A 72,089-nucleotide genomic window follows, 5' to 3' on the forward strand; every position below is an offset into this window, starting at 1 on the left:
GATCACATCATTAGAGGATGATGTGATGGACAAGACCCATCCGTTAGCTTAGCATAATGATTGTTAAGTTTTATTGCTATTGCTTTCTTCATGACTTATACATATTCCTCTAACTATGAGATTATGCAAGTCCCGAATACCAGAGGAACACCTTGTGTGCTATCAAACGTCACAACGTAACTGGGTGATTATAAAGATGCTCTACAGGTGTCTCCAAAGGTGTTTTTTGGATTGGCATAGATCGAGATTAGGATCTGTCACTCCAAGTATCGGAGAGGTATCTCTGGGCCCTCTCGGTAATGCACATCACTATAAGCCTTGCAAGCAATGTGACTAATGAGTTAGTTGCGGGATGATGCATTAAGGAACGAGTAAAGAGACTTGCCGGTAAGGAGATTGAACTAGGTATGATGATACCGACGATCGAATCTCGGGCAAGTAACATACCGATGACAAAGGGAATGACGTATGTTGTTATGTGGTTTGACCGATAAAGATCTTCGTAGAATATGTAGGAGCCAATATGAGCATCCAGGTTCCGCTATTGGTTATTGACCGGAGATGTGCCTCGGTCATGTCTACAAAGTTCTCGAACCCGTAGGGTCCGCACGCTTAACGTTCGATGATGATTTGTATTACGAGTTATGTGATTTGATGACCGAAGTGTGTTCGAATTCCCGGATGAGATCACGGACATGATGAGGAGTCTCAAAATGGTCGAGAGGTAAATATTCATATATTGGAAGGCTATATTCGAACATCGGAAAGGTTCCGAGTGATTCGGGTGTTTATCGGAGTACATGGGAGTTACGGGAATTCACCGGGAGAAGTAATGGGCCTTATTGGGCCATACGGGAAAAGAGGAGGCAGGCCAAGAGGAGGTGGCGCACCCCCCATGGGTCCGAATTGGAATAGGGGAAGGGGGCGCCGCCCCCCCATGGGTCCGAATTGGACTAGGGGAAGCGGGCGGTGCCCCCCTTGCCTTTTCCTACCCCCTCTCTCTTTCCCTCTTTCCTTCTCTCCTACTCTGAAAAGGAAAGGGATTCCTACTAGGACTTGGAAGTCCTAGTAGGACTCCATACTCTTGGCGCGCCCCTAGAGGGCCGGCCTCTCTCCCTCCATCCTTTATATATGTGGGCAGGGGGCACCCCAAAGGCACTCCAAGATTTGTCTTAGCCGTGTGTGGTGCCCCCCCCCCTCCACAGTTACACACCTTGGTCATATCGTCGTAGTGCTTAGGCGAAGCCCTGCGCCGGTAACGTCATCATCACTGTCGCCACGCCGTCGTGCTGACGGAACTCTCCCTCGTCCTCAACTGGATAAAGAGCTTGAGGGACATCATCGTGCTGAACGTGTGCTGAACATGGAGGTGCCGTATGTTCGGTACTTGGATCGGTTGAATCGTGAAGACGTTCGACTACATCAACCGTGTTACTAAACGCTTCCGCTTTCGGTCTACGAGGGTACGTGGACACACTCTCCCCGCTCGTTTCTATGCTTCTCCTAGATAGATCTTGCATGATCGTAGGATTTTTTTTGAAAGACTACGTTCCCCAACAAGTGGAACTCTCAATGAAGGCACCGATGTCGGTGTCAAAACCAGCTGATCTCGGGTGGGGAGTCCCGAACTGTGCATCTGAGGATCAAAGGTAATAGGAGGCAGGGGACACGATGTTTACCCAGGTTCGGGCCCTCTTAATGGAGGTAATACCCTACTTCTTGCTTGATTGACTTTGATGAGTATAGGGGTTACAAGAGTCGATCTACCTCGAGATCGTAATGGCTAAACCCTAGATGTCTAGCCTGTATGATTATGATTGCCTCTACGGACTAAACCCTCTGATTAATATAGACACCGGAGGGGCCCAGGGTTGTACAAAGTCGGTTTATAGAGAAAGGAAACTACACCTCTGAACGCCAAGCTTGCCATCCACGCAAAGGAGAGTCCCATCCGGACACGGGGGAAGGCCTTCTATCTTGTATCTTCGCGGCCCACCAGTCCGGCCCATGTCACATAGCCCGGATGCCCGGGGACCCCTAATCCAGGACTCCCTCACCTGGTATAGAAATCTGAGAATTGTTCTCAAGCATGATAAAAAGGAACATGTTTTAGAGGATCCACTTCCAGAGGAACCTACCGATAATGCTAATACCACAACCAGGAATGCCTACCAGAAACCCGTTGATGAATCAAACAAGATCAGCTGCCTCATGCTGGCTTGTATGGAGCCCAATTTGCAGTAGCATTTCGAAGATGTTGGGGCTTTCGATATGATCGAGAGTCTCAAAAGCATGTTTCAGGTGCAGGCTAGGACCGAAAGGTTCAACGTCTTGCGATCCTTAATGGATTGTAAGCTGAAGGAAGGTGATCCACTGAGCCCGCATGTGATCAAGATGATCGGATATGTGCAAGCTTTGGATCGGTTGGGCTTCCCGCTCTTGGATGAGCTGGCTATTGATGTAGTTCTGGGTTCCCTTCCGCCCAGCTATGGGACGTTCATCTCGAACTATCACATGCATGGCATGGATAAGAAGCTCACTGAATTGCATGGGATGCTCCAAGTGGCAGAGCAAGATATTAAGAAAGGCACGCATCAAGTGTTGATGGTGCAGAACTCGGCTAAGTTCAAGAAGAGTTGGTCTAAGAAGAAGGCTAAGGCAAAGGGCACGAAGATGGTAACCTCTGCCGCTGCGCTGAAGTCTGGACCGGACTCGAAGACCATTTGCTACCATTGCAAGGAAACTGGTCACTGGAAGAGGAACTGTAGCAAGTGGCTTGCAGAGCATGGCAAGAAGGCCGGGAATGCTGCTTCAGGCAAAGGTACACTTGTTGCATATGTTATAGACATTTACCTTGCTGACATACCTAGTAGCTCTTGGGTATTTGATACCAGATCGGTTGTTCATATATGCAACTCGATGCAGGGGCTGGTAAGAACTAGGCGTGGCACAAGGGGAGATTGACATCAGGGTCGGCAACAAAGCAAGAGTTGCTGCGTTGGAGGTCAGCACGATGCAGCTCCAGCTTCCTTCTGGATTTATTTTGGAATTGAATAATTGTTATTACATTCCTGCACTTAGTCGGAACATTATTTCTGCCTCATGCTTGATGAGTCAGGGTTATGAATTCGATTTAAAGGACAATGGTTGTTCATTTTATTTGAATGGTATGTTCCACGGCTATGCACCCATTGTTGATGGGCTATTTATATTGAATCTAGAACAGGAATCGGTCTATAACATGAATGTCAAGAGGCATAAGCCTAATGAGATAAATCTGACATACTTCTGGCATTGCCTGCTGGGACACATTAGTCTAAAACGCATGAAGAAGCTCCATGATGATGGGCTCCTAACTTCGTCCGACTTTGAGTCGTTTGAGACATGCGAATCATGCTTGCTAGGCAAGATGACTAAGTCTCCTTTCGCAAAGAGTTGCGAGAGGGTGTCCGAGCGGTTGGAACTGATACACAGTGATGTGTGTGGTCCAATGAGCACAACTGCCAGAGGTGGCTATCAGTACTTCGTGACTTTTACCGACGACTTGAGTAGATATGGATATATCTATTTGATGAGGCACAAGTCGGAAACTTTTGAAAAGTTCAAAGAGTTTCAGAACAAGGTTGAGAATCAGCTCGGCAAGACAATAAAGCTTCTATGATCTGATCGTGGAGGTGAGTACATGGACAGGAGTTTGATGATCATCTGAAAAGCCAAGGTATAGTACCTCAGCTCACACCTCCGGGTATGCCACAGAGAAACGGCGTGTCAGAACGGAGGAATAGGACCTTGTTGGACATGGTCCGGTCTATGATGAGCAAATCGGATTTACCCTTGTCATTCTGGGGATACGCTCTAGAAACTACAGCTTTCACACTTAACAGGGTGCCATCTAAATCCGTAGACAAGACACCACATGAGATGTGGACTGGGAAGAGTCCCAGTTTGTCTTTTCTAAAGATTTGGGGTTGTGATTTGTCAAGCGACTTATGTCAGACAAGCTTACACCTAAGTCGGATAAATGCATATTCGTGGGATATCCGAGGGAAACCTTGGGATATAGCTTCTACAACCGGGAAGAGAACAAAGTGTTTGTTGCTCGGAAGGGGTTTTCCTTGAGAAAGAGTTTCTCAGTCGGGAGGCCAGTGGGAGGACGGTCCGAGTCGAAGAAATTCGAGGACCACTCGGGGACAGCTCAGCTGGTGATGAGATTATACCGGAGTCAGTCAAGGAACCCGTAGTGGAAGTGGCACCGGAACCACGGAGGTCGGAGAGATTGCACAGAGTGCAAAATGTATTGTTGCTAGAAAGCGACGAGCCGGCCACATATGCGGAAGCGATGGTGAGCCCAGATTCCGAGGCATGGCTGGAGGCCATGAGATCCGAGTTAAAGTCCATGGATGAGAATCAAGTATGGGACTTGGTTGATCCGCCGCCTGGCGTAACAGACATTGGTTGCAAATGGGTCTTTAAGAAGAAAACCGATGTGGATGGAAATGTTCAGATCCACAAAGCTCGGCTTGTCGCTAAAGGTTATGGACAAGTTCAAGGAATTGACTACGACAACACTTACTCGCCGGTAGCGATGCTGAAGTCCGTGAGAATCGTACTAGCTATAGCTGCATATTTCGATTACGAGATATGGCAGATGGATGTCAAAATGGCTTTCCTTCACGGAAATTTAACCGAGGACGTGTATATGATACAACCTGAGGGTTTTGTCGATCCGACTAGCGCTAGTAAGGTATGCAAGCTCAAGAGATCCATTTATGGGTTGAGGCAAGCATCTCGGAGTTGGAACATTCGTTTTGATGAGGTCATCACTGGTCTCGGTTTCATCAAAAGCAAAGAGGACGCTTGTTTATACAAGAAGTTAAGTGGGAGCTCCATAGTGTTTTTGATCTTGTATGTGGATGACATATTGTTGATCGGGAACGATGTTCCAATGCTGAACTCGGTCAAGGAGTCATTGAATGGCAAGTTTTCGATGAAGGACCTTGGTGAGGCAGTGTATATTTTAGGCATTAAGATCTATAGAGATAGATCAAGGAGGCTGCTCGGCTTAAGCCAGAGCACGTACATAGATAAAGTGTTGAAGCGGTTCAACATGAGTGAGGCGAAGAAGGGGTTCTTGCCACTCTCACATGGTATAAGGCTAAGCAAGACTCAGAGTCCTTCGACATCTGATGAGCGAAGCAGGATGAGTAGGATTCCGTATGCCTCGGCAATCGGATCCATCATGTATGCCATGATATGTACAAGGCCTGATGTTGCTTTTGCAATAAGCCTAACAAGTAGATACCAGGCCAACCCAGGTGAGAGTCACTGGGCAGCGGTATAGAATATTATAAAGTACCTGAAAAGGACTAATGTTTCTAGTTTATGGAGGTGAGGACGATCTCGTCGTAAGGGGTTACACCGATGCTAGTTTCCAAACCGACAGAGATGATTGTCGATCACAGTCCGGATTCGTGTACGTCATGAACGGAGGAGCAGTGAGCTGGATGAGTTCCAAGCAAGATACGGTGGGCGATTCTACCACATAAGCCGAATACATTGCGACTTGTGAAGCTGCAAAGGAAGGTGTTTGGATCCGGAACTTTCTGGATGATCTTGGTATTTTCCCAGCCTCGGTAAAACCGTTGGACCTTTATTCTGGTAATTCTGGTGCCGTCACACAAGCCAAGGAGCCGAGGAATCACCACAAGGTTAGACACATAGATCGGAAATATCACCTGATACGAAAGATCGTAAAGAATGGTGATGTAGAGTTATGCAAAATTCACACGGATGCAAATGTTGCAGATCCGTTGACTAAGCCGCTTCCACAACCCAAGCATGAGGGGCACGTTAGAGCTATGGGCATTCGATGTCTATTTGATTGACTCTAGTGCAAGTGGGAGACTGTTGGAGATATGCCCTAGAGGCAATCATGTATGATGATATTTCCTATGTGTTTATGAATAAAGATAGTCCTTGGATGTAATCAATTATACTTGTTGGCAAGTATGTGACTTGTCTGTGAGATCTTGTGTTGTATGATACATCCTAAATTGTCCCTAGTCGCAAGTGACGTGTGGGCACACGTCGGACTAGACTAGCATATGACACGGTGGATGGCTTGGTCTCATTAGCCATGGAGCATTGGATGCAAATCGGATAATATGGACTCGGAAGGATCTGGACGGATTCGACGTAGTCGGGTCCGAGTCGAGATAAGGTCCGAATCGGACAGACCCAACTATGAGACGCAGCGATATGTCATCTGTGAGTCTCTAGTACAACATACATTCTATGTCCTAAGACCTGAGCTGGCGCATGTACTCAAGATGGTGACAGACCTGCTTTGGGCCGACCAAACGCTACTCCGTGACTGGGTAGTTACAAAGGTAGGTTTCAGGCTTGTCCAGACCCATGCTGCGAGACATGGTCGAGCAAGATGGGATTTGCCCCTCCGATCAGGAGTGGTATACTCTGGGCCCCTCGTGTGATCCGGCCATGCGACAAGGATTATGAGATAATCCGGATAGTAATCGACATCACTGGAACGAGAAAGAGGTCGGGCTAGCACAACGATGACAGACTCGCCTTGAGCCCGACAACATATATCGTGTGGCAAAAGGAATAGAAGTGTGATGTACAGGTTCGCCAACCGGCTTCATAGTGTGCTTGGTGGTCGGCATGCCTTGCTAGAGGCCGCTACCAATCGTGTAGTTCGGAGGTGATCCGAACTGTGACCAGGCTGACTTGAACCTAAGGGGTCGCGCGCTTAAGGGAAGGAACCTGTGAGGCCCTGTCCGACTCCATGAGTCAGAAGTGATTCTACTCGGATTCGGATCCAGGCCGAACAGACTTTGGGCTTTAGGATCCGTGTGAGGTCCAAGTGTTGAGCCTGCGACGAATGCCTATATAAAGTGGGGGTGCGGCACACTTATGAAGTTGATCGCTCCGGCGCTGTCACTAGGGTTTGCATGTGTTGCGAATAGCCACCTCCACTCGTCGTCGACTGTGTGATCGGACCTAGCAGTCCGCCGCACGGTGTTCCTCCTGCACGCGCGAATACCGTTAGATGCAGTGCACTTGCACCGCTCCGGCGAACCTGTACGTGGGAACCGACGACCAGCTGTTCGAGGGAGATCGGACGAGGAGGAGACATTCCACGCGGACGCGCTGCCCCAACTCTTCTTCCACTGCACGACACTTCGCGTCTAGTGGTAACGAACTGTGATCCATCTCCCGTAGCATGTTCTTGGTTGTTCTGCGCGTAGGAAAATTTTAATTTGCAGTCGACGCACCCTACCGTAGAACCCAACACGCCCGCGCCATCTTCCACTTATGTTTCCTTTTTAAGGCCCAAAAAACTACGCGCCTAGTAGGTTCCGAACCGCAACCTCCTGCTCCTTTTATTAGTTGTGTTGACCACCCCACCATCCTCACATGATGTGCTCAATTACACTGTTTTCTTTCTTTTCTTCTTTATCTTTTTTATTTTTATTGGAACTGTTCGGTTCTTTTATTCTTTCACTTTTCTTCCTTTTTCTTTTTGCTAACTGAAATGAACTTTTTTCAAAATTAACGTTTTTTTTCAAAATCAATGAACCTTCATCAAAATCCATGATTTTTTTCAAAATCGATGCGCTTTTTCCAAAATCGATGAACTCTTATCAAATCAATGAACTTTTTTTTTTGAAAATCGAACAAACTTTTTTCAAAATTGATGAACTTTTTTTTTAATCCAAAAAATCCAATTGGATGAACTTTTAAAAATATGAACATTTTAAAATATATGAATATTTTTGAAATTCGTGACTTTTAAAAAATCCTTGAACATTTTTAAATTCACGAATTTACCATTTTTTCGATACGTTTTCCAAATGCAATCGAGCGGAGCAGGCCGGAGCGAATTCAGGATCTACATGGGCCGGCACACACGCTTTGGTGCATGGCCGGCGGGGAGCATTCCTGGCGCCTGAAGCGTGCCCATTGTGGAGCACATAGGAAAAAATGGGGAAAAATTGCCATTAACAAAAAATAAAACAAAATATTTTTCTATCACAAAAAAAGACAAAAGAAGAACATAATTTACACCTACCATGCTCTATTTTGTAAAATGCCATGCTATACTCTATTAAAATGTTTTATCTAAATAAGTCCAATAAATTAGCGATGGTATTTTTAAACAAAAATGCCATCCTCTTAATAATAAAAATTTCATGCTCTCAAATAATAAAACTGTCATCCTGTTAATAATAAACTACCATTCTCCTAAAAATATATCGGTCATGTTATTAATAATAAATTTGCCATGCTCTTAATAATAAAACTACCATCCTCTTAATAATAAAAAGTGCCATGTTATTAATAAGAAAAATATCATTCTCTTAATAAAAAATGCAACGTTATTAACTATTAAAATGACATGTTCTTAATAATAAAATTGCCATGTGAGAAACTTAAAAAATCAGTTCCAAAATTGTCATGAATAAGTGATTAAATTTCCCAAGGGCATTAGAAAAAGACCTAAAAAGGGCATGGTTTAAAATAAAAAGAATTGACATGCTACCTATAATTCAAAATGAAAGTTTATAAAAAAATTGCTCTGTAAAAATAGTGATTTTTGTTCTTTCAAAAATGAAAAAAAAGGATTTTGCAAAAAAAACAAATGAAAAATCAAACATAAAATAAATTTAGGTTTAAAATACATATAGTAGTTTAAACGGAATTATTCACAACCCCGCTTTAGTTGAGTGTAAATTCCCCCGCCCCCACGTAGGAGGTCGTAAGTTCAAACCCCCTCTCAGGCACCTGGTCCCGCATTTTTTGGAGAAATAAAAAGAGAGAACGTTCCCCACGGAACGGGCAGGGGCGTACCTATGTTATGCTATGGGGGTGCACAGGACACCGGGTCAAAAACATTTTTTTTTTGTATATTCTATATCCACATATAGTGTGTGACACTCGTAACTTCAGTGCAAAATATATGTGATTGCATAGTGTGACACCGGATTGTTTTTGGTCTAGGTCCGCCCCTGGGAACAGGAAACAGTGATCGGCTCCAACTGATCTATGTGGCATCAGCCTTGCGTCAAGACACGTGCAACGGTGGGGAAGGCGTTCGCTAAGGTTGGTCTCCCGGCGACCGTTCGCCGCAAAAAGAAGTTTGCAAATATCAAAGGGAAACCATGATCTACTCGTTCTTGCCCGCCGGTGTTACCTCCGTGTCCATGTGGAGCTGCAGCTACCGTTCAACACGGAGACTTCGATTTCTGCAGCCATATGTTCACGGCCTAGCGTACTCGGAATCTGTCTCTTGCGTTCTCCATATCCCGTCCAACTTTGCCACCGCTGCACCACCTGCATTTGTCCTCACGCGCCTGTAACTGTAAGGGTGCCAAACTTTGCGGCCAAGATTGTTCCGCTGAATTGCTGATGAGATGGAGATGCCGATGCTGACTAGTGTGGTCATATTTGTTTTGCTCATGACATGTACAAGCCAAACGTGATTTGTGCTGCAACATGTCTGTCCATTTTGTGGGTTTGTCTGCTACGAGAACGAAAGAAGCAGCCGAAAAGTGAGAGCTCGGGAAGCTGCCACCAACGGCCAAGTTGATGCCAGGCGAACTTTTCCCAAGTCTTTGGGCACCACACTGTCCACACAACTTCATGCGCTTTTAAAGTTTTTTCTGCATTTCAAACTACCATGTCCTGCATTTTGAGACCATGTAGGAGAAGCCGACGAACGTAAGAAGGGAGAATGTCCAAATTAACTCTTGTCGGCTTCCAGTTGTTTGATAGGGCCGATTGACTGAATCTCGACACTTGTCTATGCAATACTCTTGTCGGAGTACAATTGACCAGTTAGGAATCTTTGAACCACAATTTTTTTTAGTAACATCTTTGAAACACAATTGATTTGAGTCTGCCCATTTTTAGAACTACTCAGGCCCGGTCCAGACATGCGAGGCGGCCTGGTGCCAGGTAATAAAAATCAGTTTTTTTTTTCTTCCTTTTTTTATCTAAAGGTTATTTTTTTTCTTGAAAAGTTATTGTGCACGTCATGGAAATACAAGAGAGTTTACATTTCTTATTCCGTTGTTATACACATTACAAAGCACAAAACAGGACCCTAAAAATAACACAAAACAGTCTTCTCAATTCAGGAAAACTACGACATGCTCCTAGGACGAAACATTTTAACCGAAATCACACTGCATGTTCATATATGCATACATCGTCTATCTAGAATAGAGATTGCACCGGACACGTAAAGCATGCGGCAAGATTAACCCTATTCAATGTTGTTTCCTGAGTTTGTCAATGTTCATGTTATCCTTTTTTTGAAATACCTAAGGGGATGAGGAAAAGACTGGATTATTACATGTCAAGATATTTCTGACAGTGTACCGACAAGGTGAAATGTGATTTGTCGGCCTAAGGACCAGGATGGTTTAGGGGTGGAAGACCTTGAGATTTAAAATAAGTGTCTACTCAGCAAATGATTCTATAAGATACTTACCGAGCATGTGGTTTGGCAAGAATTGCTTAGGAATAAGTATTTGCATTGTAAAACACTATCTCGGGTTCAAACCAAACCAATTGATTCTCCATTCTAAAAAGGTCTCATGGGAGTCAAATGTGAGTTTTTTTACCAAGGGACTTTTGTGGTAAGCAATGGCGTATCCACTAGGTTTTTGGAGATGCTTGGTTGGGGGATTGACCCGTAGCTTTGCAATACCGGCGTCTTTACCATATTATGCAATGGAAGGATGTTAACGCTGCCTCCGTCATGAGCCAGGTAGTACAAAATGTGTCTTTTCGGCGACCACTTATGGGGTGACAAATGGGGTGACAAATGGACTGACTCGATACACCTAATCGCAAGGTTGATGATGCTCAACCTGAACGATGAAGAAGACACTTCTCGTTGGAAGAGGACTACTTCTGATGTCTTCTCAGTCACCTCTATGTATTTGGACTTCATTAACAATCCCAACCTTCTATCACAAATTTATCTGGAAAATGAAAATCCCACTGAAAGTCAAAATCTTCATGTGGGTTTTGGATAGGTAGGTGATCCTCACAAAAGATAATCTGTTTTTTTACAAGATTGTAGTAAGCGTTGCTCTTATGGCAATGAGGAGTGAATTCAACATCTATTCCTTCGTTGCCACTTGCCAATGTTTAATGGCAGTCTGTCCATATAGCTTCCATTTTACCTCTTCCCACAAGTAGTATGAATATGTTTGGAAACTAATTAGTGGAGGTTCACCCAAAGTTGAAGTCACGGATTTGACTGGGAGTGTGTGGTTTACGTTGGGCCATTTGGAATACTTGTAATGATTTTATTTTTGATAGAACGCATGTTCCAAAAAATTGTAGGTCATCTTCAGGGCCATTGCCTGGATCCATATATGGTCTTTGGGTGCAACCAATGAGAGATGATCGCTTGGGTTTATTCAACCAATTTGATTGGCGGCCTATTAGTAGGATTAGTGATGCATGAGGCCTCACTTATTTTCTCCTTTTATTCATCATTTTCCTATGAAGGCGCCCGTGTGGCTTGTATTTTCCTTTTGTGAACCTCTTTTTTACTTGGACCTCACTTGTGCTTCAATAATCAATAAAATGGTTGTGTGCATCGTTTGATGCAGACAGGGCCGGCCCTGTGGGGGGAGGCGTATGGCCCATACAGGCAGGCAGGCGCCAGGGAGCAGCAGACCAGCAGCCCGATCTCCCGATCCCAGTGATCGAGTGTTTTGAGCGATCAACGGTATTTCCTTTCATGTAAGAAAAAAGCGATTAATCAGCAGCCTGGACGATTCCCTTCCTGTTTTGTTCGACTCTTCCATCACGCGGAGTCATGCAACGCCAGGTCCTAGCCGTAGCTGTTGTCCGCCGCCGCCGCCGTACACGCACGCACTCCCGCCTCGCCGTCGCCTGGTATTTTCCTTCGTAATCTGTATATGTTCGCCGCTGATTTCAATTCCGAGGCCCCCTTTGGCATTTGCTCAATTGTTCTCTGCTCAATCCTTTGCAGACTCTAGGCATTGTGCAATCCCCTGTGTATTCTCTGTCAACGCTACGCTTCTCTATTCATCAATCATGGCGGAATTCGATCATTCGAGGTACAATTTGGGGATCATGGAAGGGGATCGAGAGTTCCTCAGCTACACGCACATGTCGTGCCCTGGCTTCTAGCCGTTCTGCCAGCCTGACCCTACTCACACACACACACCTGTTTAAGTATCCGTTATAGAGATATGAGCCCACTGAGGCCCAGCAAGCCTAGCGGGCCGCTGAGGCTTGCGACGAGGCCTGGCTGAAGCTTGAACTGCAGCTTCCCGCGTCACCTGTGCACCTGGAGGCTCTTGATCGCTGACAACCCCTCCTCCCTTAGAAACGGCTTGCCCCCAAGCCGGTGCCCGAGGAAACAACTGCTTGAGTGTTTCTTTGTCCTCCCAGGTAGCCATGTCCTCGGTAGAATCACTCCAGCGGATCAGGACTTGGACGACCGAGTCATTGCCACGACAGACTACCCGCTGCTACAACACATGTTCAGGGACTTGCAAATGTGCGTCAGATGGTGGCAATTGAGAACGAACCTGACAGTTTGGCGCCAAAACTCGCTTCAGCAAGGAAACGTGAAACACTAGGTGCACACGGCTGGTAGCAGGCAAGTCCAACTGATAAGCGACCTCTCCCACTCGAGCAACGATCTTGAAGGGGCCATAGTACTTAAAAGCCAGCTTGTGATTGGCCAGAGGGGCAACAGACGACTAGAGGTAGGGCTGGAGCTTCAAGAAGACAAACTCACCAACAGTGAATGTACGCTCTATACGGTGCTTGTCGGCTTGAGCTTTCATGCGCTGTTGAGCACGCAACAGGCGCTTGCGAACTGAATCGATGACTACCTGGCGCTGCGATAGCCACTGCTGAAGATCTTCAGACTGAATTGTATCATCAGTTGTCAGTCCAAAGTGGCACGGAGGATGCCCATATATGATCTCAAATGGGGTGGAACCAGTAGCAGAATGCCAATTGGTGTTATACCAAAATTCACACAACGGTATCCATTGAGCCCAACGAGCAGGGTGAGCACTGACAAAGCAGTGAAGGAAACACTCCACTTGTTGATTCACACGCTCTATTTGGCCGTCTGATTGAGGGTGGCAAGCAGAACTCATTCGCAGCAAGATTCCAGACTTGTTAAAGAGTTCTTTCCAGAAGAGACTAGTGAAGATACGGTCACGATCAGACACAATGGACAGTGGCATCCCATGAAGCTTATAAACCGAATTCAAGAAGGCCTCAGCAACAGTTTGAGCAGTGAAGGGATGGTGCAATGGAACAAAATGGCCATACTTGGACAGCTTGTCAATGATCACTAGGAGACAATTATACCTGCCAGAAGTGGACAATCCTTCCATGAAGTCCATGGTAACCATCTCCCACGGCATGTTGGGGACAGGTAGTGGCTGGAGAAGCCCTGGGTAGTGTATATGTTCAGGTTTAGCCTGCTGACAGGTGACACAATGGCGCACAAACTGTTTGATAAATCCTCGCATTCCTGCCCAACGAAAAAGTTGGCGAACTCTTTTGTAGGTAACAGGGAAACCAGAGTGGCCACCCACTGGGCTATCATGAAAAGCACTGACAACTTTCTGATGTAAGGAAGGTGCATTCCCAATCCAGATGCAGTTATCCAAACGAAGTAACCCAGCTTTCAATGAAAATTTCTTGTCAGCTTCAAAGTCAGTTGCTAGGCGCTGCAGTAGTCCAGCACAGAAGGGATCGTTCGAGTAGCTATCCAAGATCTCTGTAAGCTAGAGTGGTTGTACTGACGACACAGCCAAAACCTCAGGGAGAGTTTCAGAAGAAGTGTGTGGCCTGCATGAACGAATCAGCTGCGCCATTTTCAGTGCCTTTCTTGTAGCAGATAGTGTAACTGAGCCCCAAGAGTTTAGTAAGTGCTTTTTGCTGCCACACCGTATGTAACCTTTGTTCAGATAAGCTAGACAGGCTACGCTGATCGGTTCGGATGACAAATTCAGACAACTGTAAGTACTGACACCAATGGTCAACAACAAGCAGTATAGCCAGGTACTCCTTTTCATAGACAGACAAGGTCTGATTTCTGGGGCCCAAAGCTTTACTCACATAAGCCAGTGGATGTCCATCTTGCATGAGAACTGCTCCAATCCCCACATCACAGGCATCTGTTTCAATCACAAACTTCTTGGAGAAATCAGGGAGGGTTAGAACAGGTGCTGAAACAAGAGCTTGTTTGAGGGCCTCAAAAGACGGTTGCTCAATGTATGTCCAGTGAAAGAACACCCCCTTTTTGAGAAGATTTGTGAGGGGCCTGCTGATCACCCCAAAAATCCTAATGAACTTTCTGTAATATCTAGCCAGACCAAGGAAACCTCTGACTTCCTTGACAAAAACAGGAACAGGCCAATTCTGGATAGTGTCAATTTTAGTTGGGTCTGTAGCAACTCCCTGTCCACTGATGACATGTCCCAAGTACTCAACCTGCTGCTGTGCAAAGGTGCATTTAGACAACTTAACTTGCCACTGTTGTTTCTTAAGGAGCTGGAAAACTTCCTCTAGATGTTGCAGGTGCTGAGAATATGTGATACTGAAGACCAAGACATCATCAAAGAAAACAAGAACAAATTTCTTTCCTTTATGGCGTCGAAGGACTGGTTTTAGATCACTATTCATAGCAAACTAAAAAGTATTTGGGCCTCCAGTGAGACCAAATGACATGATCAGGAACTCATAATCGCCCAAATGTGTCCGGAATGCAGTCTTATATTCTTCCCCTGGTGCCATCCTAATTTGGTGAAACCCAGCCCTAAGGTCCAGTTTAGAGAACCAATGAGATCCAGCCAGCTCATCCAAAAGCTCATCTATAACGGGTATAGGGTATTTGCTCTTAACAGTAATATTATTCAAGTGTCTATAGTCAACCACTGGTCTCCAGGTGGTGTCCTTGTTTTGTACCATTATCATAGGGGAGGAGAATGGACTGTTACTATGTCTGATAATGCCACTATCCAACATTTCCTACACTTGTCTCTCCATCTCATTTTTCATAGCAGGGGCAATTCTGTATGGCCTAAGTGACACAGGGGTAGCACCTGGAACAAGGGGAATAGTGTGGTCATACTGCCTTCTGGGAGGGAGGCCAGAGGGAGCTTCAAACACTGAAGCTTTCCAACAAAACTTGCACTTCAGGTGGCACTGTAGAAATAGTGTTATCTGTTCCAGTAGTTATTGCATACATACTGAACAGTGTGCAAATAGAAGGAATTGCATGTTCTCCCAACAATGTGATTAGGGCACCATCATGCTGGAAAGCAAGCCAATGAGCAGACCAATCCACCTGCATAGGGCTGTGTGCAGCTAGCCAATCAATACCCAAAATTCCATCATAGGAGCCCAAGGGAAAAATTCTGAAGTTACTAACAAACTTATGACCACCACAAGACCATTGCCCTACAAGAGTTGCTTAGAACAGGGGATTAACTTGCAATTTGCAACTCTGACCATGGAAACAGGCATGTCTGACACCCCAGACAACAACTCAGCTACTGCACAATTCAGGAAGGTGTTAGTGCTACCAGAATCAACCAAAAATGTCAAAGTGCGACCCTGCAACTGGATTTTCATCTTCATTATCATGGTAGGAGTTTTAGAAGTGTCACCCAGTGCTGCAGCAGAGAGAGACATAGCATTGGCTCTAGAAACAACGTCTGTTTCAGAGTAATCTGCAAACTCTGATGGAAGATGCTGCACATAATCCAACATTTCTGCACAACATGCAGCTGGACCTCTTGTTTACACACATGATCCTTACCCCATCACTCTCCACAAACAAAACATAAGCCCTTGGCCCTCCTGTAAGCACGCAGAGCACTCCACTTGTCATCAGGAGCAGTCCTTCTGAAAACCTCTATTGGTTTCTTATCGTCAACCATCCACGCAACAATCGTAATGGTTGATGCAAACTATGGTGGAGGTGGAAATGGTAATGCAGAAGCTCTACGGCCGGTACTTGCTATGGAAGGACTGACAGAACTTGTGCCCAACTCCTCATGCAAAATAGCCAACTGATAGGACGTATCCAAGTCTGCTGGTTGCTGAATGCCAACAGCCAACCTGATAGCAGGTTTCAGTCCTTCCATGAAACGGGTAACGTAATGCACCATGTTGGGAAAATTCTCATAGGCAGACAACTGATCAAACAACTCAGAGAACCGCTCAACATAATCCTCCACAGTTCCAGTCTAAGAGATGTGGAATTTTTTTCACAGTACAGTCTGATGCAAGTTGCGGCCAAACCTGTTTTGGAGGAATCTGCAGAACTCATCCCGGGTGGCGTGTGGTGCCCGACGACGAACAGATTCCAACCACCTAGTAGCAGATGCTTCAAACAGGGAAGTTGCCAGAGAGATCCACTGATTCTGTGGTGTGCCCCAAAACCTGAAATAGTCCTCGCAACGGGTTTGCCACAGTATCGGGTTGGATCCGTCGAAACGGGGCATCTCAATCCAAGGACCAACACCATAAACATCAGCAGAATTCTGCTTCGAATCCAGAGACGCGAATGGAACACGCTGCAGCGCCTGCTCAAGATGCGTACCTCTGATTGGAGGCGGGACGTACGCCCGATGAGCGGGGCCCCGATTCTCTACATCAGAGCGGAACACCTCGGAGCTCGAAGAATTGTTGCCCGGCGCTCGCGAACGCGTTGCAGGCATGCCACACGGATCCGCGGCTGGTGGCGTGGGTGGTGCAGGCTTGTCGAACTCCTGCCGCAGTTCGTCGATGTCGAGTCCGATCGAGACCTTGACCTCGTCGAGGCTCCTAGAGAGGAGGTCGAGCTTGGCATCGAGCTGCGCGAGGGCCTTCGCGGCGGTGTCGTCACGCTCGTGGCTGACCTTGTCGAAGTCGGCGCGCAAGAGGTCATAGATGGCCTTCGTCTCCGGTGGGATGCGGTCCATCGCCGCCGGTCGGCAAGCCGCGTATGCCGGTGGTGAGTCGGAAGGGCCGACGGATCGAAGGGCTCTAATGCTAGATTGTCAACACTACGCTTCTCTATTCATCAATCATGGCAGAATTCGATCATTCGAGGTACAATTTGGGGATCAAGGGGATCGAGAGTTCCTCAGCTACATGCACATGCTGTGCCCCGGCTTCTGCCGTTCTGCCAGCCCGACTCTACTCACACACACACACACACACACACACACACACATGTTTAAGCATCCGTTACAGAGATATGAGCCCACTCAGGCCCAGCAAGCCTAGCGGGTCGCTGAGGCTTGCGACGAGGCCTGGCTGAAGCTTGGACTGCAGCTTCCCGCGTCACCTGTGCACCCGGAGGCTCTTGATCGCTGGCATTCTCGAAGGGCCTTTGGCCGAACTTTATTAGATAGAGAGAAAAGGCAGATAGTATACATAAAAACTGGCGGACGGTCTAGGCGTACTAGAACCGAGCACGCCCGGCCGAGGATTATGTTGCTAGGTCAGTAGTGCATCCAGCGGCATGCCATGTCGCTATGTCCTCCCATATAAGATCAAGGACCCTCTCTGCAGTGCTGTCCGTCTGATCCAATATCCTCGCATTGCGCTCCTTCCAAACCCGCCAGTGAATAAGGATGGCGATTGTGTCAAAGTTTCTTCTCATTGGCTTCGGGGTCCCTTTCTTGGAGGCGAGCCACCACTCCTCAGTCGATGTGAAGCTGTCTTTTGGCATGATGAACGCCTCCCTCGTCACAGCCTGAAGAGATTCCAAACCTATTGGGTGAATCTGCAGTGGATGAATAGGTGCTCGCAGTCCTCCGGATCATTGAGGCATAGTGGGCAGCAGGTGGAGATGGCCAATTTCTGCACTGCAGGTTGTCCACGGTGAGGCATCGATGATGGACCACCAACCACATGAAGAACTTGCATATTGGCGGAGCTTTGGATTTCCAAATCGGCTTGGCACAAGCAAAGGGGATGCTCGCCATGAAGAACATATTGTAAGCCCTGCTGATGGAGAATTGGTGGTCATCGGTAAGCCTCCACTGCGGCTGGTCTTGTGCATCCGCTGATAGGTTGATCACCTGCACCGTGTCCCAGATCTTGAGATATTGCGCCATGGCCTGCAGTGAGACCCCGCCTTGAACTTGTCTGATCCAAGTGTTGTTGTTCAAAGCCTCCCTGACAGAACAGCCCGAATCTTTGACGAAGGAGTAGAGAGCCGGTGCGACGTCCACAATTGAACGTCCCCGTGGTAGACAATTGTCTATGCAAAACTTGGCAACCACTACTAGGGAAATGCTTATACACAGGAGCTCACCAGTAGTGTTTTTTTATAATGAAGCGCTGCTACTAAATAACGGTAGCGCTTGTGCAGAAAGAGCGCTGCTACTATGCATATAGTAGCAGCGCTTTTGTAATAAAACACGCTACTACTATAATTGCCAGACCGTTGCAGGCAGGCTAGGTATACTAGTAGCGCTCGTAAGTAAAAAGTGCTACTGCTAAATTCAGTCCCCTCCTAAGACCAAAGTTTAGTCCCACCTCGCTTCACGAACAGAATGTTTACCACCTTAAATATGGTGCTTCTCAAACTATCACAACCACTTGGTCTTCATTGTACTCTATGTGTAGGATCTGTGGCAATATGAATCTTCGCCTGTTCCTAAACATACGAAGATACATACTGACAATTTAGAATCTACACAAAAAGATCAATGATGACCAATGCTTTTTTTAATTTGATGCTTTTTTACATGCTAATGATCATAGTCTTATTAGTAGCGCTGGTTCCACAAAAACGCTACTGCTAATGATAATAGCAGTAGCGCTTGTTCCATTAAAGTGCTACTGCTATGGATCTTAGCAGTAGTGGTGATTGCCGACCAGCGCTACTACTACGGGTACCTTATCCACATCACACAACTCGCGCGCGTCCTCACTCTTCCCTCACACTCTCACTCGCCCACCCCGCCGCGCGCCGTCGCCCCCAAGGTATCGGCCTCCCTCCCCCTCCTCTCGCCACCCTCCTCTCTCCCTCCTCCCACGGCCCTCCTCTCTCCTCCCTCCTTGCGCCGGTGGCCCTCGCTCCTCCCTCCTCTCCCTCGTTCGACCGCCGCCCTGCTCCCTGCTCCCTCCTCCCACTGCCCTCCTCTCTCCTCCCTTCCCCAGCCGCCCGAAGCCCTCACTCCTCCTCCTCCTCCCACTGCCCTCCTCTCTTTGTATAAAAATTTAGGTATAATTTTTTTATTAAAAGAATTTAGTAATAGAAATTTTTAGGTAGAGAAATATATTATGCTACGTGAGATTATTTTAGTAAATGTAGGTTTTCTGAATAGAATTGAAAAAATAAGTAAATGTAGGTCTTTTTAATAGAATAGGAATTTCTAAGTTATGTGAAACTAGGGCATTTTTCTAGGATTCAAGAAGTAGACAGTAGTTAAAAAACCAGGGCATTTTTCTAGGATTTATGAGGATATATAGATAGATGGACGGATGGACAGATGTTAGGGGTAGAACTAGGTTTTTTTAGTAAATGTATATAGGTTTTTTCTGTTTTTAGGACATAGGGTGTTAGGGATAGAAGTAGGATGTTTTAGACATAGGGTTAGACTAAGTCCTAAGATGAGGATAATTATATTTTTGTTTATATTTTGTTTATGCAGAAATCAAGGAGCCCCTGCATCATCCCCGCCATCGTCTCTGTCACCGACCACCTCCGACCTCGAGGTGAGAAAGAGCGCTATCCCCATATGGATGATGATGTAGATGTTTTGATAGTTGTAGTAGAGTAGTAGCTACATGAGTGGCCTATGTTTGCAGGGAACACCTCACAGCGCGGCCTATGTTTTTCCAGAGTGTTGATTAATTTCCATTCCGGCAAATTTCAGGCGCTCGATATATGTCCTTTTTAGCAAAGGTCATGCCGGATTGTTTCCGTGAATTTTGGCATGACTTGTGCTAGAATATGTAGGAAATATCGAGTCGCCCGGATTTTGTAGAAATATAATTAACGACATTTCGGGTTGACTTTAAGTCTGTCGAAGCTCCATACATGACAGTCAACAAATGAGTGAGGGAGAAAGTCTGCACCATATATGAGAGAAGAAGAATCCCGACTGTTGTCGTGGGGGTCGTTTTTCCTTCTTCTCCTTGTGTTAGACCTTTGTTATGCACTATGGGAAGGAGGAATAACGACCATCACCAACGGTCGAAAAAACAGTGAGGGAGTGTGTCTACCATATATGAGAGAGGACGAAGAATCTCGACTGTTGTCGTGGGGGTCGTTTCTCCTTCTTCTCCTTGTGCTAGACCTTTGTTATGCACTAGGGGAAGGAGAAGTAACGACCATCACCGACGGTCGCAAATGTCAGAGAGGAATTAGTGAGGGAGAGTCTCCACCATATATGAGAGGACAAAGAATCCCGACTGTTGTCATGGGGGTCGCTTCTCCTTCATTCCTGTGTGCTAGACATTTTGGTGTAATGCACTTGGGAACGAGAGGATGAGCGACCATCACCAATCGGTCGAATGTATACACCATGTGAGCTGAGAGTTTTAAAGAAAAGACTCGACAAACCGATAGTCAACCCGTGATGAATAATAATGATCTAATTTAGTTTTTGTAGTACATATATTTAATTGTGCAAGTTTAATGAATAATGAACCTAGGAAATGTCATCGTCGAATGACGAAAGTCTCCCGCCAAAGTGCGACTGGTGCGGCGACGACCGGGGTCTATGCGACAGGCCTCACCTGGTAGAAGGTCGGCGCTTTAGCATTAAGCTCTAGCGGACCTTCGATGTTGAAACAGTACGCAACGATGACAAGTGTCTTTCTTGTAATTAAGCACGAATTTTGCTACTTCAACGTGTAATTTTCGTCTTTTACAATTCGACTAGCTTATCACATGCCATGCAAGACGCTATGTCTTGGAGAGGATGGATTTTGAAGATCATGAAACTATGGAAACAAAGATAATTGACCTAAGGACCCATCATGGTATGGATTTTAATGTAAATCTATACAATTCAGAGAGCATATCCCATTTTGGTTGCCCGAATTGGGAAGCACTTTGCAAGACGTATGATTTTCATGAGGGTATGCTTGTCACCATGGATCTTGGTGATCCTGACATCGCCGAAGACAATATGGACATTTGGGTCCTTGTTGATACGCTTCCAATTCTACCGCTATGTGAGTTTCTCAAACATAGTTATTAAGTAATTTATATTGTTTATTTCAAAATAGTTGACAATTTATTTTCATTTATAGCTTATTTTCATTCTTCAAAGAATGTGTGGAAGATGGTAGACAGAACCTACTACACCGTTGGCTCAGAATTAACTTATCAGGAGAAAATCATCTGATCTCATTTATTACTGATCTTGAGAAATACAATATCTATTATCAAACTCCTGCACATTATGGTCAATACATGCCACTAGTGCACGTGTTGAACGACGGTAACATCCATGGAGATGTCGTGGTAAGATTTTTTACTATTACGACATCCTTGCATCTTTTGCATAAATTCTTCTAAAACTCAACTACATTGCTAACTACAAAGTTATTACTATGTTTTTCAATAGAAAATCCTGAAGGATTGTGTACCTCATCTGATGTTTCCGAAAGGTCGCCTTGATGTTATGAGCTTACGGACAGGTCATCCTATGCATCACTGTTGTTCATACTGGATTTCTAAAACCGATGAAGACATGACAATCAAAGATTGAAAAAATGTATGGTCAATCATAGGGAGCTACTTGGAAGCAACATTGTGTGAAGCGCCAGAATTGGAGACAGGATAATCTCCATTCTTCATAATGGAGAGTCAGGGCCTATCTTGTTTTATGCTATTTTACCTTAGAGAGGGTATTTAGGTCCTAGCTAATACTCATGATCATGTGCTGAGAACAATAAGTAGGGTTGGTTAGATGACTATGATGATGATGAGTATGACTTGTTATTATGATAACGAGTGGAGTTTGTATGATGATGATGAGTAGGACTTGTTATTATGATACCAATGATGAGTTATTTATTATTATGATCGATGATGCATGATGCTAAGTTGTTATATGAGCATGATGAGTTATTATGATACCAATGATGCTAAGTTGGATTAGTAGTACTTTCGACATGCACCACATGTTGCCTCCACTTGAATCTAATCCACGTTCATTTCACCCACTGTTATATATAATAACTAATGATGGTCATGAAATCATATGATGAAAGTACTGCATATAAAACCTACAGTGACAATAAGCTGCATTTTCAAAAATACACGAAAAGTTAGCAGCAACGCTTTTCAAAAGAAACGCTACTGCTATTTACTATTATGAGTAGCGCTTTCCCCTACAAAGCGCTACTGCTAACTAGGTATAGCAGTAGCGCTCGGTTCCTAGCGCTACTGCTACCAGTTAGCTATAGCGCCTTACTGGTAGCGCTTGTACAAGCGCTACTGCTAGCTATAAAACAAGCTATACTACTAGGGTTTTCCCTAGTAGTGAACCTCTCAGTTTCCCAGGGCAATTGTGCAAGTCGCATTGAACATGCAGGACACCTCTTTCTCTTTTTGTCCTCGAAGTGGTGCCAAGGCCTATTTTCCTCATCCCAAGCTCTCCAGGGCCACCTACACCGTAGTGCAAAGCCGAATCATCTGAGGTTAAAAATTCCCAGGCCGCCCAACTCCATTGGTCTGCACACCTTGGACCAGGGAAGTAAGTAATGCCCCCCGCTAATATCTTGCTCTCCCTTCCAAAGAAATCCTCTGCACCTCCTTTCAATGGTTTTGATCGCCCACATAGGCAGTGGCAAAGCCGACATGAAATGGATGGGCAGTGCCATCAGGACCAAGCGGGTAAGGGTGAGCCGACCGGTTGGAGCTAGAAGTTTGGGCATCCATCCTTTCATCTTGGCAGAGTATTTGTCCACCAGTGTCGTGATCTCTTGTCGTCTTAGCTTGTGGTTGGAGAGGGGTAGACCCAGTTATTTGATGGGGAATAACTGTTGCTGACACTAAAAGTGGGCTGCCGCATTAGCCGCCTGATCTTCATGGCAGCGGATGCAGGTGATAGTGCTCTTCTGGTAATTTATCCTAAGTCCTGATGCATCCCTGAGCAGTTGTAGTATGGTCGAGATCACCTAAAGGTTGACGCTGTCTGGGCCAAAGAATAGAACCACATCATCAGCAAAAACTGAAACTCTCGGGATTCTTCTATTTAATCCAATCGCAACAAGCAGATTTTGGCGTGTCGCCCATTCCATCATGGCATGAAGTGAATCCATGGCAAGGATAAACAGCGCCGGGGAGATCGGATCACCTTATCTGACTCCACTAGCAAGGGCGAAGGGCTCGCTAGTGGCTCCATGGATGAGCACCGAGGTTGAGGTCGTGCTAAGGAGCCCGCATATCCATGAGATCCACCTTGTTCTGAAGCCCCTCCTTCTGAGAACTTCAATAAGAAACTCCCAAGAAAGTGTGTCAAAAGCTTTGGATATGTCAATCTTCATGAGCACCACCAGGTTTTTCCTCTGATGAAGATGTCATGCCTCATTACGAAAGAACTTGAAGTTCTCATGTATGCTCCTTTTGTTCACAAAAGCGCTCTGTGCTTGAGATATAATCTGCGGCAGCAAAGGGGCGAGACAAGTAGCCAGGGTCTTAGCAACAATTTTGGCCACACCATGAATTAGACTAATAGGCTTGAAGTCGCTGAGGAGTGGGGAGCTCTCTTTTTTGGATAGCAGGGTTAGAATAGAAGGATTCATGGCCCCAAAGGAGTTGAAGCGGCCCCTGTACAGTGAGTGCATGACCGCCATAAGGTCGCTGGCAATAATTTCCCAAGAAAGCTTGAGGAAAAGCCCCGTGAAGCCGTCGGGCCCCGGAGCATGGTCAGATGGCATGTCCATGACTACCCGTTCCACTTCTTCTTGTGTGAATGGCTCCTCCAGGCCCCGTGCCTGCTTCGCCAATAAGGAATTAAGTCCCAACGGTTGGGAATCGTTGTATGGAAAAGAAAAAAAATTCTACGCACACGCAATGATCTATCCATGGAGATGCATGGAAACGAGGGGGAGAGTGTGTCTATGTACCCTCGTAGACCATAAGCGGAAGCGTTTCACAATGTGGTTGATGTAGTCGAACTTTCTTCGCGCTCCACCGATCGAGTACCGAACGTACGACACCTCCGAGTTCTGCACACGTTCAACTCGGTGACGTCCCTCGTCATCTTGATCCAGCAAGCTGTCGAGGTTGTAGATGAGTTCTGTCAGCACGATGGCGTGGTGACGGTGGTGGTGAAGTGATCCTCGCAGGGCTTCGCCTAAGCACCATGAGAATATGACCGGGGGTGTAAACTGTGGAGGGGGGCGCCGCACATGGCTAACAATTGATGTTGTGTGTTCTAGGCACCCCCTCCCCACATATATATAGGTGGGAGGGGAGGAGAGGCAGCCATGGGGCCCCAAGTAGGCCGAACCCTACTTGGGCTCTTCCCCAATTCGGCCTCCCCCTTCCATAATTGTCGGAGGGGGAAAAGGAAAGGGGAAGGAGAGAAGGAAAGGGGGGCCGAACCCCCTCTTTCCCTTCTCCCACTCGGCCTCCTTCCATGGGGGGGGGGGCGGCACCCCTTGTGGGCTGGTGTGCTCCCCTCTCATGGCCCATATGGCCCATATATTCCCCCTGGGTTCTGGTAACCCCTCCAGTACTCCGATAAACACCTGATACACTCCGGAACACTTCTGGTGTCCAAATATTATCGTCCTATATATCAATATTTACCTCTTGACCATTTCGAGACTCCTCGTCATGTCCGTGATCTGATCTGGGACTCTGAACAACATTCAGTCACCAAATCACATAACTCATATAATACAATATCGTCATCGAACGTTAAGCGTGCGGACCCTACGGGTTCGAGAACTATGTAGATATGACCGAGACACCTCTCCGGTCAATAACCAATAGCGGAACCTGGATGCTCATATTGGCTCCTACATATTCTACGAAGATCTTTATCGGTCAAACCATTATGTCAACTTACGTTATTCCCTTTGTCCATCGGTATGTTTCTTGCCCGATATTCGATCGTCGGTATCTACATACCTAGTTCAATCTCGTTACTGGCAAATCTCTTTACTCGTTCCGTAATACATCATCCTATAACTAACTCATTAGTCACTTTGCTTGCAAGGCTTCTTATGATGTGCATTACCGAGAGGGCCCAGAGATACCTCTCCGATACTCGGAGTGACAAATCCTAATCTCGATCTATGCCAACGCAACAAACACCTTCAGAGATACCTATAGAGCCTATTTCTAATCACCCAGTTATGTTGTGATCTTTGATAGAACACAAGGTATTCCTCCGGTATCCGGGAGTTGCCTAATCTCATTGTCGAAGGAATATGTATTTGACATGAAGAAAGCAATAGCAATAAAACTGAACGATCAATATGAGAAGCTAACGGATGGGTCTTGTCCATCACATCATTCTCCTAATGATGTGATCCCGTTATCAAATGACAACTCATGTCCATGGTTAGGAAACCTTAACCATCTTTGATCAATGAGCTAGTCAAGTAGAGGCTCACTAGGGACACAGTGTTTTCTATGTGTTCACACATGTATTTGGGTTTCCGAAGAATACAATTCTAGCATGAATAATAAACATTTATCATGAATATAAAAATAACAACTTTATTATTTCCTCTAGGGAATATTTCCTTCAGTCTCCCACTTGCACTAGAGTCAATAATCTAGATTACATTGTAATGATTCTAACACCCATGGAGTCTTGGTGCTAATCATGTTTTCCTCATGGAAGAGGCTTTGTCAACGGGTCTGCTACATTCATATCCGTATGTATTTTGCAAATCTCTATGTGTCCCTCCTTGACTTGATCACGGATGGAGTTGAAGCGTCTCTTGATGTGTTTGGTTCTTTTGTGAAATCTGGATTCCTTCGCTAAGGCAATTGCTCCAGTATTGTCACAAAAGATTTTCATTGGAACCGATGCACTAGGTATTACACCTAGATCGGATATGAACTCCTTCATCTAGACTCCTTCATTTGCTGCTTCCGTAGCAGCTATGTACTCCGCTTCACACGTAGATCCCGCCGCGACACTCTGCTTGGAAATGCACCAACTGACAGCTCCACCATTCAATATAAATACGTATCCGGTTTGTGACTTAGAGTCATCCGGATCAGTGTCAAAGCTAGCATCGATGTAACCATTTACGACGAGCTCTTTGTCACCCCCATAAATGAGAAACATATCCTTAGTCCTTTTCAGGTATTTCAGGATGTTTTTGACCACAGTCCAGTGATCCACTCCTGGATTACTTTGGTACCTCCTTGCTAAACTTACAGCAAGGCACACATCAGGTCATGTACACAACATAGCATACATGATAGAACCTATGGCTGAGGCATAGGGAATGACTTTCATTTTATCTCTATCTTCTGCAGTGGTCGGGCATTGAGTCTGACTCAATTTCACACCTTGTAACACAAGTAAGAACCCTTTCTTTGACTGATCCATTTTGAACTTCTTCAAAACTTTATCAAGGTATGTGCTTTGTCAAAGTCCTATTAAGCATCTTGATCTATCTCTATAGATCTTGATGCCCAATATATAAGCAGCTTCACCAAGGTCTTTCATCGAAAAACTCTTATTCAAGTATCCTTTTATGCTATCCATAAATTCTACATCATTTCCAATCAACAATATGTCATCCACATATAATATTAGAAATGCTATAGAGCTCCCTCTCACTTACTTGTAAATACAGGCTTCTCCGAAAGTCTGTATAAAACCATATGCTTTGATCACCCCATAAAAGCATATATTCCAACTCCGAGATGCTTGCACCAGTCCATAGATGGATCGCTGGAGCTTGCACACTTTGTTAGCACCTTTAGGATTGACAAAACCTTCTGGTTGCATCATATACAACTCTTCTTTAAGAAATCCATTAAGGAATGCAATTTTGACATCCATTTGCCAGTTTCATAATCATTAAATGCGGCAATTGCTAACATGATTCGGACAGACTTAAGCATTGCTATGGGTGAGAAAGTCTCATCGTAGTCATCTCCTTGAACTTATCGAAAACCTTTTACGACAAGTCGAGCTTTGTAGACAGTAACATTACCATCAGAGTCAGTCTTCTTCTTGAAGATCCATTTATTCTCTATGGCTCGCCGATCATCGGGCAAGTTCACCAAAGTCCACACTTTGTTATCATACATGGATCCTATCTCAGATTTCATGGCCTCAAGCCATTTATCAGAATCTAGGCTCATCATAGCTTCTTCATAGTTCGTAGATTCGTCATGGTCTAGTAACATGACTTTCAGAACAGGGTTACCGTACCACTCTAATGCGAAACGTGCTCTATTCGACCTATGAGGTCCAGTACTAACTTGATCTTAAGTTTCATGATCATCATCATTAACTTTCTCTCTAGTTGTTGTAGGCATCACGGGAACAGATTTCTCTGATGAGCTACTTTCCAATTCGAGAGTAGGTACAATTACCTCATCAACTTCTACTTTCCTCGCACTCACTTCTTTCGAGAGAAACTCCTTCTCTAGAAAGTTTCCATTCTTGGCAACAAATATCTTGCCTTTAGATTTGTGATAGAAGGTCTACCCAATTGTTTCCTTAGGGTATCCTATGAAGACGCACTTCTCCGATTTGGGTTCAAGCTTATCAGGCTGAAGCCTTTTGACATAAGTGTCGCAACCCCAAACTTTAAGAAACAACAGCTCAGGTTTCTTGCCAAACCACAGTTCATACGGTGTCGTCTCAACGGATTTAGACGGTGCCCTATTTAACGTGAATGCAGCTGTCTCTAATGCATAACCCCAAACGATAGTGCTAAATCGGTAAGAGACATCATACGTCGCACCATATCTAATAAAGTACGTTTACGACATTCGGACACACCATTACGCTGTGGTGTTTGAGGTGGCGTGAGTTGTGAAACTATTCCACATTGTTTTAAATGAAGGCCAAACTCGTAACTCAAATATTTGCCTCCACGATCGGATCGTAGAAACTTTATTTTCTTGTTACGATGATTCTCCACTTCACTCTGAAATTCTTTGAACTTTTCAAATGTTTCAGACTTGTGTTTCATTAAGTAGATATACCCATATCTGCTCAAATCATCTGTGATGTTCAGAAATAATGATATGTGTCGCGAGCCTCAACACTCATCGGACCGCATACATCGGTATGTATTATTTCCAGTAAGTCATTAGCTCGCTCCATTGTTCCGGAAAACGGAGTTTTAGTCATCTTGCCCATGTGGCATGGTTCGCAAGTATCAAATGATTCATAATCAAGTGATTCCAAAAGTCCATCTGCATGGAGTTTCTTCATGCGCTTTACACCAATATGACCTAAACGACAGTGCCACAAATATGTTGCACTATCATTATCAACTTTGCATCTTTTGGCATCAATATTATGAAGATGTGTACCGCCACAACCGAGATTCAATAAAAATAGACCACTCTTCAAGGGTGCATGACCATAAAATATATTACTCATATAAATAGAACAACCATTATTCTCTGATTTAAATGAATAACCGTCTCGCACTAAACAAGATCCAGATATAATGTTCATGCTCAACGCTGGCACCAAATAACAATTATTCAGGTCTAAAACTATCCCGAAGGTAGATGTAGAGGTAGCGTGCCGACGGCGAGCACATCGACCTTGGAACCATTCCCGACGCACATCGTCACCTCATCCTTAGCCAATCTTCGTTTAATCCGTAGTCCCTATTTCGAGTTAGAAATATGAGCAACCGAACCAGTATCAAATACCCAGGCGCTACTACGAGCATTAGTAAGGTACACATCAATAACATGTATATCAAATTTACCTTTGTTCACTTTGCCATCCTTCTTATACGCCAAATACTTGGGGCAGTTCCGCTTCCAATGACCAGTCCCTTTGCAGTAGAAGCACTCAGTTTCAGGCTTGGATCCATCTTTGGGCTTCTTCCTAGGAGTGGCAACTTGCTTGCCATTCTTCTTGAAGTTCCCCTTCTTTCCCTTGCCCTTTTTCTTGAAACTAGTGGTCTTGTTAACCGTCAACACTAGATGCTCCTTCTTGATTTCTACCTCCGCAGCTTTGAGCATTGTGAAGAGCTCTGGAATTGTTTTGTCCATCCCTTGCATATTATAGTTCATCAGGAAGCCTTTGTAGCTCGGTGGCAGTGATTGAAGAACTCTGTCAATAACACTATCATCTGGAAGATTAACTCCCAGCTGAGTCAAGTGATTATGATACCCAGGCATTTTGAGTATGTGTTCACTGGCAGAACTGTTCTCCTCCATCTTGCAGCTATAGAACTTGTTGGAGACTTCATATCTCTCACTCAGGCATTTGCTTGAAATATTAACTTCAACTCCTAGAACATCTCATATGGTCCATGACGTTCAAAACGTCTTTGAAGTCCCGATTCTAAGCCGTAAAGCATGGCACATTGAACTATCGAGTAGTCATCAGATCGAGCTTGCCAGACATTCATAACATCAACATCTGCTCCTGCAGCAGGCCTTTCACCTAGCGGTGCATCAAGGACATATTCTTCTGTGTAGCAATGAGGATAATCCTCAAGTTACGGACCCAGTCCGTGTAGTTGTTACCATCATCTTTCAACTTAGCTTTCTCTAGGAACGCATTAAAATCCAAGGGAACGGTAGCATGGGCCATTGATCTACAACATGGATATGCAAAAACTATCAGGACTAAGTTCAGGATAAATTAAGTTCAATTAATCAAATTACTTAAGAACTCCCACTTAGATAGACATCCCTCAAGTCATCTAAATGATACGTGATCCAAATCAACTAAACCATGTCCGATCATCACGTGAGATGAAGTAGTCATCAATGGTGAACATCTCTATGTTGATCATATCTACTATATGATTCACGTTCGACCTTCTGGTCTCCAGTGTTCCGAGGCCATGTCTGTACATGCCAGGCTCGTCAAGTTTAACCCGAGTATTCCGCATGTGCAAAACTGTATTGCACCCATTGTATGTGCACGTAGATTCTATCATACCCGATCATCACGTGGTGTCTCAACACGACGAACTGTCGCAACGGTGCATACTCAGGGAGAACACTTATACCTTGAAATTTTAGTTAAGGGATCATCTTATAATGCTACCACCGTACTAAGCAAAATAAGATGCATAAAAGATAAACATCACATGCAATCAAAATATGTGACATGATATGGCCATTATCATCTTGTGCTTTTGATCTCCATCTCCAAAGCATCGTCATGATCTCCATTGTCACCGGCTCGACACCTTGATCTCCATCGTAGCGTAGTGGTCGTCTCGCCAACTATTGCTTCTACAACTATCGCTAACGCATAGTGATAAAGTAAAGCAATTACATGGCGTTTGCATTTCATACAATAAAGAGACAACCATAAGGCTCCTGCCGGTTGCTGATAAATTTTACAAAACATGATCATCTCATACAATAACGTATATCACATTATGTCTTGACCATACCACATCACAACATGCCCTGCAAAAACAAGTTAGACGTCCTCTACTTTGTTGTTGCAAGTTTTACGTGGCTGCTACGGGCTTCTAGCAAGAACCGTTCTTACCTACGCATCAACCCACAACTGTGTTTCGTCAAGTTTGCTGTTTTAACCTTCTCAAGGACCGGCCATAGTCAAATTCGATTCAACTTAAGTAGGAGAAACAGATACCCGCCAGCCACCTTTATGCAAAACTAGTTGCATGTCTGTCAGTGGAACCGGTCTCATGTGCGTGGACATGTAAGGTTGGTCCGGGCCGCTTCGTCCCACAATACCGCCGAATCAAAATAAGACATTTGTGGTAAGCAGTATGACCCCACAACTCTTTGTGTTCTACTCGTGCATATCATCTACGCATAGACCTGGCTCATGATCTATCCACGGAGATGCATAGAAACGAGGGGGAGTGTGTCTACGTACCCTCATAGATCGTAATCGGAAGTGTTTCACAACACCGTTGATGTAGTCGAACTTTCTTCACGGTCCACCGATCGAGTACTGAACGTACGGCACCTCCGAGTTCTGCACGCGTTCAGCTCGGTGACGTCCCTCGTGTTCTTGATCTAGCCAGGTGTCGAGGTTGTAGATGAGTTCCTTCAGCACGACGGCGTGGTGACGGTGATGGTGATGTGATCCGTGTAGGGCTTCGCCTAAGCACCGCGAGAATGTGACCGGGGGTGTAAACTGTGGAGGGGGGTGTCGGTGTCAAAACCGGCGTATCTCGGGTAGGGGGTCCCGAACTGTGCATCTAAGGTCGATGGTTACAGGAGACGGGTGGCACGATGTTTACCCAGGTTCGGGCCCTCTCTATGGAGGTAATACCCTACTTCCTGCTTGATTGATCTTGATGAATATGAGTATTACAAGAGTTGATCTACCACGAGATCGTAATGGCTAAACCCTAAAAGTCTAGCCTGTATGACTATGGTAATGAGTATCTCCTTTCCAGACTACACCCTCCGGTTTATATAGACACCGGGGGGATCTAGGGTTACATAGAGTCAGTTACATAAGAAGGAATCTTCGTTGGTCGCCAAGCTTGCCTTCCACACCAAGGAGAGTCCTATCCGGACACGGGTGCAGTCTTCGCCCTTCATGTCTTCACAGCCCACCAGTCCGGCCCATGGATAACAGGTCGGACGCCCGAGGACCCCTTAGTCCAGGACTCCCATAGTAGCCCCTGAACCTGGCTTCAATGACGAGGAGTCCGGCGCGCAGATTGTCTTCAGCATTCCAAGGCGGGTTCCCCTTTCCGAACTCCAAGATAGTCTTAAGATGTAATGATTGTATCCGGACTTGTATACACAACTATAGAGGATATAATATTTCACGAGTCCAATCCGCTGACAACTTTTTGGTAATATGACATCACTCCTGCTCGGCCATTATTTTCGAACTGTTAGCTAGCCCATCGTCCCACGTCTTGAGACATGGTTTTATTGGCATGTCTTATCCAGGCGGAGATCGTGTCTCCCCTTTTTAAGGGATTCTTATCAACCCGGACGTGGGTAACCCAATCGTCGCTTGGGTACAACTCCTTGGGAATAGGCAAGTTTTGAGGCCCAAGAGGAGACGTTCGATATTCGCGGCCTTTATATAGGGGTACAGACCCGTCTTTTTCTTTCACGCTTGCTTCTTTCTCAACCCTTGCTACCCCGAGTTCCAACACCCGGGTTTCTATCGCCACAAGCTCCAATCATGTCCGGATCTAGCCATCAAGGCCGGTGGGTGGCTTCTTCTGTCACGGAGGGAGATATTGCAAAGCTTCGGGCGGTGAGGTATCTGACCGCAGAAATCCTTCATCGGCTTCCTGCCGAGGGGCAGGCTATTCCCACCCCCAGATCCGGCGAGAGGGTCGTGTTCGTGTCCCACTTCCTCCGCGGGTTAGGGTTTGCACTTAATCCCTTCGTTCGAGGGCTCATGTTCTATTATGGGCTAGATTTTCATGATCTGGCCCCGGACTCTATTCTTCTTATCTCGGCGTTTATCGTCACGTGCGAAGCCTTCCTCCGAACTCCTCCGCACTTCGGCTTGTGGCTCAAGACCTTCGATGTGAAGCCGCAAGTGATCGAGGGGGAGCAGGCAGAGTGCGGTGGCGCCATAGTGAGCAAGCTTGCTAGCGCTGTTTGGCTGAAAGGATCCTTTGCCAAATCTTCCGATTGATGGCAGCAGGGGTGGTTCTATATCACCGAGCCCCGTGGCTCCAAGTGGGCAGCTGCGCCCGCATTTCGATCCAGCCCCCCAATTCAGCTTGCATCGTGGATTAATAAGGGGTTGGACTGGGGATCAACGGACGAGGTGTGGGCTTTGCAAAGTCGCATCCAAAGCCTCATTGAGAGGGACATCAATATCGTCAACATTGTTCAAGAAATGCTAGTCCGCCGGACCCTGCCATGCCAGCGACGGCCTCTCCGCATGTGGGAGTTCAATCCAGAAGGGCCGCGGACTCTTCAGCACTTCTTCGGCACTACGCACGAAGGAATGTGGAGATTATTTTTCGGGAAACGAAAGCAATGGCCGGACACCACCGAAGATATCGGCCTAGACTGTAACCATCCGGACACCCCGGTAAGTACCCGTTCACCGAACACCTCATAATCAGACACCCAGAGGTAAGACACTGACCGAATCATCCTTTTTCAGGGCTGGATAAAGAAAGTGGAACGAATTAGGTGTCCGGCTCCCCTTCCCGAAGACTCAGCTAATCCTATGTTAACAAGGATGCTGGCCTCGGCACCATACCAGGCGCCGGCAAGGGAGGGTAAAGAGGAAAGCGAGAAGACCCGAGATGACCTTTGTTCCGGAGGTAAGTAGGATACTGAGTCTGGAGAAATCGACCTTTCCTCGCCTGAAGACAGAGGCGAAAGAGGACCCAGTATCCCTTCTCCGAGCAGGAGGAAAAGGGCCGCCTCCGAAGGTTGGGAGGGGCGGTCTCCGAAGAGGGGCAAGATGTCACCGTCGAGCGGCTTGGGTTTGGAAAGTGACGCCGTTGAACAGCTCCAACATGAGGACAAGCCCTCGATCAAACCATAAGTGAATCCAGGGTACTTTGATAGCGTCCCGCTCCTTTGCCGTTACCGAAGATATACGTAACGTGTCCGTGCATTTTTACAAGTCGGCACAGAGTTTTTGTGGGCAATCCTCTTCTTCGGGCGGTCTCCTCCCAGAGATGATGGAGAGCGAGACGCCCCCCCCCCCGCCCCAACCTCCTCACCTAATAAGGCGGACGACTTTGAAGTGTCATCGCGGAGGGTTTTTCTTGATAAACAAGCTACGCAGGGGATAAAAGAGGCAGTACCCGAAGGTGGATCTCCGACCGTCTGGGATTCTGGGGCTGATAATAAAGGCTCCGGACTGTCTGGCTTGCAGCCGACAGTGATTCTGGAGACGGGTGAACGGATTCCTTCAAAGTATGGTTGTGCTCCTAGAGCGGCTTCCGGAGACCCGGAGGCTCCGGATATATTGCGAGACATGTTGCGAAAAGCATCTGTCTCGGGGGAACAGCGTACCTTGATGGGTACAGTGGTTGAGAAGATTTTGTCCGCGAAGAGCGGATTGAATGAAGCCTTTATGAGCCTGCTAAAACGTTTCAAGGTTTGTGATATAATGTTTTCAGCTATGTTTTATTTGCAAAGATGCACCTGCGTATAGGTAGTAGCCCCTGAGACTCGGGTTGGCTTCCACTGGGAAGCGAACGGAGGATCGAAAAGAATTACTCAAGGACTGATCTGATGAACTTGAACGCAGGCTGTTTCCCCCTTAGCTACTTCCCAGACTATGGATATGGCCGAGCTGCAGCGGAAGCTTGATGTAGCAGGGGATGACCTTGCGTTAATCAATATGTGTCTTGACAAGTCGCAAGGTATGTATTCGGGGCAATCCCCATACATTTTTTGTGGTATAAGCATGATGCTAAAATCTATATGCTGGAATATGCATGGCTGCAGATGGTGCTGCCGCTGTTGAAGTTCTTCGAGTGGAGCTGGCCCGGGCCAAGGAGCAGGCCCGGTGTAGCAATGCGGCTGCCGAAAAGGCATAGGTTGAGTTAAAAGCCGAACAAGCTGCATGGCGCCAAGACGAGGAGAAGATATCCATGATGGCGCTCGAACTGAAAAATGCTACTGGCCGCTGTGAATTACTGGAGAAGGAGAATGAAGCCAAAACGGCTGAACTGGACAAGGCCTTACAAGAGGCGAGAGAAGAACGGTCGGAATCCAGAGCAGCCCATGAGGAGATCCGGCAAGCTGGGGAGATTGCGGCTGGTAAACCCTTTCTGCTACAGACTAAGTTCGGCGATCCGAACTATGCTCAGCTTGACCGAGTGTGGAGTTCCCCGGACGAGTTTTTAGACTTGCCAAAGGGTTCTTCCGATGTGGCGCAATATTATCAAGCGTGAGAGGGGTACGCAACAGAGAAGCTTTTCTGGTCATAGTTTGGCGCATCAAAGCACCCTCTGTTGCTGAATGAACAGATGTCTCAATGAGCCGAGCTTCATAGGATATCCGGCGCTGCCATGAAGAACGTCATAATCCTGTTGTGGCCAACCGAGCCTGTTCCGAATAGCTACTTCGGTTTGGTGCAAAGGCTTGTTGACGCGGTGCCGCGTATCGACGCTGTGAAGCGGTCGACGTGCATTGAGGGTGCACGGATGGCTTTTTTCCGAGTCAAGACATTCTGGGGGAAGATGAAGGCCATCGATGTTGCAGCGAAGAGTCCACCCAAGGGCAAGGACCGTCCTGAACCGGAGCATTATTTTGAAGACGTCCTAGAGGTCGCCCGCTTGAAAGAGGGTCAGTGCTCGAAAGACATAATGTTCGAGTGAGGTGTGTGAGAATTGTAAAAGACAATTTTATAGTTAATCTATTTTTATGTTTTGCTCGAAAGCTTGTATTCCTCCTGTGCGGCCGTTTTAATATAATCTGAAAGTTTTCCAGTCGTCGGCTTCAGCCCCCTCGTAGGAAGTACGGGGGTGTTCGGAAAAGCATTTAATCACTCTTTATCCAACATCTTGGTCCATGAAGGAGGTGATAATGCGGCGAACCAGGCAATCGGACTATAGGGCGTTAACACTTTCACTTAGCCATAGGAGTTTTATGGTGGAGCTACGACATAGCCCCTGGTATGTATGCGACGTATTATAATATGGTGCCTTACATATTTGATCTGAAAAAGATCCCTCGTGTGACACGGAGAATCGCTAAAGATTCCAATAAGTCGTCAAGTGGTTGACCAGCTCTCGCCGCATCATGACAGTTAGTTTTCGGCTTTCTCTACTGAGGTACTTGACCAGATGAACCGGAAGCACAATCGCAGTAGTTCTCCCTTTACTACCCTAGCCGATGGAGCGGAACATAGGGTAGCAAGCACAGGAGCCGGGCAACCCAACTATTGACCCAAGACAATGATTCGGAGCTGATGCATATAAGGCCAAACTTGCGATGCCGAAGTACACTATAGAGCTGTTCGGGCTTTTGCTGGCAACTCATTTGTTCCCATACCGAGCCCCTGGCAGGTTATGCCAAGGTATAACTGTGAAACAACCACAGGAGCCATATTCATTGGCGAAATAACACGGATGATTAATTCGGATACTGTTTACTGGGACCTGAGCAATATGCCAATGATTACTTTATATATATATAAAGACCACAACCCCGGCCATTTGACATGCTCGGGGTCGGAGGCGGAGGAAGATGTATAGTACAGGCTCGAAATAAAGAGTGCGGTCTACAACAAGTTATTTTGGACCTCCTGTCACACGTCTGCGCCGCCGGTCCTCGGCGACGGGAATCCTTGATGGAAGTAGCCCCTTAGGTGAGTGTACGGATCCGAACTCCGATAGAGCAGTTTTAGATGTTTGCCCTGATCATCACCTGTTTTTAAGAGATAGTGAAGGAAGAAATAAAAAGAAAATAGATAAAAAAGTGTTACGGGAATGCTTGCAGGCTTGTCCGTAGTGTGCTTCCACCAATGCCCATGGTATCTTGAGTGCGTAGTGATGTATGTGCGGTACAAATTTTGCAGGCGTACGAGGTGGGCGATGGAAGCCGGACTGCTATTTTCGCTCCGGGAGTAGTCGATCCCCGGGTGGAAATTGCTTCTGGCCCCCGGTATTTCGTTGGTGAACCTCTCCGTCATCCCTGTCGCCTGGCAGCCTCCTCCCCTTGTGTTCGGCGTTGAGCTTGCCGGCCTACTTAAAGACCCAGCAGTTTCTGTTAGTATGATTAGTTGGTTTATCGGGGTGGCCATGAATCTGGCAGGGTCGGTCCAATATCCTGTCTAGGTTGGATGGTTCATCTTGGTTCGCCTTGAATGGCTTCTTCCGTTGACCAGGCTTGGGATTGCTGAATCCGGCGTTGACCGCTGTGTCACGTGATCTTTCATTATCATTGCGACTGTTGTGTTTGCTTCGTCGTGGCTTGCCGTTGCCGTCTCGGATTTCGGAAGTGCCCGGGTCGCTGGCGATGTTGCTTCTACGAGCGACCCAGATGTCTTCTCCCGCGCAAAAGCAGTTCATTAGAGCAGTAAGGGCTGTCATGGATTTAGGTCCTTCTTGACCGAGGTGGCGTGCAAGCCATTCATCCCGGAGGCTGTGTCTGAAGGCTGCGAGGGCTTCCGCGTCCGGACAGTCGATGATTTGGTTCTTTTTGACTAAGAACCGAGTCCAGAGCTTCCTGGCTGACTCTCCGGGCTGCTGGACAATGTGACTTAGGTCATCGGCATCCAGTGGCCGGACATATGTTCCTTGGAAGTTGTCAAGGAAGGCTTCTTCCAAGTCTTCCCAGCTGTATGGAATTTTCAGGCAGGCTGTTTAACCAGTGCCGAGCTGGCCCTTTTAGCTTTAGTGGGAGGTATTTAATAGCATGGAGGTCGTCTCCACGGGCCATATGGATGTGGAGGATAAAATCTTCTATCCATACTGCGGGATCGGTTGTTCAGTCGTATGATTCAATATTGACAGGTTTGAATCCTACGGGGAATTCATGATCCATTACTTCATCAGGGAAGCAAAGAGGGTCTGCGGCACCTCTATGTAGGGCCACACTGCGATGTAACTCCGAAGGAGTCCATTTGCGGTTTTCGGCTCGGGTGTCAGCACCCCGATTCCAAGTCACATTGATATAGTCGGTAACACCTCATATCACTTTGCGGCCTCACGCACGGTATTTCCACGGGTGTCGCCTTACCATGGCCCAGGACCGTTTGCGCCTTTTGGCTCACGTATATGATAGTGTCGCTAGCATCCATATGATAGAGAACCCGGGCCGACATGACTAGTCGTGAACCCAAAGTGGCACTAACTTACGAGGACAGGCATACATGAATCAACATCGATCATGTCGGTCAGCAGCGAGCGAATCCGGGCTATAGCACTGGGCTAACAGGACTCCGGATGTCACCGCGTGACATTTCCCCGAAGGGACAGACACAGGAACGAAGTGAATCACATGCCGGCCAGTCAAGTGTTCCGGAGCAGTAGTGCTGGGCTAGCAGGACTCCAGTGAACCGGGCTGTAGCGGACTACTATGGCTCATGGAAGCACAAGACTACATTTCCCCATAAGAGAGGCTACCAAGGATAAACAACTAGGTTGTCGGATCCCACACATACCAAGCATTTCAATCATACACACAATATGCTCGATATGTGTAAATACAACATGGCATCACAACATAACTCTATGACTTAAGCATTTATTCATTAGGCTCCGAGGAGCGAGATATTACAAACATGGGTCTCATGACCCAACATTCAGAGCATACAAGTCAAAGCACATGCGGAAGCTTAACATGTCTGAGTACAGACATCTACAAATGAAAAAGGCTGAGAAGCCTGACTATCTACCAGATCCTGCCGAGGGCACAAGATCGTAGCTGAGGTATCAAGCTAAAGGTTGAAGTCCACACGGAACTACTAGCGAGACTGACGTCTCTCTGCAAAACATAAAATAGGCAAACGTGAGTACAAATGTACCCAGCAAGACATGCATCAGAACTAGCTACATATGCATCAGTATCAACAAAGGGGGTGGTGGAGTTTGACTGCAGCAAGCCAGCTTTGACTCAGTGGCTATCCTAAACTATGACTACAAGTAACTCTTTTGAGGTGGCGCACACGAGTCCACATATTCACCATATCAATACACCACTATGGACCCACTCCCGTCTCCCTACGAGAAGACCATCCATAGCACTCACGCTTATCTTGCGAGTTTTAGAGTATCCACTTTCACTTGTCTATGAACTGTATAGGTAACCCAGAGGTCCTTTACCGCGGACGCGGCTATTCGAATAGATCATGTTAACCCTGCAGGGGTGTACTTCTTCACACACACTGTCACCACTTACCGCCGATTACATGACATGTACTCGGCAACCTTCAAGCGGAAGCCCAACGAGGGTGTCGGCCATGGCCTACCTAAACACTCAAGTCTCTAGTCCAGGTTTATCGCCTATTCAGGTTCCATCCGCAGGGAGTCCGGCCGAGGTTTCCACATACGGCCCCGAACGATGTGTACAGGGTTCCGCGACACCAAACGGGCGCCTGGTATACCCGGCCACGTGCCTACCGCATCACAGCCCACCCCTCGGGTCAGCGCTGCGCACGGCCTCCAGCATACTACAAACACCAGAAACTACTTGCAACTCCTGGACAGAAGACAAGGGTGGTTAAGAAGCCGAGAGGGTCCATTGGTTTCGGGCCCAATGCATGGTAGTAGTTGTTTATGGATCACAAACACAGAACTCAGTTCCTGAGGACGGCTTCAATGAGACAACCCACCATGTACTCCTACATGGCCTTTCACCGCTACCTTTACCAAATCGTGTTCACACACTTAGCTCACACACAATAGGACATGTTCATCACCATTCCAATTCATCCCCGATGAATCAGACCTGACTCAACTCTAAGCAGTAGCAGGCATGACAAACAAGCATGAATTAGTAGGCACATCAGGGCTCAAACAACTCCTACTCATGCTAGTGGGTTTCATCTATTTACTGTGGCAATGACAGGTCATGCAGAGGAAAAGGGGTTCAACTACCGCAGCAAGTAACAGATGAATCGTTGTTGTCCTAATGCAGTAAAAGAGAGCAGCAGCGAGAGAGTGGGATTGTATCGGAATGAACAAGGGGGTTTTGCTTGCCTGGCACTTCTGAAGATAGTATAGTTCTTCATCGGTGTCATCGATCTCATCATCGAAACCACGCCCATCGAGAGGGGACAAATACCGGCAACAGAGAAAGAAACACAATCAATGCAATGCACAATATGATGCATGATCATGACACGGTAAAATGAGTGTGTTGGGCTAATGCAACTACAACCAGATGGGTTTGAGCTATTTTAAACCAAAGATTCAAAGTTCAAACTCATTTGTGATCTTAAATAGTGCTTTATCATGTTTTGCACTAAACGACAAGTTAACTTTTTTAAACATGCATGAAACCAGTACATATGGATAGATTGGATTTTTCTGATAATTTTTCATATATAACTTATTTCATTCTGAGCTACGGTTGAATTTCTATGATTTTTAGAAGTTAGCACTATTTTCTGGAATTTCCTGGATAAACTTAAATCCAGAAAATGCTTTACTGCGTCAGCATGACATCAACATGACGCCAGCGGGTCAACGGGGCTAGTCTAGGTCAAACCTGACCAGTAGGGCCCACTGGTCAGTGGCATAGAGTAATCTATAGAGGCTAACACGTGGGATCAGGTCAATGCTGACGTGGCTAGGTCAAACTGACTTGTGGGGCCACGGGCATTAGCTTAATCTAAGCAGGGGGGTAAACCCGTGATTAATTAAGGGCGTGGGGCCCATTTGTTAGTGACAGAGGACGTTAGTTAGCCCCGTCATTAGTACTAATGACGATGCCATGTCGGCTGCCGCCGGGGTTGGTCGCCGGCGAGCACGCAGCACGACGGAGGGCATCGGGTTCGCGCTATAGGGCACAGATCGACGAGCAGTTTGCGGCTACGGGTTGCTAGCGCTTGCGCGCATCCAACAGAGTAGGCGGTTGGGGGAGAGGAGGCCGGAAATAACGGCTGCAACGATGGCAGGCGGCGGCCGGAGTTCGGTTGCGCTCGGAACCGGCGTTGTGGTGCACAGCAGGTCGAGTGGTGGGATGCTAGGTGCTCCTGCAAACGTGCTGAGGACGGTGACGCCCTCAGACGCAGCAGAGGTGGACTCTAGCCACGGCGGCGACGAAGCGCAACGACGGCGAGCTTCGGTCGGGGTGGCCAAAGGGGCTAGAGGAGGAAATCGACAGAGGGGAGAGAGGGGTTGGGAGCAGGGGCTCACGGCGATGCCGAAGAGGAGGTCAGCGATCCCGGGGAGGTACTAGCGGTGCCGAATCGACCGGAGGTGAGCTCGGGTGCCCGAGGTTGAAGACGAGGCAGAAAGGTCGTTGTGGTGCTCCCGCGGTCGAACGGACTGGTGTAGACGACGAAGGAGACGACGCCAGTCCTTCTGGATGCTTCGGCAAGCCAAGGGGTGGACGGTGGCCACGGTGGCAGTGAACGACGGCGACGGGCTCGCTCGGGTGGCTGCGGGCGCGAGCGCTGGGGGGAGAGGAAGGAACCAGAGAGGGGGGGGAGATGCAGGGGGTGTCGTGGCGCTCTTGGCGCCCTCCAGCAGCAGCGGCGGCAAGCAGGAGGTGGCCAGGCGCGTGGGCGCACGCGGCGGGCACACGCCCCTTGTCCTTCTGGCGAGAGGAGGGAGACGACTGGCATCGGCCAGCTGGGCTGGGCCGGCTCCTGGGCCGCACAGGTAAGTGGCCCAGGTACTAACTCTCTCTCTCTCTCTCTGTTATTTAATTTGTTCTGTTTTCCTATTTTTGCTATTATGTTTTGATTTAGTTCAAAGACCAAACCATTTTCAAAATTCATGAAAATAATTGTGTGAACTAAATGGACTTATCCAAAGCTACACAACAATTTCCAGAATTATTGAACATATATTTATTATATAACAAATATAGATCCAATTCAAATATTTATTGGATTAATTCAAAGGCCCAAAATAATTGTTTCTGAGATTCTAGAAATATTGGTTTGAATTTTATCCCTTGCCAATATTTCCAGAGATTAACAGGAACATTTTCTTGGACTCATTTGATGAGATTTAAATGTTGGTTATTTTTTAGAGGTCTTCTGAGGCTTTTGAAAATTCCTCAATTCAAATTTCATTTGAATTTAAACATGATGCTCACATGAAGGGCTAGCCTAGTGTATACCAGAACTAGGGATGTGACAGCTCACCCCTACTAAACAAGAATCTCATCCCGAGATTCAAATCGTGAGGTAAGAAGACAGAGGGACACAAGCTAACAATATCTTCACGATCCAGATGTCTTTCTTGAGGGTGTTGATTCATTGCATCACCTTGATCTTGACGTCTTGCTTTGAGAGCTACATCCAATATGACAACGAGTAGAAAGGGAGAATTTTAGAAGAATCGATCTTCCTGAGGTTCGAGCAACTTAGGATCATTTTAATGATCACAAGATCAACTCATGGAATGAGACATAAAAACATCTCTGGAGCTGAGAGGCAAAACATGCATCAGGAGGGACGGAAGAAACAATTTGACGAGGGTTTCAAAGTAGCGAGGAAAAATTGCCATGATTCCATAACGGGGCACCTCAGGAAAGGTGACTTGTGGAATTATTCCCTTAAGTGGAAAAAAGTATTACTTTTGGTACATAGATCATTGAAACCCTTTATACCAGCCTAAGGCAATCACAATCGATCGTTTGGCGGAGTTCGAATGGATGATGTGGACTACCTTGTTGAAGACAACCCGATGGATGATTTCTGCTTATCATCGGAAATGTAAGGGACCCATGGCAGACTAACACAATGACGGGTGCAAGCTGGGAACAAAATGCAAATACTGGGAATGACCCAACCATCATATATGCCTGAGATTCAGATCTGGTTGGTAACGGGATATTTCAGACAGCATGTCTGGAGAAGAAAGTTTGCAACACAAACCAACGAGATGACGTTGCGAGATTCTCGGGAAATGAACTACGATAGCAAGCTCCAAAACATGAGCTGGTTCTGCTACAAACCTGTGAACATGCTGTCCAAAACAAGCATGACCACGTAGTAGTCTTATAATAAAACACTACCGAGTTCAGGTGGGGAACCATCATCAAAGATATCGAAGTCCTTGTATAAGCCCCGGGTCTTAAGAAGGAGCTTCTTTTCCTTGAACAAATCAATCAGTGGCTTGGTGTGCTAGGGAATACATATGGAGTGGAGGTAATTAATCTACCAAACCATTGAATACATTCGCACATGCATAACTGACTTGGGATGGTACCAGAGGAAACAAAAACAATCTTTCTCGAACTCACGGCGGCAACTTGCACCAAATGCACATGAATTCGAGGAGGTCACTTCTTCCATCCAAGCATAAGCTTCATGAACAGAACACGAAGGCATTGCTTACAAAGTTTCCAACACTAGGTTGATGTTCAACGTGAATCCTAGGGAAGACAAAATGCTGCTGATGGACTCAATAGCAACTCATTGGAATTTCCATATCACTGGACTTCCACCATCATGTGAACACGGTGATAGTATTGGTCAGACCAAAAGATGTAATGGTGTATGCTCGAGGGATCAACCACGAGTAAGACAACATTACGAACATCGTTGGTTCTGATTTGACTTGACGATAGGCCATACTCAAGTCAAAGTTTTGACAAGACAATAGATCCAATAACTGATCACGAGGACCAATTGGTGAAGATATCATCTTTCTTCAACACACACACAAACACGAAGATATCCCTTCAGAAGAAACCAAATTCGGCAAAGCTTTTTATCTTCCAACTCTCCTAGTTGTTGTTTAGCTTAACCAACTAGCTCAGGGGTATCCAACACAGATTCTTGGAGAAGGGGTGGTTTAGAGGAAAACCAACTTGATCACGAACTCAACATAGCAGTCAGGTGACAACTTGGTAACACTTCCGAGAAGATATTCGGAAAATCATGAACCACCGATATGTTACTAAGCTCGAGAACAATCTTGCTTTTCAGAGCAAGACGATGTGATCAAATAAGCAAGGGATTGAATAATCCTCACTCATTGATCGAGGAGTGCACCAGAAATAAGGACTAGGTAGCACAATCTATCCTAGAACAGTGATTCGATATCCAACACGATAAGAATGAGAGTATTGTCCATTAACTACCAAGCAACGGAGTTGCTAGGAGTATTGATTTCACACATCACGATTCACCTGTCGGCATTCCGGTTACAACAACACGGAACCGAGGAATGAACAATGATGGCAAGAAGTATCACTAAATCAAGAATTCATAAGAGGTGGTGCAATTCCCATGACATTCTTGACATAAAGATGGTAATATCCCAAGGTAGAACAGAACAAAAGCTGGATTGGCATTTTGATCTGCGAAGTACAATTGCTTTGACCCAATCCTAGATATGGATGAGGTATTGGAGTTTGTTTCTCCTGGTCATTCCGGAATAGAATAGCTTGACAGACCACAAGAATAATAGGCATCGACAGCGAATGCACGCATACTCTAGACTATCAAATGATAGACGGGGGTCAGAATACAACTAAAGAGAATAACTCAAGGAACATATAACTTTCTGGGTTGTGGATTCATGGGTTAGTATGTCAAACGAGTTCAACATATTTCTTTCGGATAACCCATGCAGAATGATAGAACTGGCAGAGTCACAATATGAATGGAGTACTCCTCAAGAGCACCCTGGTTGTGATCTTTTGGTTCAAAAGAACTTCTGCCATAAGCAGTTCATGGTATTTGGAAGAAGGAAATACCACGGACCTCGAGGACTATCGCAAAGGTTACTAATATCCTAAAGGTATGAGCAACACTATCAACACGAGGTAAGTAGAGTGAATCTTGGGTCAAGAACCCAAGAGTAGAATACCTACTACTAAATGGCATCACGAGATGCTTTCGAGAATGGTGGCCAGAATCATCTCACCGGGAACACAAAACATGGCTAGATTACTACATGACTCCCTAAAACACCTAGGGTCATAATAATAGCTCCAACATAAGTACCGAGGCAATAGAGTACCTCAACGCACCGGTTAGTGTGCTTATTCTGACCAAAAAGGACATCGGGAACGGAAAGAAAGGATTTGCAAATGCATCAGACTATTTAGAGACCTGGGATGACTTGGACAGCATAACGGCTGTAAATGCTCAAAAGATTTGGGACATTCTGCAAAAATGGTGACATAACCACTTAGCATCATCATATCAAGGTTCTAGTTCAGCTGACAACATACTAAAAGTAGTAGAAATTGAATTGAGGCCCGGAACCAACAATCCTACGAGTCTACGGATTAGTAACTCGTGATCCTGATAGAAAGATGAGAAGCCTAGTTCTTAATCCCCGTAGAAGAGAAGAGGATGACTCAGATCAGAGGGCATAAGGTAAAGGCGTAAAAAGAGCCTTGCGTCCCTCCCACAATCAATTCCCCTACATATAACTAAAGCATTTCTAGACTCGACAACAACCAGTTTGGCTCAACGAACCTACAGGCAGTCCGGCTCTGATGCCAACGCTGTCAGGACCCCGATTCCAAGTCACATCGATCTAGCCGGTAACACCTCATATCACTTTGCGGCCTCACACACGGTATTCCCACGGGTGTCGCCTTACCATGGCCCGGGACCGTTTGCGCCTTTTGGCTCACGTATATGATAGTGTCGCTAGCATCCATATGACAGAGAACCCGGGCCGACATGACTAGTCGTGAACCCAAAGTGGCAATAACTTACGGGGACAGGCATACATGAATCAACATCGAGCATGTCAGTCAGCAGCGTGCGAATCCGGGCTGTAGCACTGGGCTACCAGGACTCCGGTGAACCAGGCTGTAGCAGGCTAGGCAGGACTCTGGATGTCACCGCGTGACATTTCCCCGAAGGGACAGACACAGGAACAAAGTGAATCACATGTCGGCCAGTCAAGTGTTCCGGAGCAGTAGTGCGGGGCTAGCAGGACTCCGGTGAACCGGGCTGTAGCGGACTACTATGGCTCATGGAAGCACAAGACTACATTTCCCCATAAGAGAGGCTACCAAGGATAAACAACTAGGTTGTCGGATCCCACACATACCAAGCATTTCAATCATACACACAATATGCTCGATATGTGTAAATACAACATGGCATCACAACATAACTCTACGACTCAAGTATTTATTCATTAGGCTCCGAGGAGCGAGATATTAAAAACATGGGTCTCATGACCCAACATTCAGAGCATACAAGTCAAAGCACATGCGGAAGCTTAACATGTCTGAGTACAGACATCTACAAATGAAAAAGGCTGAGAAGCCTGACTATCTACCAGATCCTGCCGAGGGCACAAGATCGTAGCTGAGGTATCAAGCTCAACATCGAAGTCCACACGGAACTACTAGCAAGACTGACGTTTCTCTGCAAAACATAAAATAGGCAAACGTGAGTACAAATGTACCCAGCAAGACTTACATCAGAACTCGCTACATATGCATCAGTATCAACAAAGGGGTGGTGGAGTTTGACTGCAGCAAGCCAGCTTTGACTCAGTGGCTATCCTAAACTATGACTGCAAGTAACTCTTTTGAGGTGGCGCACACGAGTCCACATATTCACCATATCAATACACCACTATGGATCCACTCCCGTCTCCCTACGAGAAGGCCATCCATAGCACTTACGCTTATCTTGCGAGTTTTAGAGTATCCACTTTCACTTGTCTATGAACTATATAGGCAACCTAGAGGTCCTTTACCGCTGACGCGGCTATTCGAATAGATCATGTTAACCCTGCAGGGGTGTACTTCTTCACACACGTTCTCACCACTTACCGCCGATTACACGACATGTACTCGGCAACCTTCAAGCGAAAGCCCAACGAGGGTGTCGGCCACGGCCTACCTAAACAGTCAAGTCTCTAGTCCAGGTTTATCGCCTATTCAGGTTCCATCCGCAGGGAGTCCGGCCGAGGTTTCCACATACGGCCCCGAATGATGTGTACAGGGTTCCGCGACACCAAACGGGCACTCGGTTTACCCGGCCACGTGCCTACCGCATCACAGCCCATCCCTCGGGTCAGCGCTGCGCACGGCCTCCAGCATACTACAAACACCAGAAACTACTTGCAAATCCTGCACAGATGACAAGGGTGGTTAAGAAGCCGAGAGGGTCCATTGGTTTCAGGCCCAATGCATGGTAGTAACTGTTCATGGATCACAAACACAGAACTCAGTTCCTGAGGACGGCTTCAATGAGACAACCCACCATGTACTCCTACATGGCCTCTCACCGCTACCTCTACCAAATCATGTTCACACACTTAGCTCACACACAGTAGGACATGTTCATCACCATTCCAATTCATCCCCGATGAATCAGACCTGACTCAACTCTAAGCAGTAGCAGGCATGACAAACAAGCATGAATGAGTAGGCACATCAGGGCTCAAACAACTCCTACTCATGCTAGTGGGTTTCATCTATTTACTGTGGCAATGACAGGTCATGCAGAGGAAAAGGGGTTCAACTACCGCAGCAAGTAACAGATGAATCGTTATTGTCCTAATGCAGTAAAAGAGAGCAGAAGCGAGAGAGTGGGATTTTACCGGAATGAACAAGGGGGGTTTCCTTGCCTGGCACTTCTGAAGATAGTATAGTTCTTCATCGGTGTCATCGATCTCATCGTCGAAACCACGTCTATCAAGAGGGGAAAAATACCAGCAACAGAGAAAGAAACACAATCAATGCAATGCACAATATGATGCATGATCATGACATGGTAAAATGAGTGTGTTAGGCTAATGCAACTACAACCAGATGGGTTTGAGCTATTTTGAACCAAAGATTCAAAGTTCAAACTCATTTGTGATCTTAAATAGTGCTTTATCATGTTTTGCACTAAACAGCAAGTTAACTTGTTTAAACATGCATGAAACCAGTACAAATGGATAGATTGGATTTTTCTGATAATTTTTCATATATAACTTATTTCATTCTGAGCTACGGTTGAATTTCTACGATTTTTAGAAGTTAGCACTATTTTCTGGAATTTCCTGGATAAACATAAATCCAGAAAATGCTTTACTGCGTCAGCATGACATCAACATGACGTCAGCGGGTCAACGGGGCTAGTCTATGTCAAACCTGACCAGTAGGGCCCACTGGTCAGTGGCACAGAGTAATCTACAGAGGCTGACACGTGGGACCGGGTCAATGCTGACGTGGCTAGGTCAAACTGACTTGTGGGGCCACGGGCATTAGCTTAATCTAAGCAGGGGGATAAACCTGTGATTAATTAAGGGCATGGGGCCCATTTGTCAGTGACAGAGGATGTTAGTTAGCCCTGTCATTAGTACTAATGACGATGCCACGTCGGCTGCCGCCGGGGTTGGTCGCCGGCGAGCACGCAGCACGGCGGAGGGCTTCGGGTTTGTGCTATAGGGCACGGATCGACGAGCGGTTTGCGGCTACGGGTTGCTGGTGCTTGCGCGCGTCCAACGGAGTAGGCGGTTGGGCGAGAGGAGGCCGGAAACGACGGCTGCAACGATGGCAGACGGGGCCGGAGTTCGGTTGCGCTCGGAACCGGCGTTGTGGTGCACGGCAGGTCGAGCGGTGGGATGCTAGGGGCTCCTGCAAACATGCTGAGGACGGTGATGCTCTCAGACGCGGCGGAGGTGGGCTCCTGCCACGACGGCGACGAAGCGCAACGGCGGCGAGCTTCGGTCGGGGTGGCCAAAGGGGCTAGAGGAGGAAATCGACAGATGGGAGAGAGGGGTTGGGAGCAGGGGCTCACGGCGATGCCGAAGAGGAGGTCAGCGAGCCCGGGGAGGTCCTGGCGGCGCCGAATCGACCGGAGGCGAGCTCGGGTGCCCGAGGTTGAAGACGAGGCAGAAACGTCGCTTTGGTGCTCCCGCGGTCGAACGGACTGCTGTAGACGACGAAGGAGACGACGCCAGTCCTTCTGGATGCTTCGGCAAGGCGAGGGGTGGAGGGTGGCCACGGTGGCAGTGAACGGCGGCGACGGGCTCGCTCGAGTGGCTGCAGGCGCGAGCGCTGGGGCGAGAGGGAGGAACCAGAGAGGGGGGAAGATGCAGGGGGTGTCGTTGCGCTCTTGGCGCCCTCCAGCAGCAGCGGCGGCAAGCAGGAGGTGGCCAGGCGCGTGGGCGCACATGGCGGGCACACGCCCCTCGTCCTTCTGGCGAGAGGAGGGAGACGACTGGCATCGGCCAGCTGGGCTGGGCCGGCTCCTGGGCCACACAGGTAAGTGGCCCAGGTACTAACTCTCTCTCTCTGTTATTTAATTTGTTCTGTTTTTCTATTTTTGCTATTATGTTTTGATTTAGTTCAAAGACCAAACCATTTTCAAAATTCATGAAAATAATTGCGTGAACTAAATGGACTTATCCAAAGCTACACAACAATTTCCAGAATTATTGAACATATATTTATTATATTACAAATATAGATCCAATTCAAATATTTATTGGATTAATTCAAAGGCCCAAAATAATTGTTTCTAAGATTCTAGAAATATTGGTTTGAATTTTATCCCTTGCCAATATTTCCAGAGATTAACAGGAACATTTTCTTGGACTCATTTGATGAGATTTAAATGTTGGTTATTTTTTAGAGGTCTTCTGAGGCTTTTGAAAATTCCTCAATTCAAATTTCATTTGAATTTAAACATGATGCTCACATGAAGGGCTAGCCTAGTGTATACCAGAACTAGGGATGTGACATCGGGCGTGGCTAGGTTTGTCACGTCCGAATAGATAGCCATCGTCGCGTATCGAGGCATGCCCTTGCGATCCGTACATCGATCTTGCGTGTCCTGCTCTACTGTCCAAGTCCCGTTGAAGGTCGTCTGTACCACCATGAGCTGTGTTATTCTTGCCTTTACGGCGAGGTGGGGCGGTCCGGTGTTTGGCTTGAGTTGCCTCTTTATCCGGACAGAGTTCTCGACGACCTGCTGCATTGTGTGATGATGGTATGGGCTCCAACGCCTCGTCATCGAACTGAGGTAGCAATCTATGCTTTGGGTAGCTTTTGGTTGGGCCACTAAGGCCGTATTCTTCGGCGGCCAGGACTTTGGTCCATCTATCGTTGAGTAGGTCTTGGTCAGCTTGAAGCTGCTGCTGCTTCTTTTTCAGGCTCCTTACAGTAGCAATTTGCCTGCGCTTGAAGCGCTCCTGCTCGAGGGGTTCTTCGAGTACGATGAAGTCTTCGTCGCCGAGGCTTACCTCATCTTCGGAGAGCGGAAGGTAGTTGTCGTCCTCCGAATTGTCGCTGGACAGGGCCTGTTCATCGGGGCTGGCTTGCCCGTTTTCTTGTTCCTCCTATTCGGATCTTGCTCCAACAGGGTCTTCATTGTTTTTGGCGTCGTCCGGAGTACTATTTTCTCCGGTGCCAGTGTTGCTGCGATGTGACTTAGAGTGGCGTTTAGGGCGCCGGTACTTAGATTGTGTCTCAGGAGGTTTATTCTCAACTGGATCTTCTTTGTCATCATCGCTAGCTTTTTTAGGTGTATCAACCATGTACACGTCGTACGAAGAGGTGGCAGTCCCACATCCCGTGAATGGCGGGTCTTGGCCTTGCTCCTTGTCGGCATCGTCGTCTATACCGTCGATGTCTTTGGAGCCATAATCAAGCATGTCGGTTAAGTCCTCGACAGTGGCTATGAAGTGGGTGGCGGGTGGGAAGTGAAATTCTCCATTATCAGCCTCTAGCTCGAACCGGACATAGTTCGGCTGTGAGTCCCCCGCCAAGGACGGGCTTTTTAATGAATTTAGAACGTCGCCCAAGGGCGAGTGTTGGAAGATATCTGCGGCACCGAACTCGAAGATCGATAACCGATCTAGCTCTGCGCCCGCAGGCGTGCATGGTTCGGAACTTATAGCCGGAGATGAGTCCGGAATTCCGTTGACGCAGACATTGCAAGGTGTTGAGTCCGTGTGCGGCTCCAACGCCGCGGATCCTGTGGTTTTGGATGGCGCAATCTGCTCCGGATCTAAGGTCGTAGCAGTTACAGGAACCATCTCCTGAATATGGTCCGATGACAGATTTAAGTCATGTTCATTGGAGCGAGGGGGAGCGATCGCCGTGGTCTCGAATCCGTTGAAGATCAGGTCTCCACGGATATATGCGACGTAGTTCAAGCTTCCAAATCTGACCTGGTGGCTAGGGGCGTAGCTATCGATCTGCTCCGGATGGCCGAGCGAGTTGGTCGGCAGTACGAAGCCGCCGAATACGAAAATCTGTCTGGGGAGGAAGGTTTCTCCTTGGACAGCGTCACTATAGACGATCGAAGGGGCCATAGAATCCTTCATCGACGGCACAGTGGAAGTCTCAATGAAAGCACCAATGTCGGTGTCAAAACCGGCGGATCTCGGGTAGGGGGTCCCGAACTGTGCGTCTAAGGTCGATGGTTACAGGAGACGGGGGACACGATGTTTACCCAGGTTCGGGCCCTCTCTATGGAGGTAATACCCTACTTCCTGCTTGATTGATCTTGATGAATATGAGTATTACAAGAGTTGATTTACCACGAGATCGTAATGGCTAAACCCTAGAAGCCTAGCCTGTAAGACTATGGTAATGAGTATCTCCTTTCCGGACTACACCCTCCGGTTTATATAGACACCGGGGGGATCTAGGGTTACATAGAGTCGGTTACATAAGAAGGAATCTTCATAGTTGGTCACCAAGCTTGCCTTCCACGCCAAGGAGAGTCCTATCCGGACACGGGTACAGTCTTCGTCCTTCATGTCTTCACAGCCCACCAGTCCGGCCCATGGATAACAGGCCGGACGCCCGAGGACCCCTTATCCAGGACTCCCTCAGGGGGCGCCACACACGGCTAACAATTGATGTTGTGTGTTCTAGGCGCCCCCTCCCCACATATATATATATAGGTGTGAGGGGAGGAGAGGCAGCCATGGGGCGCCCAAGTAGGCCGAATCCTACTTGGGGTCTTCCCCAATTCGGCCTCCCCCCTTCCATAATTGCCAGAGGGGGGAAAAGGGAAGGGGAAGGACAGAAGGAAAGGGGGGCCGAACCCCCTCTTTCCCTTCTTCCACTCGGACTCCTTCCATAGGGGGGGTGCGCCACCCCTTGTGGGCTCCCCTCCCATGGCCCATATGGCCCATATATTCCCCCGGGGGGTTCCGGTAACCCCTCCGGTACTCCGATAAATACCCGATACACTCCAGAACACTTTCGGTGTGCGAATACTATCGTCCTATATATAAATCTTTACCTTTCGACCATTTGGAGACCCTCGTCATGTCCGTGATATCATCCGGGACTCCGAACAACATTCAGTCACCAAATCACATAACTCATATAATACAATATCGTCATCAAACGTTAAGCGTGCGGACCCTACGGGTTCGAGAACTATGTAGACATGACCGAGACACCTCTCCGGTCAATAACCAATAGCGGAACCTGGATGCTCATATTAGCTCCTACATATTCTACGAAGATCTTTATCGTTGAACCGTTATGACAACATACGTTATTCCCTTTGTCCATCGGTATGTTTCTTGCCCGAGATTCGATCGTCGGTATCTACATACCTAGTTCAATCTCGTTACCGGCAAGTCTCTTTACTCATTCCGTAATACATCATCCTGTAACTAACTCATTAGTCACTTTGCTTGCAAGGCTTCTTATGATGTGCATTACCGAGAGGGCCCAGAGATACCTCTCCGATACTCGGAGTGACAAATCCTAATCTCGATCTATGCCAACCCAACAAACACCTTCGGAGATACCTGTAGAGCATCTTTATAATCACCCCGTTATGTTGTGACATTTTATATCACACAAGGTATTCCTCCGGTATCTGGGAGTTGCATAATCTCATAGTCGAAGGAATATGTATTTGACATGAAGAAAGTAATAGCAATAAAACTGAACGATCAATATGCTAAGCTAACGGATGGGTCTTGCCCATCACATCATTCTCCTAAGGATGTGATCTTGTTATCAAATGACAACTCATGTCCATGGTTAGGAAACCTTAACCATCTTTGATCAACGAGCTAGTCAAGTAGAGGCTCACTAGGGACACAATGTTTGTCTATGTATTCACACATGTATTTGGGTTTCCGATCAATACAATTCTAGCATGAATAATAAACATTTATCATGAATATAAAATAACAACTTTATTATTGCCTCTAGGGCATATTTCCTTCACCAACTCCTCGAGGTTGAGCCAACTGGGGCAGGTCGTCAGCAAGCCCATTAGTTTTCTAAAGTAGTCTCTAGCAAGGTCCAGCTTGTCCTCTTTTTGCGTAGCCGTGCAAACTCCATCCGACAGGAGGGGGATTAAGTGCTTTCTTCGGCGTCCATTGGCTTTCATATGAAAGAATTTGGAGTTGGCATCGCCCTCTTGAAGCTCCCTGACACGCGCCCTCTGCCTTAGGTGCACCCGCTCCAGCGAGGCAAGGGCTAGGCATTTTCCTTTGAGGAAGTATTTCAGTCTCCTCTCATCTTCGGACAGACCCCTGGATTCTTGTGCCTTGTCGAGATGATTAATAACCTCATTAGCTATCTGGAACTGAAGATTAAAGGCGCTCTGTTTACTCTGTCCCCAGCTTGTAAAGGCCTTAGCCGTGCGGTGTAGTTTGACGCTGAAGATTTTCACGGGGTCACTTGCCGGGACTAGTACCTCCCAGGTATTCGTGACCACATCCAGAAAGCCGGGTATCTTGCACCAAAAGTTCTCAAAGCGAAAGCAAAAGGACCTCGGGCGCTCCTCAGAGCAAGATAGTAACAGCGGACAATGGTCTGAGATATTAGAGCTCAGAGGGAGCAGATCACTGATCGGAAACAAATCCTCCCAAGAGCTATTGAAGAGTAGTCTATCAAGCTTGGCCATGATTGACCTCTCCTGTCCATTGTACCAGGTGAAACGGCGGCCCGCCAGAGGCATGTCCTGCAACCCCAGCCTATTGATTATGTGTCAGAATTTGTTAGCCATTCTCCTATTGATCCTGCCAGTGCTTCGTTCGTCCGCGTTGATCACCAGGTTGAAATCCCCATTAACAATCCATGGTAGCTGGATACCTTCCCCAACATGCAGCAGCTCCTCTAGGAATTGCACCTTGTCCTCGTCTTCCTGGGGGCTGTAGACAGAGGTCACAACCCATTCATTGCCGTCAGCCAGGGCGCGAACCTTCGCCGAAATGAGGAATTCTCTCTTTTATATATCAGAAAGATGCAGCCGATCTGATCTCCACGCTAGCAAAATTCCACCCCATGTTCCGATCGCCGGTATGGCATCAAAGCCATCAAAATCAGCTCCCAGAGTCTGGCTAACCACCGTCCGATCGACCACCTCCAGTTTAGATTCTTGAAAGCACACCAAGGAAACCTCACATGATTGCATAAATAGACGAACAACACTACGCATTGCGGGGTTATTCAGCCCCCGTACATTCCACACCAACACCCACACGACATGATAAAACAATTAAGCAACCACAGACATCAGCATCGATGTGCCTATGCACTGCACAACTCCTCGCGGTCTGGGATGGTGAAGGCTCCAAAGTGCCTGTGCATCAGCTCGTCAAACTCCACGCCATCAGGGTTGAAAAGGGCGGTGATTGCCCTGATGTGGTGTGCTGCCAGGGGTTTGTCAAATAATTTCATATATTCCTCTAGAGCTTCCTCGGAGAGATGCTCTTCCGCCTCGATGATCCCCATACGGCGCAACACCACCATCTGAGCCTTCTGGACCGGCCCCTTCTTGAGACCATCATTCATCTTGTTGATCCTAGCACTCTGTCATGGTGTGAAGTTGGGGGGATGGCATTCCTGCGCTTCACCGGAGTGGAGGCCGCCGGCCTTGGGCCCAGGATTGAAGGTACTAGGGGCGACCTCAAAGCAAGGTGCAGTGTCTCAGTCGCCGTCTTGGGACCAACTAGAGGCTCCCCCCAGATGGCTTGGTATGTTGGTCTGGGGGGTAGCAGCTGACGGGTCTCCAAAGGAATGGCGGTGTGCGAGGCGGACTCGGTGTAGTCGTCGGTTCCCCCATCGGCCACTGCGGGTTGCACAACCCTAGCCTCGCCCTGAGCACGATGTCCTTCTCCTTGGGCTGTAGCTACATCTTGTGCCCAGGCAGCCTAGCATCCAGGCTCCGCTCTGTCCTCAGTTCTTCTACGGTTGTCAGTTCCACACCAGCAGCCTGGGGGGTCGATCTTCAGTACCCTCGTTCTCCTTCAGGGTTGTGACGCCCGCATCATCTTCCCTAGTCACCACTCCTCCTGTTACCGGGCTCTGCACCACGGCTCTCGAAGGGCTAAAGGATAAGCGCCTTGGAGAGGCGACGTAGCCATGGTTCACTGGGGCGAGGGCGGGAGTGGATACATTCTCCGAAGAGCCCACCGTCGTAGACCTTGCCGACACAATCCCCTGTGTATTGTATTGTATACACACACGCATTGAAGTTTGACCATCACTCCATCACGTATTGAGGTATATTCATATAATACTGATACAAGAAAATTCCTTTGATGCATAGCCGCCAATGTTCAATAATTGATAGAACAATTTTTTATTTTCAGCATTGTGTGTGTGTTATTATGAAGTCCTACAGTAAGAGGAATTATCCATCAGGTAGCAGCAAAAGGAAAAAGAAGAAGGAAGTGGAGAAATTGACACACACACACACACAACGCGGGGGTATTCACAAACTTCTCAAGCCGGCTAATATTGGTGCTTCCACTACTTCGACAAACCCAGATGATGCGTTGGCGATGGTTGCCACAGTGGAAGAGCAACAGACTAATGAAAATTCGGACTCTGATTAGCAAGAAGAAAATATCAACACCAACACTAGCGATAACAATGTAAGTGGCTCTGAGAATGTGTAACACCCCGGATGTAACTTTCCATATTTGTAACTCCAACTCTTGCCATTTTCGGCTATGTGTTATGATATTCCCTTCGTGGTCGGGTTTTGTTTGTCGTTTTGCATTTGTTCATGTCATGCATTTCATATCATGTCATCATGTGCATTGCATTTGCATACGTGTTCGTCTCTTGCATCCGAGCATTCTCCCCGTTGTCCGTTTTGCAATCCGGCGCTCCCATCTCCTCCGGTGCCCCCTTTTGTTTTCTTTCGTGAGCGGGTGTCTAACGTTCTCGGAATGGACCGAGGCTTGTCAAGTGGCCTTGGTATACCACCGGTCAAGTTTTGTTCCATTTGGAGGTCGTTGGTACTCCAACGATTAACCGGGCAACCGCAAAGTCCATTTGTGTGTTGCAGCAAAACCCTCCTCAAAACCAGCCCAAAACCCACCAAACTCTCTTCCATGCTCTAGGTCGTTCGATCACGATCGTGTGGGCGAAAACCGCACCTCATTTGGACTCTCCTAGCTCCCTCTAGCTATATATATGCATCCCTCACGAAACATTCGCAGTCCAAACCCTAACAATCTCCTCCCGTCGCCGCCGGACGCGTCCGCTCCGGCCGGACGAACCAGCACCGCCGCCCTCGTCCAATCGGGGCGCGCCACGTCACCCCCGGGCCCCCCACTTCGCCGCGGCCCGCCAGGCCCACCGCGGGCCCGCCCGAGCCCAGCCGCCGCCGCCCCGCGCCCGCGCTCGCCCGCCACCTCCCGCGCCAGCGCCGCCGCCACCTCGCCTCCGCCCGCCTCGCCGCTGCACTCCGCCGTGCTTCCCCGTCGTCCTCCGCGCCTCCCGCCGCCGGCCGCCGCCGTCCACGCCCCCTCCGGCGAGCTCCGCGAGCTCCAGCTATCCCTCCGGCGCGGATCCGAAGAGATCCGCCGCCGCATCGTAATCCGTGCCGTGGTCAACCCTAGATCCCGAGGTTGTCATTTTTTCTAAGTCCCTGGGAATTTTACAATACTTGCACCTGTTCATATCATCATAACTCTCTGCATATAGCTCCGTTTCACGCGTGCAATATATTGAAATGTTTGCCTCGTGATGCTCTACATTTCGTTCAATTGCATCATGTTCATTAGATTCCATCTTGATGCCCAAATCTCTGGTGCAAGAGTGCTAGTTGCTGTTGTCTGCTGTTACTTAGCAGAACTTGGAGATTTGTTATTTTTGTATCATTTAATCTGTGCATCTTATGGGCATCAGCTCTACATGTGTTTTGTTGTATGCCATGCCATCTTTCCAAGGGTGTATGCCATGTATTTGTGTGATCTCTGTGGTGACTAGCACAAGCATGCAAATTAGGCTCCGTAATGTTTCTGATTTCAGAGACTTAGTATTTTTCTGAGTCTTTGTCTGCTGTTATTTTGTTGCCATGTAAACTTGATACTACAGAGAGATCCATGCATATTTTGGAGATGTTCAGTAAGGATGTTTTGTAGATATTGTTGCAATTAATCCATTCCTGCCCTTGTTTGAAATTATGGAGTGCCATAGCATGACTCAATCTTGCTCTACTTTTGCTATAAAATATTTCTGGCAGATAGTTTACGTGTTATTCAATTTTGCCAAGCTTGTTGTAGTTGAACCATACATGCTATGCTTTTGTTCTTGCTATTTATAGCTTCATAAACATGCCATCTTGCTGTAGGTATGCTTGTTTTGCCATGCATTGCTTTGTGGTGAGTGCATCAAGCTCACCAAGATGCCTTCATATTATTGTTTCTGCCATGCTCTGTTTTTTGCCAAGTCTGAAACATGTTAACGAACTTGCTATGTTTGCATGGTTGCCATCATATCTTCTGGTCCTTTTTGGCTTATGGTCAGTAAGGGACTTTTGTCATATGCATTTAGTAGAATACTTTCATGCCTTGTTTTGCCATGTTAAGTTCCTGTAGCATGTTGATTTAGTGCTCTGTGAACCTGTTATCTTTTGCACTTTTGCCATGCTTGTTTGAGCTTGTTATGTTGTGATCTAGCCGTAGCTCAGTGTTCATCTTTTGTCAAGCATCTCCTGTAGATTACTGCCATATGCTTTGTTACGCGGTTGGAGTGCTGTAGCATTGTTACTTGTTGCATTTTAAGTGCTATCATGCTGTTGATCGCAGATTCGTGTCATTCTTGTTTTGCTTGCCATTTGCAAACCGTGCATCCGTTTCCGGTGATCTTTATATCGATTTCAACCGAAATCATCTCATCTTTCCAGTGGCATGCTTGGTTTGCCAAGTTACTGCCTTGTTCATCATTTTCCTTCCGAAGCACGCATATGCATCGCATGTCATATCTTGCATATCATTCATGTATTGCATCATGTTGCTTGTGCATTCCCCGTGATTGGTTGTGGTTCCGTTGCTTGTGTTCTTGTTGTGGGTAGAGCCGGGAGACAAGTTCGTGAACGAGGAACCTGTTGAGTATGCTTACGAGGATCAAGCTTTCAACAACTCTGAGAGCCTTGCAGGCAAGATGACCACCCCTCGAAATCACTTCTATCTTTGCTTTGCTAGTTGTTCGTTCTAATGCCATGCTGCGCTACCTACCATTTTCTATATCATGCCTCCCATATTGCCATGTCAGCCCCTAACCATCCTTTCCTAGCAAACCGTTGTTTGGCTAAGTTACCGCTTTTGCTCAGCCCTTCTTATAGCGTTGCTAGTTGCAGGTGAAGTTGAAGTTGGTTCCATGTTGGAACATGAATATGTTGGGATATCACAATATCTCTTATTATATTAATGCATCTATATATTTGGTAAAGGGTGGAAGGCTCGGCCTTATGCCTGGTGTTTTGTTCCACTCTTGTCGCCCTAGTTTCTGTCTTACCGGTATTATGTTCCTTGAGTTTGCGTTCCTTACGCGGTTGGGTGATTTATGGGACCCCCTTGACAGTTCGCCTTGAATAAAACTCCTCCAGCAAGGCCCAACCTTGGTTTTACCATTTGCCACCTAAGCCTTTCCCCCGGGTTTTCGCGAGCCCGGGGGTCATCTTTATTTTAAACCCCCGGACCAGTGCTCCTTCGAGTGCTGGCCCAAACTGGGCGATGTCCGGCGCCCCCTGGGTAACCAGGGTCTTTGCCAACCCGACGTCTTGCCCATCCGGTGTGCCCTGAGAACGAGATATGTGCAGCTCCTATCGGGATTTGTCGGCACATTTGGGTGGCTTTGCTGGTCTTGTTTTACCATTGTCGAAATGTCTTGTAAACCGGGTTTCCGAGACTGATCGGGTCTTTCCGGGAGAAGGTTTATCCTTCGTTGACCGTGAGAGCTTATGATGGGCTAAGTTGGGACACCCCTGCAGGGTATTATCTTTCGGAAGCCGTGCCCACGGTTATGAGGCAGATGGGAATTTGTTAATGTCCGGTTGTAGAGAACTTGTCACTTGACCCAATTAAAATACATCAACCGCGTATGTAGCCGTGATGGTCTCTTCTCGGCGGAATCCGGGAAGTGAACACGGTTTGAGTTATGCATGACGTAAGTAGGAATTCAGGATCACTTCTTGGTCATTACTAGATGACGACCGTTCCGTTGCTTCTCTTCTTGCTCTCATTTGCGTTTGTTAGCCACCATATATGCTTAGTGCCTGCTGCAGCTCCACCCCATTACACCACCCTTTCCTATAAGCTTATATAGTCTTGATCTCGCGGGTGTGAGATTGCCGAGTCCTCGTGACTCACAGATTCTACCAAAACAGTTGCAGGTGCCGACGATGCCAGTGCAGATGATGGGATCAACCTCAAGTGGGAGTTCGATGAGGAACGTGGTCGTTACTATGTGTCTTTTCCTGATGATCAGTAGTGGAGCCCAGTTGGGACGATCGGGGATCTAGCATTTGGGGTTATCTTATTTTCATTTGGATCTTGACCGTAGACGGTCTATGTGTGTATTTTGGATGATGTATGGATTATATTTCTGTATTGTGTGAAGTGGCGATTGTAAGCCAACTCTTTATCCCATTCTTGTTCATTACATGGGATTGTGTGAAGATGACCCTTTTTGCGACAAAACCACAATGCGGTTATGCCTCTAAGTCGTGCCTCGACACGTGGGAGATATAGCCGGCTCGTGAGTCATCTGACAGTAAGCCGCCAGACCCGTGAGTCGCCAGTCTTCCGGCGGGTCACGGTGAAGCGCCAAGTCCGGTCGGGTCATACTTCAGGCCGGGTCATACCGCGGGGTATATCCCCGACATTAGCCCCCAGTTTAATTTTGGATTTATCCATGTTAAACTGATCCTGTAAAACAAACTCAAGAACAAAATTGACAGGTTGTGTTCCGGGTTAAATATTCTTTGTAAGCCGGCACATGATCATCCTTATTTCCTTGTCATCTTCCTTCTTGATATGTATCCATAATCTCATAATAAATCTCTTTAGCAGATATGTTCAAATTTTGCCAATGCAAAAAATCTAGATACTTCCTTTGAAAAATCCGGGTCAACATGCCAGCTTTAGAGTCAATTTGCTGACATTGTTCTCTTGTTGAGAAATATTGTAAGAGATAATCCACTTGAGTCGGCTTTCAATGCTCTGACTTGACAAAAATATTGGTCTTGAAATATTCAACTTATACTTAGCCGGCTTAAAGATATAAAACTTGCCGGTTTATGAGTACCAAAATTGCCGGGTTATAAATAGATGATGCCAAGTCATAATTGTCGCCGACGCCGGTTTATGATTTTTGTAGACACCAGGTCAATCTGATTTACTCAAAACTGAGAATTTGAAGATATTTCTCCCTTATATCCATATTACCTGTAGCCCCCAAGGGCCGGTTTAATCAGCATGAATAAGCCGGGACTTATCACCATGGATTTCAATAAAATCCAGTTGGGTAGCCCCCATGAGTCGGCTATAGTCATAGTAGTGTAGCCGGGTCATCCTAGAATTGTCTTGAATTGTTGCCAGGAGCAATTGGTAGCCCCCAAGGGCCGGCTCATTACGATGTGATGATTCGGGTCTTCAATGAAGTGAGCAAAAAAATGACTTTGCATTAGCCCCCAAGTGCCATGGTGCATGCTGGCAGTGACATGGGACTTGCATATTTGATGTAATCTCAACTTGAATAATGTAGCCCCCAAGTGCCGGATTGTAAGCCTGCAGCGACTCGGGACTATTCCTTTCATTGTAGAATAAATCATATCCATTGATAAAATAATAGCCATTGCGCCAAAGCGACTTTGAAAACCTCAATCATAATATTAGTTACTGATAACCATAATAAAAATCCAGCCATGCTGGCTATTAAAATTTTGAATAACCCGGTTTGTGAAAATCTTCAAATTCAATATCATAGTGAAAATCCAGCCAAGTTTGGCTATTTGAAGATTCAAATACCTTATCTATTGATAAGTAAAATCCGGAGCTTTAAATACCGGGCCTCTTGGTCAATGGCGATTTAATACGCCTCCATTGTAAGCCGGAAATTTTATAACTCGGCGGCTTATAGCCTTTGAGAAAATCAAGAATTGATAACCCTTTTGAGACACCAATTTCAATCTTTGATGATGGGCTTGAACTTAATCATTTATGTAAGTCATAGCTCTGTAAATCCTGCATAGAGTTTAAACAACATATGCCCTGGCGACTTAACGTCAAAAGCCAGGGCATGTACCCACCCAAATATAGTCTTATCCTGCACACAAGTAGATCACAAGATCCCTTGGCGGTTTACCGCAGGGCGGGTCATAATATCTCACATACAACCACTGTGATATTGAATTTGTACTACCGGTTTACATGACCTGTGCAGTAAGTGTGATAACCCAATCCTTAGAAGCCAATGCTCCCACATAGATGATGATTGTCATAAGCCGGCGACTTATCATCGAAAATCAAGCCGGGTTTAAATAGAAAACGCTCATATACACTTTAGATGTGTTCAAAAGAGCTTCAAATAAAATCCCAAAAATTATTGGCAAAAAGAAACTTCAAAAAAATCTTGAGGCTTCTGATTCGAATACGATCAGAAAACCGTCCCAAAGGGGTTAAGCTAAGATTCGAATACGATCATATAGCCCCCAGTGGCTTTGGCCTTGCCGATCAAGAGGGTACCGACAGCTATGTTCTCTTTGGTTCGAATACGACCTATGTTTGAACAGGAATCTCCCAAATGACCTTGAGAGTTGTTTAACGACGCTGATTCGAATGCGATCCACGTCGGTTCCCAAAACGGGTTGAGCTATGATTCGAATACGATCAAGAAGCCCCCTAGTGAGCTCGGCAGTGTGCCGATCAAGAGGGTACCGACAGCTATGTTCTCTTTGGTTCGAATATGACCTATGTTTGAACAGGAAGCCCCCTAGTGATCATGAGAATATTTAATGACTCCGATTCGAATACCATCAGGGTCACACCAAAAGGGTTAAGCTAAATTCGAATACGATCAGCTCCCGATGGTCATTAAAGCAGGGTACCTATATTTGAGTTGTGCTTTGTAACAGACTCTCTTTGGTCCCTTTAATTTTTCCTAAGAACTCAAACTTTGCGAGAGACAACCTCTTTTTAAACCGGAAATTTGTAAACCGGATATTAAGAGCTTGAAAGCTTTATAAGATACAAATTTACCTTGAGTCGGACGTTTGAACCGGATTTGAGAGCTTCAAAACCTTGCGGGAGAAAGATATCTCTTGAACCGGATTTTAAACCGGAATATTTATTTGAACCGGCAATTTTCTGACGGCCTTTAAAGTTTCATCGATATGGTAGCAGCCTCCGGAACCGGGTTATCATTCCCTCCAACGACCCGGGGTTCCCGAGTCATGTCACTGTAGCCCCCGAGTCTCAAGATGACTCGAGGAGTTGGCTTGAGATTCTCCATATTTAACCATGATATAAACCGGCATAACTTGTATATCATTGGTGTTGATAACACGATGTGTATCCACAGAAGGTTGAGGTGACTGTGGCGGGTTATAAATGATCCCTTATGAGCCGTGTCAGCAACTCGGCCAATGGTTCCTTCCAACTGGCCGTTTGAAGCTTAACCAAACTGTAGTGATGGCGACTTGTGCGCATGTCCATTGAGCCATCCAGGTGCAGACGGCGGCTGATAACATATGATAATTTGCCTCCAATTTGTTGGAAGAAAACCGGGCTTCCCAAGTAATGACCTGCTCATACTCAATACACAGCTCATGCAGATAAGTGCTGCTCGGTGTGTTGATGTAGACCAGGCCGCGAGAGGCGGACGGAAAAGATGACCTCAGCATCAGAGGCGGCCCAGACAGATGAACCGGCCGCGGTGTTATAAACCGGCGCGGTCGGGCGAGTTAACCACGTCGTTTTGATGTAGTGAACAATTGTCCTGCATCAACAATATTGCAAACCTAGACAAAGATAAACTGCTCTTTGACAAAATAATATGTACCAATAAAATATATTTTAGATGGATATCACCTGATGTGCCAGGCCGGAAATAATCCGCCATGAAATTGATGATCGCTAGGTGAAGTTGAAGTCGCTCACGGGTGAACCGGCCACGGCGTGGTAAACCGGTGTGGACGGGTGAGTCGGCCGTGACTTTTGTAAGCCGGCGCGGACACCGAGTCGGCCACGGCGTTGTAAGCCGGCGCAGACACGTGAACCTGCCGCGAGGGCGGACGGGCGAGTCGTCCGTGGCGTTGTAAGCCGGTGCAAACGGGCAAATTGTCCTCCTCGTTGTAAACCGGTGTGGTCGCGAGAGACGGCCACGTCGTTGTAAGCCGGCGTGGTCGCGAGAGACGGCCACGGCGCTGTATTTAACGACGACCACCCGTGCCAAAAAATGTTGGCGTGCCTCCATCTCCTCGGTATAATACCACTTTTTGTCATAAATAATTGCCCTGCATAAACAATATTGCAGACTAAGGCAAAGATAAACTTGTTTTTTGACAAAAACAACATGTGCTAATAAAACAAACTTGGATGGGTATCACCTGATTTGTTTGGATGATAGATGATTTGCAAGCAGACTACTAACACCAATTAATTCATCTGCTGCGTGATCTCCCATACTTTTGTCTTTTCCTTTTGTTGACTCTGGTCATCATGTGGTTAGTAATCCACTTTTCCCACCGCAGCCTCAAAGATGTAAGGTAACATGAAGGCGCTTATTAGGATGTATCCTTTTTCCCTCGCCCTCTTCTCACCCACAGTAGCACAGAACTGCAGAGAGCCCGTTCAGAGGTGGAAGGCGGCTGAAACAAACATGGCCGAGGCGGCGGCAGCCAACACGAGGACGGGCCCGAGGCCGCGGGCTACAGGCGCGGTGACTCGAGGCAGAAGGACAGCAGCTTCATCCGCCCGAGTTAGTAGCGATTTTGGCGATCGGTGTCTCAGAAACCATGGCTCATAGAACAGCTCGTGGTGTCACCCGCAGTGACGGAGGCTGGCAACTTAACCCGTTTTGCGATCCGGCGGCTCAGGCCTGACGGCGACTCATGGTCGGTCGGTTCTCAGGGTGATTCAAAGAGTGAGCCAGCGCGGCAACAGAGTGAATCGGCACAGCAATTTGAGGAAACCGCGCGAGGCCGCGGCGACTCACGGCGCCAGGGACTCAACGGCTGTGACCCGGCAGGGAGTCGCGGGACCAGGGCGGTTTGCCGATGCGGGCGAGACTGCAGAAACAGCAAAGCAGGGCCCCCACAGCGGGTTGACGGGCCGGCCGGGCCTCTCGCGGGTCGAGCCAGAGGAGGTGCCGCAGTGGTAAACCGGCAGCTCATCGGTGGCGGTAGGAAGGCGGCCCTGCACTAGCGCACCAGCACGGCCAGGTGGAGGAGGGCGTCCAGCACGAGAGCCTGGCACGGCGCGAACGGAGGCGTCGGGCGGCTGATAGCGACGAAGCAGGCAGCGCTCGGCAAAAACGGAGCCAAACCGATGAGCACTGGCTCACGCGCGCGGGTACACTGGCCGGCGGCTCAGACCGAGTTCGTGGCCATCTCTGCTTTCCAAGTTGTGGACTCTTCCACTCCCCCCTTTTTTATGCTGCTGATCAGACCCGGCGAGTGGAGATTGTAGAGAGGCGAGTCCGGGGCGGCCCGACACCGGTCCGGCGGTGGTTAAAGCGGCAGAAAAGGTATAGGGCCGACTTAAAGACGAAGGGCCAGCCCACGATGACGGAGGCTTGAAGCGAACGGCAGCCCGGCGGCCAGTGGCTCAACGCGGTGGCTGGTGCTCCGGTGAACAGGCGGTGACCAGAGGCCGCGAGCAGGCGGAGGCGAGACAAACCGACTTCGACGGAGGAGTCCGGGTTGTGGCGATTTGACTAATCCGCATCCAAGTCCACTAAATCACAGAGACTTGCCAAAACCATCTCACGGTTAGCTCATGTGATACTATACTCCAGTAGTACTATCCAAATCACGTATCAATAGTATTGCGTTAAATAACACTCCAACCTAGCAGATTGTTTCCTTTTTTCTTTTGGACTGTTTTGATGTGGTAGTAGCATGTAACCACAATATTTAATCCCCTCGGGACTTGAAGCTGTAACTGGTCGAGAAGACACGCCCGAGTCGATGTTGCTTTTCGGCGGCTCGGTCAGATGGCAGATAGCCCTGGCGGTTTAGAAGCAGCTCGGAGAAAACTCAGAATAAAGATGACTCGGAACTAATATGAGGCCACGGGAACGACTCTGAGTCTTCCCGTAGAGGTAACGATGGTGCCTAACGGCTCGAGGCAAGGCCAAGCGAAGGCGGCGGCTTACGGTTGCTACTTAATTCCTTATGTATTGCACCGACGATACTGATGAAACACAAGTTGAAACTTCGGTTGGATCCGGCGACTTGCAGCAACAACCGATCGTGACCCTAATTTTCCTTAAACTTTAAACCTCACAGATCGTAAATCTGAACTGATAAACTCAGAGCACATGCAGATCCTTCGAAACCAGCTCTTCTTCATCCAGAAACTTGCAACTTCTCGATCCCTAGAGGGATCCCTCCAAGAACTCATCACCACCGTGCGTGGCCCCACGGTGGGCGCCAACTGTCGTGGAATTAACACGTCAGATGTCCTAGGTGTAAGGACTTAGTCGTGAGGCCAGCGCATCTATGTAGTAGCTTGAGAGGGGTTGATTGGGATCAAGAGACGCAACACAAGACAAGGATTTAGACAGCTTCGGGCCCCGGGAAACATCATCCGGTAACAACCCTACATGCTGTTTGTGGCTAGGTCTCATTATGCTTATGAGAGAGTCGCCGGTAAGCCGGCTCTTTGAGTCTAGCCCTAGAGATTGTTTCTTGTTGCTCGTCCCTCTTTGGGGAGCCCTGCCCCTCCTTATATAAGTTAGAGGGGCGGGTTACATGTGGAGTCCTAGTAGGACTAGGACTAGTCTATCTTCTCTTACAAGTTAATTACAAGTCCGGGTCATGCTTCCTTGTAAAGGAAATATTCGTCATCCCTTTCTTCTTAAGCCGGCCCATCATCACATGAGCCGGCCTTCTGGGCCTTGGGCCTAGTCTTCTATCTGACCCGTCGTCGGGGCCATCCGTGAGTCGTCCGGCTCGTGAGTCATCTGACAGTAAGCCACCAGACCCGTGAGTCGCCAGTCTTCCGGCGGGTCACGGTGAAGCGCCAAGTCCGGCCGGGTCATACTTCCGGCCGGGTCATACCGCGGGGTATATCCCCGACACGGTTGGTTTTACAGTGGTCTCGTAGTGTCTTAAAGAGTCCTTGGCTATGCCGACTAAGGGATGCTTCGTATGTCATGTGCACAGCCTTGTACATGATGGTGTTGTACGATCGAGCCTGTGTGGGCCCCACCATGAAAACTTCGGACGAAATATCTATCATATGTTTGTTCCGGCTTATTCTTCAAGCCAATACTTTGTTTTGTTTTTTATTGTGGTATTCGAGTTGCTTCGAAGGCATATGTTGATTCCATATCTTTTTCAAGTGGCTTCTCAACTTATGGAAGTGTGATGATTACTATGGAATTCATTCGTTCATCTTCGTTCGAATGTGTATTGTGACTATATGTTGCAATTTCTATCCGTTGATTCTACTTATCTATTTGTCTATCAAGATGCTAACGGATGTCACCCTCTTCAGGATGGCTCCGCCAACGCGTCAGAATCCGGATCGCAATGAAGGGAGTCAGGCGAACCCTCCGCCACCACCTCCGCCTCCGGAGGCATGGCAAGCTATCATGGCAGCCACCAACGCCAATGCTCAGATGATTCTGCAACTCTTGCAAGAACGCACCCAAGGGCAAGGCAATCAAGGAAATCAAGGTCAAGGCAACAATCAGCCTCACTTCGCTACCCTCAACCAGTTTCTCGCAAATCAGCCCAAGTCTTTCAGCTACTGTGCCGAGGCCACGGATGCCGATGATTGGCTCGTGGACATCAACAAGCATTTTGAATGTAGCAATGTCAGGCCTGAGGACTATGTCAAGTTCGCTTCTTTCCAGCTCAAGGACCAAGCTGCTAATTGGTTTCAACAATACAAAGATTCCAGAGGAGGTCGTGTGATCACTTGGACTGACTTCTGTCGGGACTTCAAAGCTCACCACATTCCACAAAGTGTTGTTGAGAGCAAGTGTGAGGAGTTCCGCAATCTCAAGCAAGGCAACATGTATGTGTATCAATTCAACATCCAGTTTTAGAAACTTGCTCGCTTTGCTAAACAAGACGTTCCTGATGAAAAGAGCATGATATATCACTTCAGAGGTGGCCTTAGAGAGGTTCTGCAGTTAGCTCTTGTTCTTGTTGAGCCTATTCAGTTTGATCAATTCTATAACATGGCACTGAAGCAAGAGGCTGCTCAGCTCAAGTGTGAGGCTTCTAAGAAGAGAGTCAGGGACGCAGTTCAGTCTTCTTCTTCCTCACTTGTGGCAGCTAAGCAACAGAAGTTCTGGTTGCCTCCTCCTCCTCCGTTTCGTCAGCCTTACCAGCAGAAGAACAAAGGTGGCCATGGTTCTTCCAACTCTTCCAACTCTGGCTATTAGAACAAGTCTCAGAATCAAGTTCCAAAGTCCAATGCTCCTTATCACCGTCCACTCTCAGAGGTGACTTGCAACAAGTGTCAGCAGAAAGGTCACTATGCTAACAAGTGCTTCAACCAAAGGCGTCTTCCGCCTCCTCCTCCTGTCAGATCTTCCAACAATGCAGTGGTCAAGCATAATCCAAAGTCTGGAAAGGTGAACATGATGAATGCAGCTCAAGCGGAGGAATCTACTGATGTGATAATGGGTAATCTTCCTATTAATGATATTCCTGCAAAAGTCTTGTTTGATACTGGTGCATCTATTTCTTTCATATCAAGACCTTTTGCATCCATGAACAATTTGCATACTGTTGATTTGCCTAAGCCGATAGCGGTTTCCTCTCCGGGTTTATTCATGAATACCAAAATGATGGCTCCCGATGTTTCTATCAAGATGGGCAATTATAAATTTCTGTCTTCTCCAATGGTTCTTGGTGACTCGGATATTGATCTAATTCTCGGGATGGACTGGCTTTCCAAGCACAAGGCTCAACTTGATTGTGCTGCCAGGGAAATTCAATTGACACACTCTTCTAAGGATGTTATCGTTTATGCCTCTCGTGATGAAACCATTCGGTTATTTTCTCTCAATGAGAAGGGCAAATTGAATGCCATCTCTCAAATTCCAGTCGTTTGTGAGTACCAAGATGTCTTTCCAGAAGAGCTTCCGGGTATGCCTCCTCACCGGCCAGTTGAGTTCGTTATCGATCTTGAGCCAGGCACTGAACCCGTTTGCAAGCGTCCATACAAGCTTGGACCCAAGGAGCTGAAGGAATTGAAGAAACAGCTCGATGAACAAGAGCGTCTGGGTTTGATCAGACCGAGTTCATCTCCATGGGGTTGTGGTGTTCTTTTTGTAAAGAAGAAGGATGGCACGGACCGACTTTGTGTCGACTACCGTCCATTGAACAAGAAGACAATCAAGAACAAGTATCCACTTCCCAACATCAATGATCTATTCGAGCAACTCAAAGGTGCTAAAGTATTCTCCAAGCTTGACCTTCATATGGGTTATCATCAGATTCGCATTCGTGAAGAAGATATTCCCAAGACAGCATTCAGGACAAGCTTTGGTTCTTATGAATATACTGTCGTGTCTTTCGGTCTTGTCAATGCTCCTCCAACATTCTCTCGGATGATGAATTTCATCTTCAACCCCTATACCAATGAATTCGTCCTGGTGTATCTCGATGATATATTGGTCTTCTCCAAGAATAAGAAAGATCATGCCAAGCATTTGCGATTGGTGCTCGACAAGCTCAGAGAGTATCAAGTCTATGCGAAGTTCTCCAAATGTGAGTTTTGGCTTGATGAAGTTCTTTACCTTGGTCACATCATCTCTGCCAAGGGCATCGCTGTTAATCCTGAGAAGGTGTCCGCAATTGTGAATTGGGAACCTCCTCAGAATGTCAAGCAGCTCCGCAGTTTTCTTGGTCTTGCAAGCTATTGCCGAAGATTCGTTGAGAATTTCTCCAAGATTGCAAAGCCTCTTTCCAACCTCCTCCAGAAGCATGTGAAGTATGTCTGGTCTCCTGAGTGTGACGTTGCTTTCAACACTCTCAAAGAGAAACTAGTCACAGCTCCTGTCTTAACTCCTCCTAATGAATCCAAGCCATTTGAAGTTTTCTGTGATGCTTCTCTCCAAGGTCTCAGTGCTGTGTTAATGTAAGAGAAGAAAGTTGTGGCCTATACCTCTCATCAGTTGAAGCCCAACCAAAAGAACTACCCCACTCACGATCTTGAGTTGGCGGCAGTTGTCCATGCATTAATAACGTGGAGACATCTCTTGTTGGGAAGACAAGTGGACATTTTCACCGATCACAAGAGTCTCAAGTACATCTTCACTCAGCCCAACCTCAACCTCAGGCAGACTCGATGGGTCGAAATGATTCAAGAGTACAATCCGAGTATTGAATATACTCCAGGCAAGGCCAATGTCATTGCAGATGCTTTAAGCAGGAAGGCTTATTGCAACAGCTTAATTCTCAAGCCATTCCAACCGGATCTTTGTGAAGCTTTCCGCAAGCTGAATCTCCAAGTTGTTCCTCAAGGCTTTCTTGCCAACCTCATAGTCTCTCCTACTTTGGAAGATCAAATTCGTGAGGCACAACTTCTTGATGCCATGGTGAAGAAGGTGAAACGTGGTATCGACAAGGGTCTTTCCAAATACAAGTGCTATCGCATTGATGACAGAGACACTTTATTCTTCGAGGACCGGATTGTGGTTCCTAAAGGTGATCTAAGGAAAGTCATTATGAACGAGGCGCACAATTCTCTTCTTTCCATTCATCCTGGAAGTACGAAGATGTACCATGACCTCAAGCAGTCATATTGGTGGACTCGAATGAAGCGAGAAATTGCTCAATTCGTGAATGAATGTGATGTCTGTCGAAGGGTGAAAGCAGAACACCAACGACCAGCTGGTCTCCTTCAACCTCTTGCTATCCCAGAGTGGAAGTTTGATCATATCGAAATGGACTTCATGACTGGTTTTCCAAAGTCCAAGCGTGGAAATGATGCTATCTTCGTTGTCATCGACAAGCTTTCTAAAGTGGCTCATTTCCTTCCAATCAAAGAATCCATCACAGCAGCTCAGTTGGCAGAGCTATACACCTCCAGGATTGTCTCCTTGCACGGCATTCCACAATTGATTTCTTCTGATCATGGAAGCATCTTCACCTCTAAGTTCTGGGACTCCTTCCAGAAGGCCATGGGCACAAACATTCGCTTCAGCACAGCTTTCCATCCTCAAACTAGTGGCCAAGTCGAGCGAGTCAATCAAATTCTTGAAGATATGCTCAGGGCTTGTGTCATTTCCTTTGGCATGAAATGGGAAGATTGTCTTCCATATGCTGAATTCTCCTACAACAACAGCTTCCAAGCAAGTTCGGGCAAGGCCCCATTCGAGATTCTCTATAGCAGAAAGTGTCGTACTCCTCTCAATTGGTCAGAGACTGGTGAACGCCAACTTCTTGGCAATGACTTAATCACTGAGGCTGAAGAAATGTGTAAAGTCATCCGTGATAATCTCAAAGCCGCGCAATCGCGCCAGAAGAGTTACTATGATAGTAAGCACCGTGATTTGGCTTTCGAGATCGGAGACCATGTCTACCTCCACGTCTCTCCAATGAAAGGCACTCGTCGCTTCGGTATCAAAGGGAAGCTTGCCCCTAGATACGTGGGTCCTTTCAAGATCATTGGCAAAAGAGGCGACCTCGCCTATCAACTTGAGTTTCCTTCCAACTTCGCGAGCGTGCACGATGTGTTCCACGTGTCACAGCTCTGCAAGTGCTTCAAGACTCCTGACCGCACTATCAACTTCGAAGAGATTGACCTCCAAGAAGATTTGTCTTATCATGAGCACCCCGTTGCTATTCTTGAAGAAACTGAGCGCAATACTCGCAACAAGTCAATCAAATTCCTGAAAGTGAAGTGGTCGCACCATTCCAACCGGGAAGCCACCTGGGAACGCGAGGACCATCTCCGTTCCGAATATCCGGAGTTCTTTCAGTCCTAGATCTCGGGACGAGATCCTCTCGTAGTGGTGGAGTGTTGTAACACCCCGGATGTAACTTTCCATATTTGTAACTCCAACTCTTGCCATTTTCGGCTATGTGTTATGATATTCCCTTTGTGGTCGGGTTTTGTTTGTCGTTTTGCATTTTGTCCATGTCATGCATTTCATATCATGTCATCATGTGCATTGCATTTGCATACGTGTTCGTCTCTTGCATCCGAGCATTTTCCCCGTTGTCCGTTTTGCAATCTGGCGCTCCCATCTCCTTCGGTGCCCCTTTTTGTTTTCTTTCGTGAGCGGGTGTCTAACGTTCTCGGAATGGACCGAGGCTTGTCAAGTGGCATTGGTATACCACCGGTAGACCACCGGTCAAGTTTCGTTCCATTTTGAGGTCTTTTGGTACTCCAACGGTTAACCGGGCAACCGCAAAGTCCATTTGTGTGTTGCAGCAAAAACCCCCTCAAAACCAGCCCAAAACCCACCAAACTCTCTTCCATGCTCTAGGTCGTTCGATCACGATCGTGTGGGCGAAAACCGCACCTCATTTGGACTCTCCTAGCTCCCTCTAGCTATATATATGCATCCCTCCCGAAACATTCGCAGTCCAAACCCTAAAAATCTCCTCTCGTCGCCGCCGGACGCGTCCGCTCCGGCCGGACGAACCAGCGCAGCCGCCCTCGTCCAATCGGGGCGCGCCACGTCACCCCCGGGTGCCCCACTTCGCCGCGGCGCGCCAGGCCCGCCGCGGGCCCGCCCGAGCCCAGCCGCCGCCGCCCCGCGCCAGCGCCGCCGCAACCTCGCCTCCGCCCGCCTCGCCGCTGCACTCCGTCGTGCTTCCCCGTCGTCCTCCGCGCCTCCCGCCGCCGGCCGCCGTCGTCCACGCCCCCACCGGCGAGCTCCGCGAGCTCCAGCTATCCCTCCGGCGCGGATCCGGCGAGATCCGCCGCCGCATCGTAATCCGTGCCGTGGTCAACCCTAGATCCGGAGGTTGTTATTTTTTGTCACTGGG

The sequence above is a fragment of the Aegilops tauschii genome, chromosome 4, assembly GCF_002575655.3.
Source record: "Aegilops tauschii subsp. strangulata cultivar AL8/78 chromosome 4, Aet v6.0, whole genome shotgun sequence".
NCBI lineage: Eukaryota > Viridiplantae > Streptophyta > Magnoliopsida > Poales > Poaceae > Aegilops > Aegilops tauschii.